The sequence below is a fragment of the Paramisgurnus dabryanus genome, chromosome 21, assembly GCF_030506205.2.
Source record: "Paramisgurnus dabryanus chromosome 21, PD_genome_1.1, whole genome shotgun sequence".
Classification (NCBI taxonomy): domain Eukaryota; kingdom Metazoa; phylum Chordata; class Actinopteri; order Cypriniformes; family Cobitidae; genus Paramisgurnus; species Paramisgurnus dabryanus.
This window is the reverse complement of record NC_133357.1, coordinates 26,343,350-26,415,438: the sequence shown is the minus strand read 5'-3', so window position 1 is coordinate 26,415,438 and position 72,089 is coordinate 26,343,350. Positions and strand designations below refer to the sequence as shown.

The 72,089-nt window shown below is 39.3% G+C and overlaps 2 protein-coding genes across 9 annotated transcripts; one reads left to right on the top strand and one right to left on the bottom strand.

The window, feature by feature from the left end:
- The first annotated feature begins 17,899 nt into the window (after nucleotides 1-17,899).
- On the top strand, nucleotides 17,900-26,663 carry irf10 (interferon regulatory factor 10). Of its 4 annotated transcripts, none has more exons than XM_065282445.2 (8): nucleotides 17,901-18,344; nucleotides 18,728-18,917; nucleotides 19,328-19,392; nucleotides 19,565-19,601; nucleotides 19,709-19,819; nucleotides 23,477-23,863; nucleotides 23,951-24,069; nucleotides 26,211-26,663. In XM_065282445.2, the coding sequence occupies exons 1-8, from the start codon at nucleotides 18,171-18,173 to the stop codon at nucleotides 26,316-26,318; spliced, it is 1,191 nt and encodes a 396-aa protein (XP_065138517.2). In that variant the 5' UTR covers nucleotides 17,901-18,170; the 3' UTR covers nucleotides 26,319-26,663. The 4 variants fall into 4 exon arrangements, with proteins under 4 accessions (XP_065138520.2, XP_065138517.2, XP_065138518.2 ...); XM_065282444.2 differs by having other exon boundaries at nucleotides 17,902-18,344; nucleotides 19,562-19,601; XM_065282448.2 differs by lacking the exon at nucleotides 19,709-19,819 and having other exon boundaries at nucleotides 17,900-18,344.
- A 63-nt stretch (nucleotides 26,664-26,726) lies between these two features.
- Nucleotides 26,727-54,979, bottom strand: LOC135775874 (uncharacterized). 5 transcript variants are annotated; one of them, XM_073812987.1, is made up of 4 exons: nucleotides 54,846-54,979; nucleotides 53,665-53,762; nucleotides 30,230-31,705; nucleotides 26,727-28,032 (listed from the first exon to the last, which is right to left on the bottom strand). In XM_073812987.1, the coding sequence occupies exons 3-4, from the start codon at nucleotides 31,556-31,558 to the stop codon at nucleotides 27,619-27,621; spliced, it is 1,743 nt and encodes a 580-aa protein (XP_073669088.1). In that variant the 5' UTR covers nucleotides 31,559-31,705; nucleotides 53,665-53,762; nucleotides 54,846-54,979; the 3' UTR covers nucleotides 26,727-27,618. The 5 variants fall into 5 exon arrangements, with proteins under 5 accessions (XP_073669088.1, XP_073669089.1, XP_073669087.1 ...); XM_073812988.1 differs by lacking the exon at nucleotides 53,665-53,762 and having other exon boundaries at nucleotides 54,846-54,978; XM_073812986.1 differs by lacking the exons at nucleotides 53,665-53,762; nucleotides 54,846-54,979 and adding an exon at nucleotides 36,201-36,600.
- Nucleotides 54,980-72,089: the final 17,110 nt, after the last annotated feature.

The following is a 72,089-nucleotide window of genomic DNA, read 5'->3' as shown; positions in this document are numbered from 1 at the left end:
AAAGACACAAGAAACTAGCATTATAGTGTTGTCAGCTTATGCACGTCGTGTTTGTCTATTGTTGTGACCTAGATGAGGATCAGATCACATTTTATGGCAAATCACTGTAGAAAACCAGTTCATTCCTAGGGGTTTACATTTGCTGCTGCAGATATCATTTGACCTGAAACATACTTATCTGTCTTGTTAATATCAAGTGTCACAATACTGAAAACATACCTTTAAACATAATTAATTGTCATGTTGCAGCCATACTTTTTGTTATTTACTCTCCAATAATTGAATGAAACACCAGGTTTCATTTAAACTTTAAAGTGCACATATTTAATTGTTAAAAACAATGTTGTTTTGTGTATTTGGTATAATACAATGTGCTTGCATGGTTTATGGTTTAACACACATTATTTAATTATTATTGAACACAAACAGAGTTATAGTGACTATGAGAGATGTTGTCTCATCTTAGTAAAGTAACATGATACATACTTATGTAATCGATATGATGAACACATTTACTTGTGACAAAAATCTTTTAATGAACACATTGATTTTCGGATGGCCAGCTACACCCAGTAGATGAATAGCAACAGGCAAATATTAAGTGCCAACTTAGATACTCAACACGACTGCATATCAGAATTCCGATTGGATGGAATGTTGATTGACATTGGCTTTGCCCAGTCAAAATCCATCCCAGGTGGATAACTTGGCAGATTCGAAAATTAATGTAGCAAATCAAAATCTCCTGAGCAAGATTAAAGAAGATCTAATCTGTTGGTCCCCTTATGTTTGTCTCTTCATGTACGAATATCCACCTTCAAAATGAACGTACTTCCAAGGGTCAATTTTTATTCTTCACCATACCAATTGCACCACCTGAATGCTCTCTCAAAGAACTTAATACGGCCGTTAGTAGATTATATGGAAAAAAAGACCCAGAATTAGACTTAAAACAATGCAACGTAAAAAACCTGACGAAGGTTTATCATTTCCTGATTTTAAATTATATTAGATGGCTTTCCAGATTAAACCAATGGGTTAACCCTGACTCTTTAGTTGCATGGCACAACATAAAAGCAAACTGTTCATCTGATTCACTTACAAGATCTACCATTCTCTGCAATAACTAAAGATTTTAAGAAGATGCTTGGACCTATCATTGAATATTTCTTAGAAACTTTTAAAAACATAGAAAAAAATCAAACGAGGTGGCTTCTTATACGAAATCTACACCTACATGGCACAATGTTAATATACAGACCAGTAACAAGCCATTTGTATTCATAGCCTGGTCTGATTCCAGTATTTATACTTTAAATGACATTTTTAATGACAAAGGCCTCAGGTTGTTCCAAGAGTTTTCTATACCTGGATTTTTTTCTATTTATGATTGAGATCAGCCCTTAAAGCATATGGTGTCCCCTGGTCCTCAGAGTTCCCTTTCAGTCGGTCACTACGACGTCACGTCGTGACCGACGAATTGGGAACCGCTCCGCGGGTGACCTATCTACTTCGAGAAACTATAAAAACGCCAATGAACTTGGCATGCAGGTATTTGCATAATGCCGGCGCCGCCCCGCCAGGTGCGTATATAAGCCGCAGGTGCACAATACCAAATTAGCTTTTATTGCTTCGAAGCCGGCAGACATCTGCTCTCGAGAAGCTGTTTAAACTGATCTTCGTAGATCCTGTCTCTAAAGAGGGGAAAGAAAAATCTCAGCTTGCTGAAGTTGGTTGGGCAAAGACACCTCAGCGGAGGCTCGCAGTGTTTTCTCCACCCTTCTCTCTCTCTCTCTGTCTCTTTAATTTAGGACTTGAGTTCGAGTGAGTGCGTTTGCCTCTCCCTGTGTGTTTCACCAGCTCGCACAAAAGAGTGATTTCCCTAAAAGAGCAGCACGTTTGAGCTTTGTGTCTTTTTAAAGACAGCCACTCATTCGTGTCACGGTTGGGTGCGTCTTTTTAAAGATGGCATTCCGCCCGTGCTCCGTTTCTGGATGCGGTGTGTTCATCGCTCCCCGGGATGGCCACGAGCGCTGTGTTTCGTGTCTGGGGCTCCAGCACGCAGAGGCAGCGTTGCGTGATAGTTCATGCTCCATCTGCGAGGGCATGACTATGGCGGATTTGCGGAGACGGGTGTCGTTTCTCCGGGATCGGCCCCCGCCTTCCAAGCCTGGTACTGCTAAGAGCGCAGTTACTAGGCTTGCGAAGGATGATCTCCGTATAACGGTGCTGGGTCGGTCTGCTGGTTCGTCCAGTGGCTCCCAGCGCCCTGATCCGTTGCCAGCGGAGGTCCCGATGGAGACGAGTGGCCCGTGTTCTACGGTGTCCTCGCGCTCTGTCGAGCCTCCACCGGAGACTTTGTCCACCGTAGCATCGGAGGGGGGGCTGTCAATCTCGGACGCCGATCCAGACCCACTCCCTCCTTCGGGAAGGGTTGCGGGCCCTGCGTTCGACCCCGAGATGGCAGCCATGCTCGCTCGGGCGGCGGCGGCGGTCGGCTTGGAGTGGACTGAACCTCCCCCACCCGAACCGTCCCGCCTCGACGATTGGTACTTCGGGGGTGCCAGGGCTTCCCAGCCCTCGCCCCCGGTGCCTTTCTTCCCCGAGGTGCATGAAGAGCTGACGCGGTCGTGGAAAACCCCGTTTTCCTCCCGGAACCGGCCGTTTCAGCCTTCACCTCTCACCTCCCTCGAGGGTGGAGATGCCAGGGGGTACACTGGTATCCCGTCAGTGGAGCGGCCGGTCGCAATGCAGTTGTGTCCGGCCGGTGTCGCTTCCTCCTGGCGGGACCAGCCTACTCTCCCCTCACGGGCCTGTAAGCATTCGTCCGCTCTAACCGGCGCTGCTTACAAAGCCTGTGGGGAGGCAGCTTCAGCCCTGCATGCCATGGCATTGCTGCAGGTTCACCAGGCTAAGGCTCTGAGGGACCTGCACGCGGGGGGTCACAATTCGGCGGAGTTCTCCGAGCTCCGTGCGGCTACTGACCTGGCGCTTCGTGCGACCAAGGTCACCGCACGTGCCGTCGGTCGTGCGATGTCCACCCTGGTGGTCCAGGAACGCCATCTCTGGCTGTGCCTGGCGGACATGAAGGATGCTGACAAAACCCGGCTCCTGAATGCTCCGGTTTCCCAGGCCGGCCTGTTCAGCGAGACGGTCGAGGAGTTTGCCCAGCAATTCTCCGCGGCCAAGAAGCAGACTGAGGCCATCGCTCAGATCATGCCACGTCGGAAGCGTCCTGCGCCTGCCCCGTCCACGTCGGCACCTCAGCCTGGTCCTCGCCGAGGGCGTCCTGCGGCGGCCGCCTCCGTTCCTCCCCGGGGCTCTTCTAAGAAGCGAGGAACCGGTCTTCAGCAGCCCGCCCCGCCCGCTCAGCCCGCTTCAAAGGGTGGAAAAAGAAAATCGAAGCGGCCCTGAGACGGGCGACCTAGAGATGGAGGGGATCGCTCTTCGGGAGATGGTGAAGGCACCACTCCCCCCACCGGAGGAGGGCCGGTTGGGGAATCTTTTGTTTCATTTTTCTGTTCCGCCGACTTTTCAGTCGGCACCCACAATTCCACAAAAAGAGCGAATTCCACTTCCATCTCTAGGTCTTCGGATGAGCGCCGGAGACACGAGCGGGCTCATAACCCCCCCTCGTTCTCCGACTCATCAGAGGAGTACGAGAGCAACGCACGGGCTCATAACCCCTCCGCGCTCTCTGTCTTCTCAGGGGAGAGAAGACAATCACGGGCTCATAACCCATCGTCTTCCTCCCCCTTCGCCAGAGGGTGCATCGAGTGGCGTGAGGTGTCTCCAGCAGAGCCTCCCTTACTCACCCACCCAGCAGCGGACTCAGGTGAGTGTTATCATGCACAACACTGCTGTCGGTGCGGCCAATACGCACACACCGGCGATCACCTCCGTTGCGCCCGCCGCGGGTACTCCGATCGTGCCTTTAGTCCCTCTCGCACGGTGTCTGGGGGCGTGGGAACAGCTTCCCAGCCCGTCGCGTTGGCTTTTACGCACGATTCGTCTCGGCTACGCGATCCAATTTGCCCGGCGTCCCCCCAAATTCTCCGGCGTTCGTTTCACTGCGGTGAGAGCTGCCGATGCGCACGTCCTCCGTGCGGAGATCGCTGTCCTACTGGCGAAGGACGCGATCGAGCCAGTCCCTCCAGCCGAGATGAGGTCGGGGTTTTACAGCCCTTACTTTATTGTACCCAAAAAAAGCGGCGGCTTGCGACCGATCCTGGACCTGCGTTCGCTGAACCGTGCACTTCACAGAATGCCGTTCAAAATGCTGACGCCCAAACGCATATTTCCATGCATTCGTCCAAACGATTGGTTCGCATCCATCGACCTGAAGGACGCGTACTTCCACGTATCGATTCTCCCCCGGCACAGGCCGTTTCTCCGCTTTGCGTTCGAGGGGCGAGCATACCAGTACAAAGTCCTCCCATTCGGGCTCTCTCTGTCTCCCCGTGTATTCACCAAAGTAGTGGAGGGGGCTTTAAAACCCCTGAGAGAGAAAGGTGTGCGCATTCTCGCGTATTTAGACGATTGGCTCATAATAGCTCAAACACGTCAGACGCTGTGCGATCACAGAGATTTAACTCTAAAACACCTCGCTCGTTTGGGTCTTCGGGTCAACTGGGAAAAGAGCAAGCTTTGCCCCGTGCAGAGAATCTCTTTTCTCGGGATGGAACTGGACTCGATCGATTTGACAGCTCGTCTAACAGAAGCGCGTGTACAGTCGATTCTGACTTGCCTGAATACATTCAAGAGCAAGAGCGCGGTCCCGCTGAAACAATTTCAGAAGCTTTTGGGGCATATGGCAACAGCCGCAGCTGTAACTCCACTCGGACTGCTTCATATGCGACCGCTTCAGCATTGGCTTCACGATCGAGTCCCGAGGAGAGCGTGGCTGCGCGGCATTCACCGTGTTATCATTACACCTGCGTGTCGTCGCACTTTCACTCCGTGGTCAGACCGTGCGTTTCTCCGAGCCGGTGTGCCTCTGAGACAGGTCTCCAGGCATGCAATAGTATGCACAGATGCTTCGGACACGGGGTGGGGGGCCACGTACGATGGGCTTGCGGCTTCGGGGGTCTGGACGGCACCCCAGCTGCATTGGCACATAAATTGCCGAGAAATGTGGGCTGTATATCTTGCGCTCGTCCGTTTCAGCAACGAGTTACAGGGCAAAGATGTATTCGTTCGCACAGACAACACTGCGACTGTGGCGTACATCAATCGTCAAGGCGGTTTACGCTCGCGTCACCTGTCGCATCTCGCCCGTCATCTCCTCACTTGGAGTCAGAAGAATTTGAGGTCTCTTCGTGCCATTTACATCCCGGGCACGCTCAATGTAGAGGCGGATGCGCTCTCTCGGGCTGCGCATCCCGGCGAATGGTGACTCCACCCCATTGCGGTTCAGCAGATTTGGAGACGTTTCGGCAAAGCGCAGATAGATCTGTTTGCTTCCCCAGAGACGTCCCATTGTCGCCTGTTCTATTCACTAGCCGACGACTCGCTCGGCGTGGATGCATTGGCACACAGCTGGCCGCGAAACATGCGCAAATACGCGTTCCCTCCGGTGAGCCTCATTGCGCAAACCCTATGCAAAATCCGGGAGGACGAGGAGAGCGTGCTGTTGGTGGCACCATATTGGACAACCAGGAGTTGGTTTCCAGAACTCTCTCTCCTCGCGACAGCCCCTCCTTGGAAGATTCCCCTGAGGAAGGACCTTCTTTCTCAACAAGAGGGCACATTATGGCACCCGCGCCCCGACCTGTGGAACCTCCATGTGTGGTCTCTGGACGGGGCACGGAGGATATGAGTGATTTACCGCAAGAGGTATCTAACACTATTGCTGCTGCGCGAGCGCCGTCTACGAGACAGGCTTACGCGCTTAAATGGAACCTGTTTGTCGACTGGTGTTCTTCCCAAAGTGAAAACCCCCGAGAATGCCCGATTAGTGTTGTGCTTTTATATCTCCAGCGTCGTTTGGAGAATAGGCTGTCACCATCCACTATTAAGGTCGATATCGCTGCGATATCAGCTCACCATTCACCCGTAAACGGTAGAACAGTGGGTCAGCTCGACCTGGTCATTAGATTTCTCAGAGGCGCTCGAAGACTGAATCCTTCGCGTCCTCCCTCTATTCCTCCTTGGGACCTGTACTTGGTGCTGAAATCACTCCAGGAAGCCCCATTTGAGCCTCTGCATAGTGTGAGTGTTAAATTTCTTACTATGAAAACATTAACTCTCCTTGCTTTGGCTTCTGTTAAGAGGATAGGGGATATTCATGCATTTTCGGTCGATGAATCGTGCCTTCAGTTCGGGCCGGCTGCATCCAGCGTAACACTGAGACCCCGGCCCGGCTTTGTGCCCAAAGTTCCCACCACTCCTTTCAGAGATCAAGTGGTGAACCTCCAAGCGCTGCCTTTGGAGGAGGCAGACCCAGCCATGGCTTTGTTATGCCCTGTTCGTGCACTACGTGTGTATATAGACAGGACGCAAAGTTTTAGGACCTCAGATCAGCTCTTTGTTTGTTACGGTGGTCAGCAGAAAGGAAAAGCTGTCACCAAGCAGAGGATGTCCCATTGGATTGTGGATACTATAGCCCTTGCATATCAAAAGCAGAATGTGCCTTGTCCATTTAATTTACGTGCTCACTCTACACGCAGTGTGGCATCATCGTGGGCACTGGCTCGCGGTTCCTCGCTAACAGATATTTGTAGAGCTGCAGGCTGGGCGACACCTAATACGTTCACAAGATTCTATAGTGTTCGTGTCGAACCGGTTTCCACTCGGGTTCTTTCTACTAACTAGTTAAGAATGCCGAGGGTCGGCTCGTGTGTCGGCTTGGAGCCTCTATTTTGGTGCTGCACATCTGCACCAATATGGAAGGCCATCGGGGCAAAAACGTCTAAAAAACTCTTTTTGCCTCTCCTCCACCGCCCTGATAGCTGGTGTTGCGGAGCATCCGCTGTCAACCTATCACTGATGTATTCTCTGTAAACCTGTGTAGGCTAGGCGTCCACATTTGTCCCCTACGTGGGGTTCATTTGTGTGTATACTCCGTGGGGTACTAATCCTCCACGTTTTCCTTAGCAGAGCCTGCTCTGCATCTCTCTGCATACTATGTTTTGTTCAGAGACTTTTTATGAGCAACCTATCGGTTGTTTCATATTTTTATGTCATCCATTCAACCTTCTTAGGGGATGGCTTCCGCAGTGTTCTAGCTCCGCTCAGTTTAGACGCTTCCCCAGTTCGCTGCTTCACTATCGTGGGTTAAGGAACAGGTAGTGACCGGCCTTCTGCATTTCGCCTTAGGTTCCGCCCCCTATGTGGAGGGCGGAGGGCTTTTACAGACACTGGAAGGGTTCAGCTGCAGTGGCGTTTTGGTAGGGATTCCCAATTCGTCGGTCACGACGTGACGTCGTAGTGACCGACTGAAAGGGAACGTCTCGGTTACGTATGTAACCCTCGTTCCCTGAAGGAAGGGAACGGAGACGTCACGTCCCGTCGCCACAGTTTGCTGTTCCATTGCTGTTTTTCAGGCCGGGCACTGTTGCTCGGCTTCTCAGCAATAATATAGCTAATTTGGTATTGTGCACCTGCGGCTTATATACGCACCTGGCGGGGCGGTGCCGGCATTATGCAAATACCTGCATGCCAAGTTCATTGGCGTTTTTATAGTTTCTCGAAGTAGATAGGTCACCCGCGGAGCGGTTCCCAATTCGTCGGTCACGACGTGACGTCTCCGTTCCCTTCCTTCAGGGAACGAGGGTTACATACGTAACCGAGACGTTACGGATACACCCCTTATGGGATTGGCTAGACCTTAAGATCCCTACCAGTGGCTTAGTATCCAAAGTCTACGACTCAAATCTTTGTTCTCAATATTCATCTGTCCTGGCCACATATTCCTGGGAACGTGAAGACTTAAGCAAAACCCAACTGGGACAATTTATGGGGAAATTATTTCACTGCCTCTAAGAATCTGACACACCAGAGGACCCACTACAAATCTATTATAAAGGCTTATCTTACCCCAAGTATTCTGTACAAGATGAGGTTTAGATCTGATCCCTATTGTCATGTTATAGGTTCATATATACACATGTTCTGGGAATGTCCTATATTTTCCCTATGGACTTATGTATCCTCCACTCTCTCGGACCTTTTGTATATGGACATACCCAAGGACCCACTACTTCTCCTGGACTATTGGAAGCTAGGAAGAAATGGCAGAAATCCCATTGGACAAATTGAAAAGCTGGACACCTATATTTGACCACTGAAATGGTGGTCATTTTCCCAGCAGACATTAGGCTGATCTATGGGTCCAGATAGTTTAAGTTTGGTCACATTACTTCATTAAACTTTAATCCAGAACTCCATAGGTCTGTCAAAGGTCCAATTTTTCCCATGTTTTCGAATGTGTTTCCCATGTGTTTACGGTATGCAATATAGCATGTGTTCATGTTTCCTGCATAATTTTTCCACACAATGTACTTATCTCTATACCACTGTTTTCACTGTCCTAAAAACGGGCTGATGTCTTTCTTGTTCTATGAAGTCCATCCTTCAGAAATACGTAATGAGTTTTGATTGTGTAGCCTGTGTGTTGTGATTCGACACCAGCTTAGTGCATTTGTCGAATGTCACGGCAGATTGAGGAAGCTGCCCTCAGCAGAGGCCAAAAAAGGGTATTTGACTCCAGGATGAAAATAACAGCGTCTCCATGGCAGGGTGACAAAAACACTCTACTAAAGCAACTCTTCCTCTTCTCCGTGGAAGCGCAACAACATCACACCTTTGTTTGACGTGTTCCTGTTGGTGGAAGTTAGTCAAAAATTCTGAATATTGTCATCATCTACCTGGGAAGTACGGCTGTAATCCAATCCAGCCGTTCTCTGTAGTCCTTGGAGAGGATTCTGTTTAAGAACATATGAAGAGTTTCGTTGCAAAACGATTTTTCAGAAATCTCTTTTTTTGGTTGTGCATTCCAATTAATATCAATTCAACTGCAGTTGGTTTGTTTTGATTTAAACCTTCATAACTTAAAAAATACAGCTAAGTAGCACCAGAAACAAAATAATAACATGATAACATAATAATAAACATGTTTTGACAAAAATTGTAACAACTGAGTTTTGCAACGAAACTCTTCATACTTGCCATTGAACTTTGAGCTTTATAATTGTGCAGGTTTTATTTATGTTTTAACAGCAACATTACACACAAACTAAAATGCACCTTTAAAATGAATTTCAGCATGTTCAAATCAGTCTTTATATTCCTCTTGGACAAGACTGGCGTGGCACTGTGTATGAAACAACAGCAGAATATCATCAATACATGTGAGATGTTTCAAAACGAAAGTAAAAGTATGAAGTGAAACACTTTCGCAACATATTGTGTTTTTTGTTCAACATTATCTACAGGTTTTCTGGTATAACAAATCATACATGTATGAATAAAACAGCTGTATCTGTAGAAACTCCTGGTGTGAGGAGCTCTGTATCTTCCTGTAGACTTTCTCATTTAATAAAACAAATTTGTTCTCTAGTTTCTGTGAGGAAAAAAAATAAATAATATATATATATATATATATATATATATATATATATATATATATATATATATATATATATTCAACATTATTTTTAAAATACTTGTTTAAGCCCAGTTGATTAAAATTAATAATTTAAGTGCAACAAACAGTTATATATGCAATAAAAAAAACTCTGTATTATTAAAAAGGCTTAACATTTTACTGTCTCTGTTGAATAATTTTGTTTTTACAGTCATACATAATTATTATAAATTAAGCTCAGTTTTTTACACAGGTCTACTAAAGGGTTAATTGTGCCACAAGGCGATCAACAGTAAAAATTACAAATTTTACCTCTTTACCTCAAGAATGCATGATTATATAGTTTCATGACTCAAAAAAATTGTTTTAATGGAAGTCAACGGTGCAAAAACTGTAAGAAGAAGAAAAAATTTAATCTGGTGCTGCACAAAAACTAAAAATGCATCCAAGCCAATGTTTTTTTACAAATTTTTGACATGCCCAAGACTGTGAGGTTTAAAAAAATCCAGTTCACAATCACTTTCTCTATTGAAAATCTGTCATTTTGTGTGTTTTCGCCCAAATCAGTGACATCACTTTAAATGATGTTTTATTAACAAAGTTCGGGAGGAACATGTCAAATAAAATACCTAAGTGACTTCAGCTGTTTTCAATCAGTAGTCAATGGCACCAGCCGCTTTCAATCGGTAATCAACAATACACCCAATCAGCTCGAAAGCAAGCCATATATAAATCACAGTTGAACTCACTGAAAATCCTTCGCATCTTTCAGAATGGTATCTTTCAGAATAGTAAGACCAAAACTCCGTCGACCTCCAGGTAAGAGTACGAGCCCCAGCAAGCCTGGGTCGATCCCCAGTAATACCTGCTACACCGCAACCTGCTGCTCCACGTCATTCAGCGAAGGCTTCCAGCACTCCTCGCCCGGATTTACCAGCCACCAACAGTAACCGTCGCTCCGCTAGCGTGAGGTTGCCTCCACTGGCGGGGCAGGCGCGAACTGTTGCCACTAAACAGCTGCGGTCCGCGGCTCCTGACGTGAGGCTGCCTCCGCCAGAGCCGCGAGCCCGGAAAACTTTTCCGGGTTATTCTCCACCACAGGCTTCCACTCCGGATATACCGGCCACCAGCAGCGACCGTCTCCCCGTCAGCGTGAGGCTGCCTCCGTTGGCGGAGCAGACGCAACCTGCTGCCAATATCCACTGTTCATGGCCCGCGGCTCCTGACGTGAGGCTGCCTCCGCCAGAGCCGCGAGCCCGGACAGTTTTAGCCGGTCCTTCTCACGAAGCTAACCCTAATACTTTTCCTCAGCCAGGGCCTACGGCAAGTGGTAGCGCGATGATGCCTCCACTAGAGGCGCAAGCCCAGCCCATCTACTTTCCACCTCAACACTCTCTCCTTCCCGTTCGCTTCCCAAACTCCATCAGCAGCAGCGAGGACAAGACCACCTCATTTATTCTACACTGAACTGTATTCCACAAAAGTGGTTGTTTTGAAAACTCCAGAAACGCTGAAAGCTGTGATCTACATGTAAAATAATCCACTCATAACAAACGAACGAGTTATGTTATTTTTATAATAAGCGCCAGTGAATCCACCGCGGGTCTGGCAGCGAATCTCTCTCTCTCCCCCTCTGTGCTCATGCAGCCGGTCTCTGACGGGCAGAGGTTTCTTGAGGGCGCGCGCAACAGGTCCCCAAATAAAGAGTTCTTCTCGCACATAATGCTAATAGTTGTAAGTTTCTGAACTTTAAGACAAAACTCTCGTTTATATCAGTGACACGTGCGCCGATTGAGCGATGTAGTTTGAGGCCTGATTTGCTTATAGTACAAATATCTTTGATCAGAAAGACGAGAAAGAAACGCAAATGTTAAGTTAAAATAGAAAGTAAAGAGCGTTAAGACCTTAAAATAGACTTCATCACATCATAGGCATAGCACCTGTCATATTTATAATATCTATATCTAGAGATCCGTCTCTCATATACAGGTATTTATCCTGTCTGTTCGTGTTAAACTTATACCTGTTCATTTTACATATTGCCTATTTTAATGTAATGTATGCATAAATACAAAATACAATGCATACTATAGCTTCAATAGTCTATAAAATTAATAACTCAAGACTCTGTCTATCAAGACTTAATCTGTTGTTAGCATCTGGGCATTTTCACTTTAACATTATTAACTTTAAATTGTCCATATTTAAAAACTGGTAAAACTGAATCATTCCGTGGAATAGATTTTTGGTCATTCCGCCCACCCCTATCTGGCACCATTTCATGCTTTTTCAAAAACACGTATCTACATCTCAAAGATCGGATCAGATCGAATAATGATAATCGATTCAATATCTGGAGAATCGGAATCTAATTGATTCTTGAAATTCGAATCAAAATCCCCGCCCTAGCCAGTACCTCACTATTCGGAATTAATCTTCCCGTAAACCATTCCTTGAGAACATTACTCGACGCTTCTCTCAATTCAATTTTCCAAGCCTTTTTCACCAGAACTCTCCAATCATATCTAACAACCTGGAGATGTTTTAAAACCTTTCATTTAATTTTTAATCTTCCATTCCCAGATGTCTCTCTGCTCACAATTACATTGTCTATCTCCTACCTCTACAACACCAAAAAAACCTACAAATCAGTTCCATTAAAGGCTATCTAAGCGGAATCCAACTTTTCCATAAATTAATTTTCGGCTCTCCCTCCCCTAACAAATTCACAAACTGCTTATTAAAGCCACCCACCCGCCCAGATGCTAGACAACCTTTAACACTAGACCTACTTACTAAATGTATCCATACCCTGTGTCTAGGCTACCATTCCATCAATACAGCTCGCACATTGGATGCTATGTTTATTTTTGCTTTTCGGGTTTCTCAGATCCTCGGAACTCACCAAGACCTAAAATTTTAACCCAAAGATTCATCCCACAATTTCAGATCTATCCCTAGTAGACGATGAAACTATCTCCTACTTTATTAAACAGAGGAAGACAGACAAATTCAAAAAAGGCCATTTCATTTATATTTTCAACCTCCATTCACCTATCCAACCTACCAAACTCTCAAATCCTACCTCCAATTCAGGAAATTAGCAAGTAAGGACCCCTCAGACCCAATTTATAAACGACGCAAAACATCCAATCACACGCTTCTGGTTTCAAAATATTTAAAAAATTAGTCCTAATCCAATTGGGCATCCCAGCAGAACTCCTTTCAGGTCACTCATTCTGTATAGGTGCTGCAATCACAGCCGCCCAAAAAGGATTCTCGCGGCAGCAGATCCAAGCTCTTGGTCGTTGGTCATCTGAAGCTTTCAAAAGCTATATCAGATCTAACCGCTTCCACATTAAAAAAGCGCACCAAACCCTTATCAGTTAAATTAACTCCAATCACGAAAGGGGGGCTAACCATCCGATTGCAGCGAGTATTGAACTCCTGTCAAATTTCACAAAACCCTCCCAATATGAAACAAACAGAAAGCCTTCTAATATAAATGATTAAATTTCCTCACCCATTGCCAGCATGGCTTACCTGTCCGATCGCAGTGAGTATTGGACTCCCGTCGGGCACCACTAGAAAGCCTCCTAATATAAATTATCATTGCCCATTTCATCGCCAGCGAGGCTACCTGTCCGATCGCAGCGAGTATTGAACTCCCGTCGGGCACCACTAGAAAGCCTCCTAATATAAATTATCATTGCCCATTTCATCGCCAGCGAGGCTACCTGTCCGATCGCAGCGAGTATTGAACTCCCGTCGGGCACCACTAGAAAGCCTCCTAATATAAATTATCATTGCCCATTTCATCGCCAGCGAGGCTACCTGTCCGATCGCAGCGAGTATTGAACTCCCGTCGGGCACCACTAGAAAGCCTCCTAATATAAATTATCATTGCCCATTTCATCGCCAGCGAGGCTACCTGTCCGATCGCAGCGAGTATTGAACTCCCGTCGGGCACCACTAGAAAGCCTCCTAATATAAATTATCATTGCCCATTTCATCGCCAGCGAGGCTACCTGTCCGATCGCAGCGAGTATTGAACTCCCGTCGGGCACCACTAGAAAGCCTCCTAATATAAATTATCATTGCCCATTTCATCGCCAGCGAGGCTACCTGTCCGATCGCAGCGAGTATTGAACTCCCGTCGGGCACCACTAAGAAAGCCTCATAATATAAATAATCAAATCGCCTATCTAATTGCCAGCGAGGCTATCTGTCCGATCGCAGCGAGTATTGAACTCCCGTCGGGCACCACTAAGCCTCCTAAATGAGCAAATTCCCCATTACCAGTGGGGGGCTACACGTCCGATCGCAGCGAGTATTGAACTCCCGTCTGACGCCGCAGAAGCCTCCCAAATTCAAAACGTGAAACAAACCATCAGCGAGGGCTTACCCGTCCGATCGCAGAGAGTATTGAACTCCCGTCGGGCACTATTAGAAAGCATCCTAATATAAATTATTAAATTGCCCACCATCAATGGTGCTTACCCGTCCGATCGCAGTGAGTATTGGACTCCCGTCGGGCACTATTAGAAAGCATCCTAATATAAATTATTAAATTGCCCACCATCAATGGTGCTTACCCGTCCGATCGCAGTGAGTATTGAACTCCCGTCGGGCACTATTAGAAAGCATCCTAATATAAATTATTAAATTGCCCACCATCAATGGTGCTTACCCGTCCGATCGCAGTGAGTATTGGACTCCCGTCGGGCACTATTAGAAAGCATCCTAATATAAATTATTAAATTGCCCACCATCAATGGTGCTTACCCGTCCGATCGCAGTGAGTATTGAACTCCCGTCGGGCACTATTAGAAAGCATCCTAATATAAATTATTAAATTGCCCACCATCAATGGTGCTTACCCGTCCGATCGCAGTGAGTATTGAACTCCCGTCGGGCACTATTAGAAAGCATCCTAATATAAATTATTAAATTGCCCACCATCAATGGTGCTTACCCGTCCGATCGCAGTGAGTATTGGACTCCCGTCGGGCACTATTAGAAAGCATCCTAATATAAATTATTAAATTGCCCACCATCAATGGTGCTTACCCGTCCGATCGCAGTGAGTATTGGACTCCCGTCGGGCACTATTAGAAAGCATCCTAATATAAATTATTAAATTGCCCACCATCAATGGTGCTTACCCGTCCGATCGCAGTGAGTATTGAACTCCCGTCGGGCACTATTAGAAAGCATCCTAATATAAATTATTAAATTGCCCACCATCAATGGTGCTTACCCGTCCGATCGCAGTGAGTATTGGACTCCCGTCGGGCACTATTAGAAAGCATCCTAATATAAATTATTAAATTGCCCACCATCAATGGTGCTTACCCGTCCGATCGCAGTGAGTATTGGACTCCCGTCGGGCACTATTAGAAAGCATCCTAATATAAATTATTAAATTGCCCACCATCAATGGTGCTTACCCGTCCGATCGCAGTGAGTATTGAACTCCCGTCGGGCACTATTAGAAAGCATCCTAATATAAATTATTAAATTGCCCACCATCAATGGTGCTTACCCGTCCGATCGCAGTGAGTATTGGACTCCCGTCGGGCACTATTAGAAAGCATCCTAATATAAATTATTAAATTGCCCACCATCAATGGTGCTTACCCGTCCGATCGCAGTGAGTATTGAACTCCCGTCGGGCACTATTAGAAAGCATCCTAATATAAATTATTAAATTGCCCACCATCAACGGGGGCTTACCCGTCCGATCGCAGTGAGTATTGAACTCCCGTTGGACACCACAAAAGCCTCCTTACATAATTTAATCAAATTACCCTTCCGACCGCCAGCAGGGCTTACACGTCCGATCGCAGCGAGTATTGTACTCTGTGGGATTTTTATGTTGTTTTGTTGGTCGGTATGTCATGTTGTAGTTGATGTGTGCCGTTGTGCTTTCTGTGCTGAGATATGTGAGTAAATGTCTGTGTGTAAAGTTGAGAGGCTGTGGTTTCGGTTGGGGGAGAGACCAGCAAACGCTGATAACAAAGCCCTGAAGAGAAAACACGCAGAACAGATGGTTTCAATAAACAAGTTGTTTGCTTTATAACTATGTTATATTTAGAGAAAGTGAAAATTAGTATGTTTAACTAATGAATGCATTTAACCAATTCATGAACAATGGAGTACTGTTGTGTTGTTGAATAATTATGTTTTACATATTTACTGCCTACATTTCATGCTGATTGCTAAAAGTGTTAAAGTTACAAAGATGTCCAAATAAGGACTGTGGAAATTGATTTTGTTCCATGTTATATTTCTTTAATTAATCATTTTATTCTATAAACATTGTGTGTTTTATATATGCACTGAGCTATTATGTAGAAATGAGGTGTTTATGTTTGAGAGTGGAGAGTTACCAGTTTTTGTGTGTGTGCTGCAAGGAGGAATTTAGGAATTTACGACTGGTATCGATCAAGATAAGAGAGAGGCCTGAGGGGGAAAGCAAACAGGCGACTATGTCATTAACTAATGCCTTAATGTTCACAGGATGAAATATGCAATGTATTTCTTACTTAATCAGTATTAATCATTGAATAATTGATGTAGTAAATATAAGATGTTGTCTTTGATAAATGTGTATTAACCAATGAAATGAAGGTTGCATACAGAATAACTTAATGGGGGCAGGGCAGCTCAACCTTGAAGAACAGAATCTCCTGTGTGTCTGTGTGTTTGTGTTTTCTTTGCTAACAGATGGTTTTTAATAATGATTAAAGTGTTTCCTTAGAAGTAGTATTGCAGTAAAAGATTTAATATGTGTTTATCTATCTAAAGAAGTTAATGTGTGCCTTATTCATATAACCAATTTTACAAATAATGAAATGATGTCATGATATTGAAATATGTTTTACATAATAATCACTTTCATCTTACAGCTTATGTTTTTTATAAATGAATGTTTTATTAATGATTTGTTTTTAAGAAAGCATTATAACATGCTATTCAAAGTGGAGGAGTACTGGAGAGGAACTGCAGGGCTCCCAGGGATGAGAGGAGAACAGTTTGTTTTTCTTTGTCTATGTGTGTCCATCTTTGCCTACAGGCTAAAATTGGGTGTGGTGATGGAGTCAGATGGACGAGGGGAACGGCCTTTGTGGGTGGAGATTTTCTGAAGAAAGATCGACGTCACATATCTTATAAATATGCATGTTACTTCCTGAGCTGGTTGTTCGCTACTTGAGAGGACCCAGCGCTGTTAAACTTTTTCAATCTGATCAATAAATATTTGAACTTAGATATTCGTATCTTGTGCCTTTCCTCTAAATTATGAACATGCAAATGGACGCCTTAAAGTCCAACAATTCCGTCGGACGCCGCAAAGCCCCTCCAAAATCGTCCAGCTCATCGGAGGTGGCAGGCTCACCCATCCTACAGCGCAGCATATATTAATCTTCCATCAGAAACAGACTCAAAACTCCCGATTCCAGACTTCTCAGCAAACATCAGCCTCATCATTTCTACGTTTGGGGGGCACAGCTCCCGGCTGCTGTCCGAATAATCTATTTTGCCTTTTGGGGGGATACTCTGTGTTTCAGGCTCATTCCCTGCTCAGAGCCCTCTCCCCGGACAGCACGCCAAATACGTTTACTAATTTAATTCTTTTAACTTATTTGTAAGTGTGAACTCGTGAAATGATGTTTTATTAACAAAGTTCGGGAGGAACATGTCAAATAAAATACCTAAGTGACTTCAGCTGTTTTCAATCAGTAGTCAATGGCACCAGCCGCTTTCAATCGGTAATCAACAATACACCCAATCAGCTCGAAAGCAAGCCATATATAAATCACAGTTGAACTCACTGAAAATCCTTCGCATCTTTCAGAATCCCTCCTCCACCCCGTCTCCTCTCACTTACCAAGTTATTTCCTTAAAGGGGGGGGGGATACTCTGTGTTTCAGGCTCATTCCCTGCTCAGAGCCCTCTCCCCGGACAGCACGCCAAATACGTTTACTAATTTAATTCTTTTAACTTATTTGTAAGTGTGAACTCGTGAACTTGGCAATTAAAGAGATAAAATCATGGAAATTTTGTAAACCTTTGGTAGTTTTGATCAGTACTGAGGTTGATTAACAGATTTATGCAAAAATCATCTGATAATTTTTTACAGCCGTTTAATTTACTGGCTTTTTGGTACACGAACAACCCGAAAGGGTAGTAAATTTCAAACTAACAAGGGTTAATAATATGATGATTGTTGTAGAAGTGTGTGTGTTGAATGCGTTGTGATATGTCTCCATCTGCTGGTTTGTCTGTGTAAAAACGCGGTAACACGTTTCAAAAGCGATGTGTTATTTTCGGCAATTTAGCGACTATTAATTACTTGTAGTACATAAATATCCGCGTGTTTATTTTGCTCGACATTATTATTCGGTCTTAAGTATTCGTGTAATGAACTGCGTGTTTATGTGTGTAGTTAACGTGATGCTTTAAACAGGAAACCGAAAGTGTTTCACTTCATACATTTACTTTCGTTCTGAAACGTCTCATATGTATCGATGATATTCTGCTGTTGGTTTCATTTCTTCATGCCTTTTAGACATGTGATGTGATGGAGGACAAATCGAGACACATGAGACTTAGAGAATGGCTCATAGCACAGATAGACAGCGGCAAATACGCGGGATTGAGCTGGGAAAACCAGGAGAAAACCATGTTCAGGATTCCCTGGAAACACGCGGCCAAACAGGACTACAGACAGCAGCAGGACGCTGCACTCTTCAAGGTGGATTCATCTCACTCATATATAACTGACCTAAGAGCAGTAGATGTTTAGTTATCTGATGACTAACACTTTAAAATGGAAACTTTGATTCATGTCAGTATAAAGTGTGCGCGCGGGCAGTTTTTATAAATTGCGGGGTCCAAATGTCCACAGTGAAAGTAAAACTCTTTCATATACAGTGTAAAGAATGCTGCAGTCCGGTTCCCACGATTTAAAATGTTTATTAAACAAACAGAATGTTTATTTAAAAATGTAAGAATTCAGAAAGTTTTGTGTGAGGGTTAAAAGTTGGCTGTACAGTTTATACAAAGTAATTACTCTATGGAAAGTCATAACAATGTATAAAAACAAACGTGTGTGCGTGTGTCTACTGTTTTTGTCAGGCATGGGCCATGTACAAAGGTAAATTTCGGGAGGGCATGGATAAAGCAGATCCTTCCACTTGGAAAACCCGTCTGCGTTGTGCCCTCAACAAGAGCTCAGACTTCCAGGAGGTTCCTGAACGCAGTCAACTGGACATCTCTGAACCATACAAAGTTTATCGGATCATGGACGATACAGGACGAGTAACAGGTGCTACATTCTGTCCCTCACCTTCAGAGAAGCCAATATTTACATATTTAACCCTTTATTAAATGATACGCTTTCAGGTTTCTTCATTTTGCAAGCCTGTCATTAACTGACCTTAATTATTAAGAGGGCACTTAAATAAATCAAAATAGTTTTACATTTGTTCACTTGGCAGATGCTGTAATCCAAGGCAACATACAATAAAAGATTTAGTTTGAAATTGTTTTAATAGTCTCTGAACCAACCACTTGCATTTACACTCATAAAACGTAATATGAGTTCATTTAATTGTAAAAGCACTTTGGCAAATGTTTTGGTTTTTGTTTGTTTTAATACTGAGGCTATTATGCAAACTTCTATTGTTTTACTTAACTGAGAGTTTAATATATGTTTCTTTTGCTTGTTTTCTGAAGACATGGCTGTGAATGCAATGATGTTACATGAAGATGACAGCAGCCCGGCTCTTAGAGGGATACAGGTACTGTACTGTGCGTCACATGAAAACTTCTGGAAATCCCCACTCACACTGCGCTCACTTGTTTTGCTTCCACCTACTGGACAAACTGCATATGTTTAAGGTTGAAGTTGTTTTGTGTTGGACTGCACATCAAAAACAATGTTTATCTTTTTTATTTTTCACCTTTTAGCAGGTCAATCTACCTGGCGACTCAGACAGAGGATCGAGTGGTTAGTGTTTGTTTTTGATCACACAACAATTAACATAGAAAAATATGTGTGTAGCAGTGCAAAGCAATGGTTTCAGTTTCACTCTCTGTGTGTGTGTGTTTGTGCAGAGAGAAGTGTGAATGGCAGGTCGTATGTGTGTCCCATAATAAACACTGAAGCCTGTGCTAACTCTGTTCCTCAAGCCGTACCTTTATATCTATCTCAAGTGCCTTTGTCTGGTAAGAGACTCATCTTAAAATTGATCTTTTACACATTTATCTAAAGTGGGTTCAGTTTGTTTGTTTTTTTGGCAAATTTCAAAAGCCGCCCTTACGTCACACTTCACAATATCTCAATGCTACTGTACACTGCAAAAAATGATTTTCCAAAAAAAAAAAAAATAGTATTTTTGTCTTGTTTTCAGTAAACATATCTAAAAATACTTAAATTAAGATGCTTTTTCTTGATGAGCAAAACGACCCAAGAAAATAAGTCTAATTTAAGTGATTTTGTGCATAAAACAAGCAAAAAAAATCTGCCAATGGGGTAAGCAAAAAAATCTTGAACATGTTTCTTAAACACTAAATTCAAGAACAATTTGCTTACCCCATTGGCAGATTTTCTTTGCTTGTATTATCCATAAAATCACTTAAATTTGATATTTTTGGTCTAAAAACTAGACTTATTTTTTTGGGTTGTTTTGCTCATCAAGAAAAAGCATCTCAATTTAAGAGTTTTTAGATATTTTTACTGAAAACAAGACAAAAATACTAAGATTTTTTTTTCTTGAAAATCATTTTTTGCCGTGTATGAGATTAAAATTATAAAAGAAAGTGGTGTTTTTTAATTTTGCGGTCATCACTGTCAAAAGGATTTTTTAATTAAATGTTTTAACTGTCCTAGTAAACTAACCTTACAGAAGTGTAGTTTCTAGCCATTTTGACCTCCAAGGCGAAACCCGTAGTGGCATTACCCCATACAAAATCATACAATATTACATACAAAACATAAATCATGTATAAAAATAATAATAATGTGATCATGTAACACTCAAATCTTTATTTCAACAAAGTAGTTAAAAAAAGGATTATAATTTTTTTTCTTTGTCTATTATTTAAAAAATTATTTTGTTTACCAAACCCTAATCTTTATATTGACCTTTGAATGCTTTGATCTACACTGCAAAAATGACTTTTTTACTTAGTATTTTTGTCTTGTTTTGAGTAGAAAAATATTAAAATTCTTAAATCAATATGTATTTTGTTGATGAGCAAATTACCTAAGAAAATAACTCAAATATATCAAATTTAAGCGAGTTTGTGCTTAAAACAAGCAAAACAATCTGCCAATGAAATAAACATTTTTTTCTTGAATTTACTTAAAGCAACACCAAAGAGTTTTGGCTCTTTGCTCCCCCTACAGGTTAGAAGCGTAATTGTTCATTACCCACTGTCATAAATACTGAGGCATAGCTGGCTCTGATTGGATTTTAGGTCTGCCGTAAAGCAAGTTTTTGTAGTATTCACTCGGACTACAGGACCACTACCCGACGTTTGGAAACTTCTTTAGTGCGGTTTTGGCCGATAGAGGGCTGCAAAGCGAATGTGAAAGTGCTGTTCACCCTGTTTAGAGTGGATGAACGACTGAAACTGTTTTGGAAGCGTTATTTTAAGGTAAAAAAAAAACTCTTTGGTGTTGCTTTAATACAAGAAAACTTCAGCAAAAAAAAAGTGTTATTCCATTGGCAGATTTTTTTGTTTGTTTTAAGCACAAATTCGCTTAAATTTTATATTTTTCGTCTATTTTCTTAGGTCATTTTGCTCATCAAGAAAAGACATCTTGATTTAAGAATTTTTTGATGTTTCTACTGAAACAAGACAAAAATACTAAGTAAGAAAGTCATTTTTTGCAGTGTAATGGTGGTGTTCAGAGCTAAAAAAAATCTAATTTTACATGAGCTGTAACTGATAGCCCTCTGATCCAATGGCATATAGGCATCAGATTGACACCTAATGGTGCTGGGGGGAAAGCAATTACATTTTAGGGTGGCTCCGCCCAGGTTGTGCACCCGTTGGGCCAGGGGTAGGAAAAAATTTTGACTCATGGGTTTTGACTCATCAGGTTTTGAAATGCTTTTGAAGAGCTGAGACAAATGTAGCTTTATTTATTCCAAATAAACACATAATTATTACTGTACTATAGTTACACATGGGCATTTATCTTTACCCTGCTTTTAAGAATACAATTTCATATTTTGAAAAAAAAATACCACTTTTTTTGTGCATATCATATTTACAGTTCTAAGGTACACATCACAATCAAAGTAATATATTTAGCATAGTTAGACACAACTCTCATTTCATATCAATTGTAAGACATAATTACAGTTATCATTATAAATGATCAGATTAATTACTATTTGTATTACAATAGTTTTACTACAAATGAAATACCATTGTTATTATGGTGAGAACATTTGTTGGTAAATTTGTGGTTACTTAGCCTACTACAAATGACACTATGTTTACTATATGTTTAATCATGATTCATTTTCACAAGGTCAAATGATCACAAGTGCGTAACTTTATAATTATTACATATCGTCGCTGCCCGATGAAACTCACCTATGTCCAAAATGGTTACTTTTCAGGAAGTGAAAAAACACAGTATTTCAAAAGCAGTTGAATGTAGCGTTGTCTACCATGTTCTTGCCAGTGTAATGATATAATCCACATTTGACCAAAATTGAGTTTAAATGGACATACGTGCATATTTTACCGTAACGGTGGTCGATACGCGTTCTTCCGATCATTAATTAGAATGGCCAAGTCGCGTTTCATATTGACAGATGAATACGCTCAGTTTATTAAATAGCCTACGTCTTAGTTTATTAAATACGCTTAGTTTATTTAATATTAATTATACATTTATTAAATGTCTCTTGCAAACTATGAAGGGACAATGCATCAATACACTGATATGGTAATGCTAGACAGATACTTTGTTTGCACAGTCCTACCGTAATTTTGTCACTCCTAGACGTACAACTGGCGTCAGGGGGGAAACGTACCTCGATGAAGGAAAGTCATTGTCTCACTAGGCTATGTTTATTCGGCTATATCCAGTGCTGAGCTTCGATGAAACTTCACGAGACCGGCGAGATGCTTCCACAGGGCGGGAGATACGCAGCATGATTGACAGCTTTGACACCAAATGGATATAAGTGAAAATCAGATGACATGATTTCACAACTTTTCAATGGCCATTTAGATATCTGCAGCGTACTGTATACGGAAATTAACCTGGACATTCAATCCTTCGAAAAATCTCAAAATCGGCAAAATGGACATACGTGGTTTTCATCGGACAGCGACGATATATTTATCATGAAAAAAATATGCTTAAACAGAGGAAAGCAGGTTGTGGCAATACTTTTAGGGAATCACACACACAACCTTGTTCTGTCTGATGCTGGTGAAATATTTTGTTGTCCATTCTGTGTTAAACACGCAACATTCAGAGTTGTAGTCCTCATATTTTCACTCATTCATGTCAGTGAAGCATCAGTCAAAATTTATATGCGCTCTTTGGCGCCCACTGCAGCTGGTGGCGCCCTAGGTGACCACCTAGCTTGCCTATGCCTAGAAATGGCCCTGAATACATTTGTTATTACATAGTTTTGATTAGTTAAAATTATTTTTAAAAGTGTGAAATTTGTACTCCCAAACTTTTGAACCGCAGTGTACAACTTTCACAAATGTTATCTTTATTATAAACAATTTATAGTATGTAATGTTTTATTATAATTATTATGATATTTAATTTTTTATTTTATTTAAGGTAATCATTTAAAAATAGAGTTCTTAATTAAAAAAAAATTCTGTGTATGCTTGTAGACTTTCGTCTGGAGGTACGATTGTTTTACTATGGTAATCTGGTGCAGAGTGACGTAGCTTCATCTCCAGACGGCTGCTTCATCCTGCAGGGCTGTGCTCCGGTAGGGAACGAGCGCATCTACGGGCCTTGCGAAGCTAAGAAAGTGTTCTTCCCCCGTCCAGACATTGTGCCCCTGCCTCCGGGCATCACCGAGGCCATGAGTCGTCTGCTGCCGCACCTAGAGAAGGGCGTGCTGGTGTGGGTGGCTCCAGACGGTGTCTTTATCAAACGCTTCTGCCAGGGCCGCGTGTACTGGGATGGCCCGTTGGCCGAACACCGAGACAAACCCAACAAACTAGATAGAGAGAGGACCTGCAAACTGCTCGATACGACCATCTTTTTACAGGGTGAATAAGAGCGAGGGCTGGGAAACCATTACACAATATATTTCTAATGTGATTTTGCACTTACAATGTTTGCTGGATTTCTCACAGAGTTACAAGGCCATCAGCAGGGCGGAGGCCCTGAACCACGATACAGCGTTGACCTGTGTTTTGGAGAGGAGTTCCCTGACCCCAACCAACCAAAGAGCAAGAAACTCATCACTGCACAGGTGAGAGTATCCAAAAGAGTCATGTTATTATATTCAACATTTCTATGACAACAATTCAGGATTAAGCGTTTTAACCGGATGTGGGCAGGTTTATAGAGTCCAGTTAGTATGATCTGTATTTTACTAGGATAAGGTGACATTACTAGGACATGGTGTCTCATTCATTCATGTCTCATCTGGGGGGAACCTCATAAGAGTTGGTTCAATCAACCTTCTACTGGTAACCGAGAGTTAATGCGTGCACACAGGGAATACATAAAGACATTCAATTTCAAACATACCCAGGTATGTCACATAACCAGCTTTCTGAAATACCCCCTTGGACAGTTTACAAACTTAACCTTACATTTGTTGAAAAACAACTGAAAGTTCCCAGAAAATCCAACTTGACAGCTCAACTTATTAAGCATGATTATAAGCTTAACATAGTGAATTAGGGTAAGGCCGGAGTAAATTACTAGTTTTGTTAGGGGTTTCAATAGCAAAAATGTTACTGATAGCAGCTAAACATTTTCCAGAATTGCGCTTACTTTCGAACACACTTTTTCCTTATAGTTTTCTTATTACTTATTTTTAACATTTTTACGAATCCGGCCCCATGTCCTTACTCTTAGATGTCCCAGTCACTTCATCTTCGGATCCCTTAACTCCAAACCTTGACTTCAACTTACCTGATGTTAAAAATCAATGCGTTAATATGGAAGGCATATATTCAGCTGAGATAATTACATATTTGTAAAGGATTTTTGATACTGATCAGATTCAGAGTAATGATCAAAACATACACATAGTTTTTAGAATCCATAGATGATTTAGGGCTCTATCATACACCCAGCGCAATGCACAATGCCAATGTCTTTTGCTAGTTTCAACCCGGCACAACTATCATTTTCACATTTAGCGCCACGTTGTTTAAATAGCAAATGCATTTGCGCCCAATTTTGTGCCCATGGGCGTTCTGGTCTGAAAACGAGGTGTGTTTAGGCGCATTGTTGGCGCGTTGCTATTTTGAGGCAACTAAACTAGACTACGCCATTGACCAACTAAAACCTGCTCTAAAGTCAATAGCGCAATATTGTTTTTGTTATTTAATGAGCGTTAGTAATATGCGCCTATAAATGAGACAACAGCGCGTGTTTGCTTATCACATGGATGTGACATTTAAAATATAAAAAAATCAAAGGATTAAAATGTAACAGATTATTATTGAGTCTCTTTGACATAAATGATTACATAAATGTTTAAATGTTTTGCTTTAAACAAACGCAAACATTGCATATATTTTTAAATGTTTTTTTTTTTTTTAAAGCTGCCCCACGGATTTATTGTATATGATGACTTTGTACCTGTGGATATGCTGAGATGATAACCGTTTTTAAGTAATGCTTTTCAAAACACTGACGGCGCCGTCCGAATGCTAAAGGCTCTCCACACGTTTATAAATTCTTTATCTCCTGTTTATTACAAATAAAGTATTAGAGTACAAACCTTTTCTTGCATATTTGTAAATAATTTTTTGAGATAACACAGATCATGTGGGCTATCCATACATTTACAGCAATTAAAAGCATGCTAATTTTAAAAAATTATTTTCACAATCTTTTTTTACGTTTGCATTTTTATTTTAATAGTCAAGATTGTAGTTAACCTTATAAAAATATACCATGTTTTTTCTGGTAAAAGTGTAGTGACCATGTTTTTTTAACTGTAGTAAAACCATGGTAATTTCCATAGGGGGAGCCTCAAGATAAGTAGTAGGAATGAAAGGTCAAATCATGAGTTACAAGATTTATATTTATACAGTTTGAAAGGCACGATGCATTGTCAGCATGAAATTTTAAATGAATTTTTGTTTTTTTGTTTTTATGTTTGGCACACATATTGTGTTTTCTATAATAAAATGGTTAATCTTGTTTTAATTTATATTTATACCATTTCATTATTTTATTGGCAGTATATGCCTTCCATACCCCCAACCATGAAATCGAACAGCAGTGATAAGATGACAGAAATATTTTAGGATCACCCTGTATTGATTGCTTTTTAAAAACAGCAGTTCTTTTACTTGCCAACAGAGGGCATCATGCAATGCTATTACAGTAAACACTTTCTCTCTGTTTTTTTCACACATTTTTGTGTAGGTGATTCCCCTGTTTGCTGTAGAGTGTCTAGGGAGACAAGATCCATCTAATAATGTGGAGATGAAGTGTTCACCCTCACAAACGAGCTGTATGCAAAGCGATACATAGACACGCCTTACTGAGAAGAACACACAAACCTTTCATCATCAAAAAAATCTGAAGGATCTAAATAGAGAATGAGATAGAAAACGAGAGAAAACTTGAGTGTTTTTTAAATGATCAAGCAAAATCTTTATTCTAACCATAAAGGACTAAATAATGACAGAATAACATTGTGATTGCTTTATATTTTTATATGTTTGCAAAATTGAAGTAAAATTGAGAGTTTTTAGTTATTTTACTACTTGGTTAAGTTATTTCAGTAGGGCAATATGACTCAGGTGTGATCGCACATGTATGCGGCTTTTGAACTTTTTGTACTTTTTGATAATCCTATAAATCAGCATCTTTTAATCATGCATTGTTTTCATTTGTACTCTTGTTAAGATGGTAAAAATTGATTTAGACTCTTCCCAAGTAAATCTAGAAAGCCTTTCATTTATTTCTAGCGAACATTGTATTACAGTTTCACAAATTTAAAAATATACAGTTTTAGAGCTATAACATTTACAAAGAAAAAAAACCCAGCAAATGTTATTTGAAAAACCACAACAACAAAAATAAACCAGAGAAAAATAAAGTGATAGAGTGTGCTTGATCAAGAGTAGATAGATATATTTACCCGTATCTGAGTTCAAAACAACACTAGACTTTCATATTTATTCCCTGCGCTCAGTCACACAGAAACATCAAAGGGAAAAGCACAAATCACCAGAGGAGCTTTCTGATGTGTGGCTAGCACCATCACTACTTTAAAGACCAACCCCATGGCGGCGTGTGCAGGGTCATTATGTCTTTAGTGTCTTTTCCCTCGGTAAGAACAGACTGGAGCGTAATGCTAAAGTGAACTAGCATACTGACTCCATACTGAAAGCTTGGCTGCTAATACATTCACCTTGCCTGCAGTTTCTAAGCTTGAAACAAGAATGCAATACGAAAATAACAGTAGACTTCTATGATTATGTAGCATATTCACAGAACACTTGTTTTTAAGATATATTCCTATGATTTGTCTTTGTACACATCTGATATCATTTGTTGTTATAATACTCATTGAAAAGACATACCCTGCAAGAAAAAGGCTTGAGATTAGCATAACTGAAAGGTGCGTGGCATCACAGGTAAGTGATTTCTGATTGTCTCATTGTGCATTTTGGGCTTTCCTAGCATGTCATTTAACTCACGTAAGCAACAGAGAAGGAACGGCAATAAACTGGTGATTCCATGAGGTTACCAGTCAGTTGTGAACCTTCCCGTTTGGCCTTACCACTCTTGGTCTTTTTACAACGACCGAAGGTAAGCGAGAGCCTCACTGCCTTCTTTCCCGCTTACAACCTTGAGGTAAATGGGAGATAGTCTTGCCTCCAGACCGGAGCTCGGGAGCAGACCAGCGTCTCTTGCGTGTACGCCCCCTCGGTGGACCAGGAGAAGTCTGGGCCACAGGGGGAGGAGGAGGTGCTGGAGGAGGGCGCGACCTTTCTGCTGTATCTGTGCAAGTATGCACCCCTGCTGCTGCTGCTGGCGAGCGGACAAGTGGGCATTGCGCCTGGTTGCTGGAGTGAGCGAGGGTTGGTGTAGGAGTCAGCGCCAGAACCACATCACCTGTACCCAACTGACGGCACTGCAAGCCATACAGCTGTGCGCTTCGCTGAGGACTGCACGAAGACCATCCGTGATCCCGGACGAAAAATGGATATTCGGCTAAGACTGTGAGTAACTCCTGCTGGTACAAAAATGTACATCTTGGTATGTGTGGAATATCACAATGAACAAAGCATAAAATACGTTCAAAACTGTCAAAACACCACACATCTCTAATAAGGAGGTGAAAATAAGCATTTTAAGAGGTACAGTTTTTGAATTATTAAATATATGATCCGTTTGTTGATTGTGTTTGAGTCCCATTTTAACAATCTCCCAGAAGTGTTTTCAAGTTAAGACTGTTTTCACCTTGGTTCATTGTTTGGTCCAAATGTGATCATACTACAATACAAAGTGGAAGTAATCAAAAGCTTAATTTGACATTAAAAAATTAAACTAGACTGCTTTCATACCAATATGGTTATATGGGTTTGGAATGGGATCTTAAATAAATGTAAAAACAAATATAGCTGCAAGCAGCAATGCCGGGGTCAAGCCAAAAAGGGCACATAAGAAAGTAAAACTGAATTCAGATGAGCAGTTTAAAGAACCTGGGAAAATCTCTTGATTTCAGACTAAATAATATAACAGTTATCAGCAAAAAAGCTGTGTTTTCATTCAGTGTCATCTCTCCCTCTCTTCTCGAGGAGCATTGACAACTAGAACACTGAAGAAAATGTGAGTGGTGCTTGCAGTGGCAATTCTCAGCTCACAAAATGTTACAGTGGTGTTAATGAGTCAAAAGAGACCACCCCCATGTCTCTACGATGTTCTGATGCAGAGATATAGCTCTTGTAAAAAGGATTGATAAGGTATCCTAATTGGTTGCTAAGGAGTTAATTGGCATGCACCAATGATCTCCAAGCCATGAAAGGAATAATACATGATGACCCAAGATTTTAGATGTACTGTTGGAGTAGTTTTTGGCAAAAATACCATATTTCTATCTCAAAACCACTAGGTGGCGCAATGACAAAGTTGTGCATGCAACCTCAGTTCATAACTGTGTTACATCTAGCTAGTTTTATAACTATACACTTTAGTTTAGTGAAGAAATAATTGTATGACCATAGGGCTTGCTTGATATGTAAGATTTTGTTCAATTATAGGGCCACCTAGTGGTTCAAGCATACCAATTTTTTTGTGTGGCCTCAGACTCTGCTTATACATCAGCGTATCAAATCTGGTGAAAAAATTTCTTTTCGTTGCGAAGTTATAACCATTTATGTATAAAAACACAAATTGTAAAAGGTAATTTTTCGTTTTTTGCAATTTTCGGCCATTTCTGATGAAAATTTTTATATAACGCCAATAGAACTTTTTGTTGAGAAGGTAATGCAATGTTCTTCCTATGGTGTTTTCGAGTCGATCAGAATTACGCTCGCGGAGATATTCGCGTGTGTTTTTTAAGTGCTGTTTTGCTATGCAGGGCTAACCGTAAGGCGAAATCTGGCATGTTTGGTAATGTTGGACTCGGCAACTATTCTGGACTTCAGCGAAACAAGTCCCGTGAAAAAACACAGATCAGAGCCAAAGTTATAAGCATGTACAACATTCGTATGACCACTAGGTGGCGCTGTGACAAAACTCTGCATGCCCCCTCAGATCCTCACTGGCATCACAACTACCAAGTGTGGCGTCAATAGACATAAGATTGGCGAAGATACACACTAAAACCTGTTTTTTTGCGCTCTACGTAAAATTTGTTGACGCGCTATACGAAAACGGAATGGTTTATCAAAATTCTTTTAATAACTTTTTGCCCTGAGTGTCTCTAGATGCTGCATACTGTTTTTCGTGGCAATTGGGCAAAAGCTCTAGGACAAGTTCGCAAAAGTAGGTTTTATGAATAAATCAAAATGGCGGAAAATTTTTCATGACGGAAAATGACGTCATAGGGTCCAATCGAATCGTCTTGAGCCAAGGAATCAGAGGAAACAAGAATTTTGTTTATTTGACTTTTGGATCAGAAGTTATAAGCAAAAACATAAGTGCAACTTTGGACTGTTGGTGGCGCTAGCGGGTTAGAGATTAAGACTCCAAATTTGCTGTGGAGACTTTTTGGACAGTCCTCTATCAGTGTGCAAAATTTCATAACTTTCCTATGTACGCTGCTATAGGCTGCCATAGACCGCAATGGCGGAGGAAGAAAAAGAAAAAGAAAAAAAAGAAAAAGAAAAAGAAAACTAACAGATACAATAGGGGTCTTCGCCCATTCTGGGCTTGACCCCTAAAAATCGTTTTTTATTTCTCAACATAAGTTGTTCTCCTCGACTCACCTGAGTATTGCGGTCTGTGAGCAAGACCTGCAGGTGGTTGAAGCCGTGGGTGGGTCCAGGTGAGATGAACAGAATAGTGCAGGTGCTCAGGTGAAACTCAGGCAAGGTGTCGGCACTGCGAAAGAAATCCTCAGTCTTTAGCTCCTCCACCTTTTTCAGACGGCCACCGGCCAGTTCAATCAGGGAACCTTTGGCAAAATGAGGTAGGACTGCAGAAGGGGGAGGGTCGGGGCCAGCGACGGCAGGGCGGCAAAAAGCTGCAGAGGTATCCCAGTCTGTCTCAGACCCGTGGCTGTTGTGCTGTCTGGGTGGGGAGTTCTGGGAGTTCCTTTGTGGGGAGGAAGGACGATTCAAAGGGTTAATTTGTGGGTATGCCTGAGGGTTCTGATGGGCAGAAGGGCAGAGGGATCCTAGGGCATAGTAGATTTGAGCTCCGGCTTGGGAGGCACTTCCACTGTAGAGGTGGTCCTGAGAAGTGATTGCCTTTCCTGACTTTGCATCTGATGAGGGGGTCATTGGAGCTTTGGGTGTTCCCCGAGGGTCCCTGTCCCGCGGTAAGGAATGTGCACTTGTGCTCTCTTCTGGCAGAAGGCCTTTCCCAGTGTTCTGTCCTACTTTTTCCTCCAGTGTTCTTCTGCCATTGGCATATGAACCATCTAACCTGGTTATGCTGTCGTTTCTATAGTCATTGCAAGAAGGTGCTCTTCTACTAGGCCCTTGGCCATCTACACCATTGGGCCGTCTGCCTTGGAACCTGAGTCTGCTTTCAGGGAGGGTGTCATGGTGATAGACTGTTGGCTGAGGATAAAGATTAGAAGAGAAGAAGGACGAGCTATAGTCTCGTCGGCTGTGGCTATAGGACCACATTTCTCTGGACTCACCACTGTAGACACTCTTAAACGTGGGCATAGAGATAAATGGCTGCAGATTCAGGGGCGGGATGTCGGCACGGAGCCAGCGGGAATGGTGGGAAACAGGATGATCCAGTCCTCCATCCATTCCACGTTCACACATCGTGTCTCTCCAGGATGTAGAGACTGACCCTCGTCTCTCACCCATCTGGACCGGCATGTAGGAGTGCTGCACGGAGGGGCCATAGGACAACTGCCAAGGCAACGACAGAGGAAGGGGTGGCAGTGTGGGCAGAGGAGATGATCGAAGGTCACCACTTTCCCTGTGAACGTCGATGGGGTGATGATGCCTTCGGCTTCGGAAAGGGGCGGGAGGTTTAAAGTCATCCTCTGGGACCGGCTGATCCGACGAGCCCTGTCGGGACTCGCGCTTCTTGGGGGGGAGAGACTCTTTGCTGCGGTCTGGGCTTGGATTCATGGGGAATTCCCCCTGGCCTGCTGGGCCACTCTAGGTTACATGGGCAGCTGGGGAGAATGAGGGGCCAGGAGAGACACACGTTCTTCTGCTGATCAGCATCACGCATACCACGTATCACACACAGGCACGTTCAGAACTCCTACCCACCTGAGATAAAAAAGCAAAACATTATTGACCTGCTATTGGATATATTTTAGATTGTTATTACTATGAAATGTAGTGCAAGAGTGTTAATAACACATTTCTTTGATTATATAGAATATGCGTTGCAAGGGCTATTTAATCCTCAGGGGGGCTTAACTTCTGAGATGCCACAGTCGTGTGGAGAGATTGATTCTATGCTTGTGGGATTTTCTGTTGACTGTTACAAATCAGTTTTACACGGAATAGAGATGGACAGAAAAATCAAGAATGGCAATTTTAGAATATAGGTTAGAATAAAGTGTACATGCAATGTGAAAGAAATCAAATCTTTGTGTAATGCTATGACTATGACCACGAGATATCTTTCCTTTAGTTTCAAAGCAGTACATCGCAACATCTGAAAGTGCTTTCAGCGGGAGCCAGAAATCGGCCAGTGGAGACTCTGAACTGATCTAAATATAACTTCCATATGATTATCATCATACTGCTAATGTGCTACCATTTACAGATACTCCAAAACACATTTCTCACCCAAGCATGACAGGAGACAATATGGCAGTGTGTTGAAAAACTGCTTCTCATTGTTCTTTAAGCTGTGACCTCTTCCAGAATCTTTCAGGCACTGTTTTATCGTACTTCACCGTGGGTTGATCTTTACAGCGATTAAAGCAAGCGTGTTTCATTCACAGCAGTCAGTGTGTGGAGGAGTTTCTCTAATGTCACTCTGAAGGCTCTAAATGAGACACTCTTATATTTGACAGCACTCTGCTGCCAGCACATCTGGTCTCTTTCTCAACGCCTCTGTCTACCACGCTGTCTGTACGGACTGAACCCGATACCCTGCTGCTGTCTCCATGGAAACTGAGTCCATACATCTACAGTGACCAAAGAAGGTTGAGAAGGTTCTCTATGGAAATGTATTGTGGAATTAAGAACTTAGTTTGTATACGGTGACCTCACAATCTAAGTATTGAATCACGCTGAATACAAGGAGTTCATATTTACCGAATCGATATCAAGAAGATGAAATCCAATTCTAATAATAAACAGCACATGTTTACATGAGTAATGTAATGTTAGTCTACCCAGTCTCACGAAATTATGTTCCTATAGTCATGTAATGTTTTTAATTTCTTTTTCGTGATACTGTCACGAATTTCCGCATTTTTCCGTGATCCTATCACGAATTATGTGTCATTGTCAGGTATTGGTTACTCAACTGCTTTTTCTTATTTTCATTGTCGCCTGACGTTAGGGTTAGAGTTGGGTTTGGGTAAGGATGTCATTTTATGTAAATCTAACCCTAAACCGAAGCGACAATGGTAAGAAAATAGGACAAAAAGTTGAGTAATCAATACGTGACAAAGACACATAAACAGAAATATGTGATGCGATCACAAAAAAACGCGGGAATTCGTGACAGTATCACAAAAGTTTTTTTTAATTACGTGACTATAGGTATGTTATCTCGTGAGACTGGGCTGTGTCAGTCAGTTGAAACTTGAATTATTAAGATTCTTCATAAACACCAGTCACACACATATTTTAAGTATAATTTAGTATGTAATTGATAAGTTCATTAGTAGGTAATTGAACGGTACATAACACTTGCTTTTATCTCAGAATGTTTCATATATAGGCATAGGGCTGTGTATCGAGTTCGACTTTTTAGGCAGTGACCGAATTGACTTGATACCATCGAGTAACAAGAATTCGATACCTATGGATTAATCTCGTCAAAGTGTATTCAATTTTATGCGATGGCACAAGATGGGACCAGCGAATGCCATTGCACGCAGTTGCCATAGCAATGCCATAGTGGGATGCAATTTTTGCGACAAGGTTAATGCTGTCAAGGCGGGAAAGCGTGCACAGAATAAACTGAAAGAGCAGAAAGTTGCCCCGTCTTCAACTGTAAGAAGACCGAGCCGGGGCAGTCATCTTTTCAGTGTTGTGCTCACACGAATCCTCTTTCAACACACCCACCACATGAGCCCTCCTCAAAAACTACCAATGACGGCAGAGGCACTGTGACTGGCACTTCGACAGGTTAAGCTAACATTGCAAAAAAACTAATTGCTAGCTTATAGTGGTAAATGTATGTGTAGCTATTGTTAGGTTTAAGTTAAAGGCGGAGTGCACAATGTTTAAAAGCCAATGCTGATATCTGAAATCACCTAAACATACACGCCCTTACCCCAATAGAATCTGGACCTTCTTTTGATAGACCCGCCCCACACATACGCAACCCTGGCAAGGATGTCGGTTAGTAGACACGCCCCTTACTGCTGATTGACTACAAGTGTGTTTTGGTAGTCGGCCCGACTCACTTTTACAAAGCGTTTTTCAAACATTGTGCACTCCGCCTTTAACGTTTCTGTGCGCTGTGACTTATTGGTCCTATAAACAGGGACATACATAGCTTTTGATAATTTTAAGATGTATGGCCATAGCTAGCTAAATTTATGCTAAAATGCTTTAAGGCTGACAGTAACTAGTCAGGTTTAACTCACATTAAACTAGTTATCTTGTTAACGTGTGCGTTTAGTATTCTTTTTCTTTCCTCTTCGCAGCCTCTGCACTTGCCGACCCTGGCATGAGGAGACCATCAAATGTCTCTCGGTTCACACCGGCAAAGATGACATCATTGATATCAGTCAGGAGCAGGATGAACTGTCTCCTAAAAAAGCAGATATTTATTTAAAGACGGCTTAAGCATATGTAGCAGGGAGCGGCACTGAAAACAATTTAAACTTTAATAAAAAAGACTATTTGGAGTGATTTATTGTCCACCTGTTACTTTCTGCAGTGACTCTTTGAGTTTCTTAAAGGGGTCATATTATGAGTTTTTTTAAAGATGTAAAATAAATCTTTGATGTCCTCAGTGTGGCGTATGTGAAGTTTTAGCTCAAAACACCATAAAGATAATTTATTATAGCATGTTAAAATTGCCACTTTGGATGCCTGAGCAAAAAAGTGCCGTTTTTGGGTGTGTCCTTTAAAATGCAAATGAGCTGATGAAATGCAAACACTGATCGCAATGATGGTGGTTTGTTGCAAACTTAATTGTGCTGTCAATTATTTTTTTCTCTTTATCTTCGCACTAAATGGCAGTGACGTGGTTGTATAGTGCAGATTAAGGGGCGGTATTATTGTAATTGGCCTTGCTACCTACCTAAGAAAACAGGCGAAATCTGAACAAACATATTTTTCACATCGTTCCAAAGAATGTTACTGGGTTGATTTTTTTTCACATTTTCTAGGTTGATAGAAGCACTGGGGACCCAATTGTAGCATTTAAACATGGTAAAATTAGATTTTTACGCTACCCCTTTAAAAAGTAGACAAACTGAAAAAAATGATGTATGAAGTAATCTTGTTAAATCACATTTCATGCAATTGGTATCAAATAAAGTATCATTCAGGAACCGGTATCGAAGGTATCAGTATCAGAATTGAAAAGTTTTAAATGAAACCCAGCTCTTTATATGCATATTTTCACCATGTAATATATTATTTAAACATATAATCCTGAGAAATCTATGTGGTCAAGTATAAATATGACACTGCTGTGTATACAAAAATACACATACAGTACAAATGCATGCACAAATGATTTAGTCTCTCTGCCAGGCAGTTTTCATGATATTTACACAATAAAAATGCGAAGGTTACAAAATAGAAGAACTTAGTAGTTTGAGCAATGATTTGTTTGCACAGGAAGTTCAGTTTTATGAATCTTTCCCTTCTGAGTAAATATTTTTTTCTATGATCAGATTATACATATTTATATTTTTAAAAAAAACTAGAGCTCCCTGCTTTGAAAGCCTCACTTTTTATGAAGAAATTTAATGTCGTGTATATGATGAGGAGGTGTACACTGAAAGCCACAGAGAAACACAGTCTGATGGGTGCATGGACAGAACCGATGTCAGAAAAGACGAAACACTCATTTCTTTACATTGTGTCGGCAGTCAGAGTCAATACCATTACTACATTAACTACAGTATATAGAAACAAATCTTACAGACAACACTGCAAATCAATACACCTGTTTGTGCAATGTAGCAACATCATTCAGGATGGATTTTGTAAGATGTTTGAGATCTTGGGACTCAGAGCTGCGAGTTTTCTCGCCTACAGTTTTACAAGATGGAAATTCAGGCAATCCCACTCCTTCTGATGGCTCCAACTAACTAAGAGACATTATTCATATTCAAGTTGAGTCACAGGAGGGTTTAACACTCCCCGAAAAAGACAAAACATAGCAGAACTGTGAAGTACACTGCAGAAGACTGCTGCGAACCAGAGATCCTGTCTGAGCCTTAATCAAAAGCAGCCAAAGATATACTGGATATAAACCCATATGAACTATAACCCCAAACTCTCAAATACATCTTCAAGCGCATGCCCTGATTTTACAACATCAAAATAGTCATGTCTTGAGCGTGCATGCACAGTTCATCATCCAAAGCACTGTTGACCCTATGTGACTGACCTTGATGTGGTGCGATGTGCAGATGTCATCCGTGTAATGCCACTCATTCCTGCATCTCTCTTCAACACGCACACGTGAACACACACAAACTTACAGACACAGTGTGTGCAAATACAGCAGACAAACTGTAGAGTCACAACATGTCGAAAGGCTGCGAGGCTGACTGCGATAAAGTGTGAGAGTTTGTGCGTGCGTGTGTGTTTGTGTGTGTGTGTGTGTGTACACAGGGCTGAGGAAATGAGTAATATCGTGCAGTGTGAGGCATGTCTGCTATGCAACAACACACAGGCAGACCAGTTGCTGTTGTCGCCCACTCGCCTTACTCACTGCGAAAGGGATAAACACACACACGCATACACACACACGCGCGCGCATGCAATAACAGACGGGTAATCACACACACATACACACTCACTCAACTGTGAGCATATGCATTTACATACGTGACAAGCATGTAGATGGATGATATATTCTCTGAAGGGTTTAAACACATAAACAATTGCGAGGGATTAACACAAAATGTTTCATTTAGTATTGGGATGCTTAACTGTGAGATCAATGCATGAACAGTACATTTTGTAACAACAGCACCATATCATAATCATATAAAATCATCATTAGGACGACTGGTGATCACTAAGACAAATTTTCTCCTAGCCAGTGTAATTTGGTTCAAAAACACAGTTGGTGACGTTTCATGTGTTACATTAAGAAAAAAAATTAAATAAACCAGCGGAGAGTAAAGAGAAAACATCCCTGCATCCTTTATTCATGTTGCAATGCTGGGTATCTTTAGACGTCACACCTTTATAACTAATGTGTAAGAGATTTCAATTCTCTTTCAATGTTTTCAACTATTACTGGGAAAGCACAGAAGTAAATTCACATATTTTACAGTGAAGCACACGAGTAAAGCATCTGATAGATCGAGTTATTGAGAAAGAAAGAATGGCGGAGAAAAGAAAGTCAAAAGGGCAAAATCTGAACGAGACCGTGAGTTTACTTGAGAAGGAGAGAAAATGTTGAAGATGCTTCCCACACAAAGCCTCTATCTCAACGCTGTTATAGAAACCTGTGAGTCAAAGCAAAACCGTCCACACACACCCACAGTGTCCAGCAGATGCAGTGTCAGCGTTCTCTTTGATGACATGTATCTGGAGGAGAGTACCGGCACACTCTTTAAATAGACTCTTGTTTGGAGGAGACTGGATTGAATTGCAAATCACCCAACAAGAACTGGTGTGCTAAACAGCTTTCATCACATTTCTAATAGTTTACAAGATTCATTTGACTGGTAAAAAACTCCACCATTTTACCAGAATTTAGCCTATAGGATGGTTAATGTCAATGCCGGCGAGCATCACACCTTACAGACTCAACAGCACCTTTTTGCCGTCAAAGACAAAGTTAATTTAAAGTGTTGATGATCTACTTTGAAGAAAACCTTTGCAACAGTAAAATCTGCCTATAGGTATAGAAAGATCTGGCAACAACGTCATATGTGCATGTATGTACAGTGATGAAGAACATGTGATTATATAGGAGTTGACACAGAATCCACGAAGGGAGATTCTGCCGTTTCAGCATGTATTTGGATATTGGGTTTAATGTGTTTAATGGGACTTTCCATTACAAACACTCAAGCTAGTTGTGGTGAAGTATGAGAGACAGAAATACAAAATTCTTATCTGATAGTAAAGAAGATGTTCAGATATTATGTAGAAAGGCCACATATAGTATACTGTATATGTGAAGTGACACACCAGGACCACATAAAACAAACACACACACACATTTATCATAGTTTGAGCTTTATATTAAAGACACTAAATTTGGTTTTCTTTCCTGTCTTTGCGTATTGAAACAGGAAGCTGTCGCGTCTGTTAACCATGATTTACTACTTGCTATTGCTAGTCGGTGGTATTTATATTTTAGGCCATGGGACATTTTTATATTCGAGAGCATGACATCTACCAAGTGCTTGATGATGCCATCAATATTTTCGTTCCTTTTCCCAGAAGAGAAACGCTATACATTTGAAATCTGCTAATGTAATTTTTGTCGACTCTAAGACACTACTTAAAATACTTAAGACTTTTGATGAAGCATGAATGAAGTACAAAATGTTTGTAAAATACTAAATAAGTAGTATGGTCGATAGACGCCTCAAATCGTGTGATAAATTCGGATGCTGGAGACGTGCGAGTCAGTTTTCCTGTGTGCAGCACTTCTCTGGGCGATCGAGTTTCTGAGCTCTGAAATCTTTATGATTCAGCACAATTCTGCAGGAGATCAGCGGAGGTGAAGGTGAGGAGAGGGACATGTTGGCTAAGGACACCATGTATGAGTCTGTTTACAGCTTAGGTGAAAAGTGTTGAAAATTATCAGGTCAATTCAGAATTTTTCCTATTGTTTTATCACACAGAAATTGTCCAGTATTACTGAGCAGCTCCCCATGAGCAGAGGTCAAAGGTGATGACAGGGAAAAGAACACAAAACTGTAAAAGTGGAGACAGAGGTACATATACAGTAGATAGTCGAGCTTGACAAATATGGCTTTTTTTGGGGGGGGGGGTGATGCTGATACAAATATTAGAGAGTAAAAAAGTAAAAAAACAGAGTAAAAAAGACCAGCTATCGATATAGCGGCCGATATTCTTATATAGGACAGTACACATACTACAGTATATTATATATATATATATATATATATATATATATATATATATATATATATATATATATATATATATATATATATATATATATATATATATATATATATATACACACACATATACATTTTTTTATATATATATTATTGTTATATATTATAATTATTATAATTGTTATTATTACATATGTTATACCTTATGTTGTTTTTGTTACTTTTAGTTTTATATAAAAAACATCTTGTATAGTATTTTGCGTTTTAACTCATTCCCTGCCAGCCTTTTTTTTTAAAGTTGCCCCACCAGGAATTTTATTTTATATCAAATGAAAGAGCAGACCCTCTGGTTTCAAACAAACAATAAATAAACAAACAAAATGGGAGAAATTTTGGGAATTTTTTCTCTGTTTATTTACTCTTAAAGGTGCAGTGTGTAATTTTCAGAAGGATCTCTTGACAGAAATGCAAAATAATATTCAAAACTGAATTATCAGGGGTGTATAAAGACCTTTCATACTGAACCGTTATGTGTTTATTGTCTTAGAATGAGACGTTTTATCTACATACACAGAGATAAAACGGCATGGCGGCTTCCCTTACATGGAAGCCGCCATTTTGTGCAGCCATGTTTCTACAGAAGCCCTTTACGGACAAACTTTTTTACTAAGTTGTCTCCAATGATGACATGTTTGTCCGGTGGCGGCTACCGTATATGTGTTTCAAAAGCAAGAGATGAGCAGGGGACTGAGCCGTTGGTTGCAATTCACAACCTCACCACTAGATGCCGCTAAAATTTACACACTGCACCTTTAAATATTGGTATTTTTCAAAAAAATAAATAAAAATTTTGAGCAAAAAGCTGAAATGATTTGCATTTTTGTGAAGGAATTAGTTAGAGATCAGATTCAGAACGATTAACAAAACATACACAGAGTGTAAATTTAATAAATAATTTTTTGCTTCAGTTTTTTTATAAATTGGGTAAGAGTCATCTAGTGGATAATCGCTGTATTACAGATTACCATAAAAACTCACCAGGAACGTTTTTTTTCAGGCAAATTTTTTCACTTAATTGACCAGAAAACCCATCAATGGCAGGGAATGAGTTAATTACTGAAAACCAATTTTCTTTTCATTTTTAAACAATTGCAGTTTAACATTGCAAGAGCCAAATGTTAATAGTACAACTATGAACATCGGACAAAAAAACTCATTTTGTTTACGACTGTTTAACTTTCATAAACTGTTACATTTCAAGTGTTCTTTTTCAAGTATTTCTTTCTTAATATTTAAAAATATATACTGCGCTACAAAGCCAAAGCGCAGTAACTACGCATTTGGTCAAAATCGAGTTAAGGATTGAAATGGGCTTTGTGGGATCTGTTGTGTCTTGTGACAAAGTCACCTGGTTAAATTTTGTCCCATTTCAGAGAAAGATGTGTGCCAAAATTGCAGTAACATGTTTGACTGGCTGGTGTAAAAAAAACTTTAAGGGCATTTTTCTCAGTTTCAGTGTTTGCGTAGTTACTGCACTTAGCATTTGTAGGGCAGTATAGGCCAAACTGCCTTTCCATTGTACACTACCACTGGAAAAAAATGACTCATTCAATTTACTACAATTTTAAAATTTTAAAAAGGTGTTGCAAACAGTTTATTTAAGCTACATTTAAACAAATGTTTTTTGTTTTGTTTTTCAAAATTTTTTGTTTAAATGTAGCTTAAATCAATTGATTGCGACCACTTACCTTAAAAAAATTAGTAAATTGAATGAATCATTTTTTTCAGTGCATAGTGTCGTAATAAAAATTTAGTTTAATCATAAATCCTTGCCCACATAAGAGAGAAGCTCATTCCAGCGCAAGAGCCTTTAATCTATGAATATATTTATACTTAATTTACTTATCAGTAATCAATCATTCTTAAGGATTTAAGTGCTACTGATAAAGTTGACTACAGTACTGGTGGCGAGGCCAGAAATTTTAAACTGAGTGGACCTTGGTGAAATAGGGTGGATCTCTATGCCAACTCTCAAATTACATGAATTTACAATATAGTGTTTAACAGAATATATTACGTTTTATAAAACGGCGGGCAGTTCTGGTTCTTCATTCTGATTGGTTGAAACGCGTTCTAAGCCGTGATAAAATACACCGGTAACCCAACGGTTCAGACCACATTACATAAGTATCACTGCGCCACTGTTGCTGCATACTGATTTAAGAAAATAAACACCAGTGTCTTTAATCATATTTTTAATTTGTCTACAGTTGCACAATTAATGGCGATATCCAGATAACAGTCAATAAATATTGTGGAGTCATCTCGTCGATAAAGAGAAAACGTTGTCTGAGGAGTTTATAAGTCAAGTTCATACGTCCGCGATTATCCACTGGGGGGCGATCTTACCCAACTTAAACACTGACGCATTCACTCAACACTGAAAACACAGCGTGTAAGTTTTGATGGCTCTGATTCTGATCTCTTACAAAAGTTATACACAAAAATGGAATTATCTCCGCTTTTAGCTGAAAATTTAAGAGGTGATAAGAGAACAAATGAAGGTAGGATGAAACGTTTTTTTTGTTTGTTTTTGTTTGAAAGCGGATGGTCTGTTCTTTCATTTGATATTTAATGCTTATTTAAAGAAGATAATTTTTCTGCAAGGCATTAAACTAAAACTGGGTGGCAACTTAAAAAAAAAAAAAAAACGCTGACGGGGAAAGAGTTAAGCATGCTTCCAAGCATATTTGATCATCACTTCAACGGTTGCACAATATATATGTTAATGTATAAATTAAATTAGATGAATGGTGATTTATAAAATAAACACCACAGTATTAAATTATATTTTCATTGTGTCTGTGCTGCCTCTGTGTTGGTTGGGAACTGCGCTCTGTTTCAGTCACACTTGATTCTGAGGAACTACTTTGTTTGGCGGAAGAGTAATATTTGTACGAATATAATTACAACTTATTTGTGTTTTATTTTATAAAATCCCTCTAACTTATGCATATGAAGTAATCGTTTTATAAACGCAATAAACCCCCTCGAAGCAGTGGGGTTACAGTGCATTTTATTACAGCTAAGGGGGTTTTAGGCACTCCGCTTCGCGTCGTGCCTAACAACGCCCCTATAAAATGCACTGGTAACCCACTGCTTCTTGGGGTTTATTGCTTTATTTTATATCATGTATGAAATGATTTTCGATGTGGATCAGCAAAAAAGGGGAAAATAAAATAATAAGAATAATGAATAAAATTCATCTTTTTAAAGCTACAAAAATGATTTTAAGCTCGTATTGGATTAAAAACATCAATGTTGTTTCAGTTACTGCACATGCACACAGGTTGTTCCCTGCGCCCTCCCCTTCCCCAGAGAATCATCAGTCTTTATTAATGATTGGTTCTTTTAAGTAATACAGTAGCAGTGATGAATCTCGCTCCTACTCTGTTTTCTTTATACAGTGTACATGTTGTCTTTGGGTCCATCTTTCCTAAATATGGGGCACCTTTTCATTTATACACCAATGAAACTCAATTGTACCTTGAATTAAGGGTAATGATAAATGCTCTATTGAAGCATTACTGGCTTGTTTGCAAATGTTTGGTTAACACCAAATGTTTAGCTTAAATAAGAGTACTCAACTCAGCTTTTGTTTTCATAGCACCAATACAAACAACAATTGTTGACCAAGGTTCTGTACAATAGAACAGTCGCTCCAGAAAAATGCAATTATGCGATTGCATGATTCAAAGCATAATTAGCCATAGTCCGCATATTATCAAATAATATTATCAAATACGCCGCACTTTTGCAGCATAAATTGATTAATGAATCGCAACAATCACAAAAAAAACCTCTGCATTTTTCTGGAAGGACTGATATAACAAACTAACACCATGTGCAACATGAATTACTTAGCAGGGCAAACCAGACACAGCACACATCTTCAGCAATTTAAAAAGCAAGAGAAAAAAGATTAACTATTCAAGAGTATTGGTGCTGCCACAGCAAAGGATTTTAGAGACATTACATGATTATGTACAGATAGTAAATAAAACATATACTGGACCAAGTGATTTGAACACAGTAAAAAAATTCCGTAGAAATTGCAGCTGGGTTGCCGGTATCTTACCGTAGATTTAAATTTATGTTTTTTACTGGCAACATTTTTTTCAAAGTTAAATTAATATTAAACATTTACAAGTCTTTGTCTTTACAGAGTAAAACTAAAAAACAGCATAAAGCAAAACATTCTGGGAAACAAAATCTGAAGCAAAAAACAGAAAAAGGTTGATGATGATTTCTGGTTCCCAGAATGCTTTGCATGAGGCTGTTATTGTATAGTTTTATTCTGTAAAGATAAAGACTTGTTCATATTTAAAATGTATTTAACTTTGAACAAACTCTTGCCAGTAAATATTATATAATTTAAATCTACGGTAAATTACCGGCAACCCAGCTACAATAACTTTGTAATTTCTACGGAATTGTTTTACAGTGAATGACTCTGGTAATTTGGACTTTGGTAATTTAAAGGTGCAGTGTATAATTTTTAGAAGGATCTCTTGACAGAAATGCAAAATAATATTCAAAACTGAATTATCAGGTGTATAAAGACCTTTCATACTGAACCGTTATGTGTTTATTGTCTTAGAATGAGACGTTTTATCTACATACACAGAGGGTCCCCTTACATGGAAGCCGCCATTTTGTGCAGCCATGTTTCTACAGAAGCCCTTAACGGACAAACTTTTTTACTAAGTTGTCTCCAATGATGACATGTTTGTCCGGTGGCGGCTACCGTATATGTGTTTCAAAAGCAAGAGATGAGCAGGGGACTGAGCCGTTGGTTGCAATTCACAACCTCACCACTAGATGCCGCTAAAATGTACACACTGCACCTTTAACATCATTTGTTACTCCATATGCAAAAAACCTTAAAGGGGACATTCCATGAAAATCAGAGTTTTTCCATGTTTAAGTGCTATAATCGGGTCCCCAGTGCTTCTAATAACCCAGAAAACATGAAAAATAGCAATACACTCTAAAAAATGCTGGGTTGTTTTTAACCCAGGGCTGGGTCACTATTGGACAGAACACACTGCCGGGTTAAAATGACCCAACTGCTGGGTTATTTTAACCCAACTGCTGGGTTGTTTCAACATGGTTGATTGACAATAACCCAGCAATTGGGTTAAAACAACTCATCAGTTGGGTAAATTTAACCCGGCAGTGTGTTCTGTCCAATAGTGACCCAGCCCTGGGTTAAAAACAACCCAGCATTTTTTAGAGTGTAGTTTTGGTAAGGCTCTCTCTGCAAGCATGTGAATATATAGGTCATTCGGATTTCGCTCCCCCCATGACGTATGAAGGGGATCTTATTATAATGATACCGCCCCTTCAACTGCGCTATCCAACCATGACACGGCATTACGAGTGCGAGCGACAGAGAGAAAGAATGACTGACAGCACGATGCATTTGAATTCCCTCAAACACAAACAGTAGCCTACAATCTTATAACTTGTAGATTTAATGGACTTTCTAAAGGTTGAATTAACGTTCTAAAGGATTAACCTTAACTTAGTGTAAGATAGAGAGAGAGAGAGAGAGAGAGAGAGAGAGAGAGAGAGAGAGCAACGCAACGGATCACTTTCATCAATACAAGTATGTTGTTTAATATGTTTCTGTGAAGTTTTTATGAATGAACACGAGGATTAAGGCACTGCACGAGACAGAGTGAGAGAACAACGCGTATTCACTATCATACACAATAAGTAAATATGTTGTTTAATGTCTCTCTGAAGTTTCAAATGAATACGAGGAGTTACAAGATAGAGAGTGAGAGACTGACAGAAACGCGAATGTGTTCAATATGTGTACACAATAAACTTAAACATGTCATTTGATCTGTTTCTCTAAAGTTTAAGCATTAAACGTGTTGTTTTATTACAGATCATTTAAATGTGCTCGTGTAGTTTGGTCAAAAGTAAACTTCTGAGTGTTTGTGGAAGTGTATTTTATTGTAACATGCTGAAAATCATTGTGCCTGTTTAAAACACTGGCATGAGAGCTAAAAGTCTTTATTTTTATTCCAAAATGTTCCCCATCTGCTGATAAACATGTATTTAGTATGCATAAAACAGATGATTGACTTTTTAAACTTGTTCAAATATATAATGCTGAACATCGCTCACTAACTTCTTTTGTGATAAAATCTCCCTCTTTTGTCTACAGCGCGAGCGCTTGAGACTCCGCCCACCTAAGCAGCTCATTTGGATTTAAAGTGATGCACACAAAAACGGTGCATTTTTGCTCAGACCCATAAAGTGCCTATTTTAACATACCACAATAAATTACCTATATGGCATTTTGAGCTAAAACTTTACATAATATGTACTCTGGGGACATCAAAGATTTATTTAAAGGGGCCATGACATGAAAATCTGACTTTTTCCATGTTTAAGTGCTATGATTGGGTCCCTAGTGCTTCTATCAACCTAGAAAATTTGAAAAAGATCAACCCAGTAACTTAGTTTTGGTAAACCATTCTCTACAAGCACATGAAAAAATAGGTCGTTGAAATTTGGCTCTCCTTATGATGTCATAAGGAGCTCTTATTATAATAATCCAACCCCTTAATCCAACCACAGCACTGCCATTTAGTGCAGAGAGAAAATAATTCACAGAACAATTGAGTTTCAATTTCAACAAACCACCATCATTGTGATCAGTGTTTGCACTTGATCTGCACATTTGCATTTTAGAGGACACACCCAAAACGGCACATTTTTGCACACACCTACAAAGTGGCAATTTTGACATGCTATAATAAATTATTTATATGGTATTTTGAGCTAAAACTTCACACATGTGCTCTGGGGACACCAAAGATGTATTTGACATCTTAAAAAAAGTCCTCTGACATGGGCCCTTTAATATCTTTAAAACATCTTGTGGAATGTCCCCTTTAAACAAATAAATGCTGTGGTTAAAGCACTTTTATTTTCAATTAACAACGCCTTCCAAAAGTGAAACCTCTCCTCTCTTTGAGGACATGATTGAAAGCATTGAAAGATTAATACTACAGTACGTAGAGTGCTTAAACAAGTAAAGTCTTGCAACAACCTGATTAAAGTCCCAACTGCACTGAAACAATCAATGATCCATTGAGAGCTGTGTGTGTGTGTGTGTGTGTGTGTGTGTGTGTGTGTGTGTGTGTGTGTGTGTGTGTGTGTGTGTGTGTGTGTGTGTGTGTGTGTGTGTGTGTGTGTGTGTTTCTATAGCATTGCTATTCCTGTGACGGTCCAGGCTAAAGCAGGATTAGATGAGTACTGAGTGAAGGGTTCGGTGTGAGTGCTGGGTTAGCCCGCCGGTAAAAATAGGGCTGCCGCATATAAGCCTTCTTTCATGCAGTATAAGTTAAAAATATGACGTCTAATTTCATCCCCAACTGGAAGGCCTTGCTGCTCTCAGAGAGGGATTGCAGATGTGCCTACTGCTTGAGGTTTGATATTTAGGAGTCACATTATAAAAAACAAGCTCATATGGAGTTAAGTAATAGTAGAGCTCTGAAGAAGAACAACTTGGGTGACATGCGGTGATCTTTGTGGTTATGTACACGTGTGATAGACTTTAAGAGCAGTGTGTGACAGACAGACAATAAACAATATCACCACTCATCCATATTCATCTCTCTTATACAGCAACCATTATTGAGGGAATTCACACAACCCTCGTGTTTGTCAGAAAATTGTTTGCAATTTGGCCAGGAAGTGGTGAAAGAAAAGTGACTACAATAAAAAATGAATGAATATAGCCCTACAATTACCATCTGAATAGGACTTAAGACAGCGTTTGAATGGCTAAAGAAAGGAAACACGGCATCAGATCAGCAGTCTGATCTTAGATCAGTTAATTCACAGAAACATTTAGATTATCAGCTTGTTAGCGGAGATATACATAAACTGGACTAATGTCAGATATTAATGTTCAAAATGACAGCTAGACACAAGATCCACAAGAGACAGAATGTTTGAAGTTATGGCAGTGTCACTGCATTTGAATGCTCACAAATGTATTGTTTTGCATCAAAAGACAATTATTAAACCAGTGGAGTCATTAGGATTAGTTTAATGATTAATGATGTTTTAATATGTTGACGCTCGACAGCAGAGGTGCCCAAAGTTGGCCCGCAATGACCTTTAATTTCTCCCATTATGCCACGTGAAATAAGGATAAAGAATAAACGTCATTGATGCAGATATTTCTAGTTAAACATTTTCTAAAATGTTACATTTTTTGTTTAATTTGTACATTACAAAATTTTTTATTGAAATTAAATGTAAGGAATTAAAGTGAATAAAAGGACATTTAAAATTATTGTCAAAATGATTTATTTTTTACAACAGTTACGTTTGGAAATATAACTGCATTAGTTATGCATAAAAAGTAGTAATGTTTGCTTATTTATTTTTTAAATATTATAAAATGATAAATTAAAAGAATCAGGGCCATTTTAATTTTTATATAACACAGCAACATTTACTTTTGGCTTGCGGCCCTCACACTTAAAAAAAAATATTCATTGAATTTAATAATTTTTTTAAGGTAAGTGGTTGCAATCAATTTATTTAAGCTACATTTAAACAAAAGTTTTATATTTTATTTTACTTTAATATTTTTTATATATATATCATTACCCTGTTTTATAAAGGCCCACCCACTTAAACATTTCTGGCTTCGCCACTGATATATATATGTAGCTTAAACAAATTGATTGCAACCACTTACCTTAAAAAAATGTATTAAATTCAATAAATAATTTTTTTCAGTGCAGTCAGGTTTGATTTTTGGCCCTTAGTAGGAAAAAGTTTTGGCACCCCTGCTCTGTAAGAAGATAATATGTTGGAAGTGTAATATAAACTTTTTGTTTGTGTTCAACTGAAGAAATTAAGTTACCACCACTACCACCACGATAGATCAACTGGTAGACACAATGCTGGCAAAACAACTGTCGTGGCTTCCATTCTTAGGGAACGCACATTGTGTATTGCTTGAAAACGCTGTAAAATTGCTTTGGGTAATCTGATTGGTTGACGGACTTACACCTGCATTCTGAAAGTGGAAAAGCTGTGCAGAAGGACTACGGTGGTTTGGTTTGCACACATGTTTGACTCTCGTGGAATCGCTGTAATCCAAATGGAGATATGAACTGTGCACCATCTGAAAGTTTTAAATTGACCTTATGTCTACCACTTTGCATCATCCCATCTGTGCAGGACCCATATCATGAGCTCAAACCTCAATTCTTAATAAAAGCATTTATTTAAGTTCTGACTACTTTATAAAGTAACCTTGTGTCAGCTGTAATATGACTTGGCGATGTTGTGAAAGCCATCATCTCTGATATTTACTTTAGTCACACTAACTATGAGTACGTATATCCTTCATTGATATTTGACATTTAGACAAACGGTATTCAAGCTACTAATGTGTGTGTAGCCCATATAGTCACTCACGTTACAGAATACAAGAATTTTATGAAACTACTCATTTCAAAATAACTCTCTAATTTCAAGTTCTCAGTTAAAGTAGATATTGACATTCATAATAAATTATAATTAATAATTATGGCATTTTCTGTGTAAGAAACCTTCAGAATTTTAATAATTTTCTGATTACAGTTGGAAATAATGCAAATCATTTACTCTGGTAAAAATCACAGTAGCGAGTAGTTATTTGGTGCAAACTATAGTAGTAAACATGGTATATCATGTCTTGTGTCTCACAAGTTTTCTCACTTAATTTTCTTGTTTACTGTATTTTTCGTGCAAGATCTGGAAACACTTGTAAGCAAACAATTGTGCCTCTGTCATTTTCTGCCTAAAATATTTTTTCCACTTGTAGGCATTTATTTTTTCACAAGAGAGACCTGTCATGCCAATGATGCACGATTAAATAATTCCTCAACAACTAGTTGTTGTCACGTACTCTAACTCTATAAATACAAATATACAACAACGATGATGACAAGGAGACGGGATTCTTTATATATAAACTCTGGAACTTTATTAAAACATACAACGAAGACGAGGAACAGCATCACATAGACGTACACTCACATTCAACGACCGACAAGGGAAAGACACGGGCAGAATATAAAGGGTAGTGATAATCAAACATAACATGTGAAAAAACTTAACTATAATTAGACACAGGTGTAACTTATGAAATGAGATAACAAGGACAACTAAAGATGATTAACAATGAATTGAACTGAATGCAACACAAAATCCTGACAGTTGTTTAGTTCGGTTCTGTCACTACCTGCATTTTGCGGGAAAATATTTTTTTTAATTCTCAGATAAATTCTTGATTTTTGAACCTGTCTGTGAAATCCAGCTTAAAGTCCCCATAATGATAAAATGAGGAACATCAAAGCTTGATTTATATCTTTGACATGATCTTACTCAATAGTCAATAGTTAAGATATAAAGATTATATTTTCACAGAATATTCTTATACTGTTGAATGATTTCATGTAGAAAACAATAATTAACAAATTAATTCAGCTGGGTTTCACAGACCAAGTCAAATTTAAAGTCACCATGAAACGGAACTAGCGATTGTCTTATTTTCCCCATCTTGATTTTTATCCGAGTAAAATGAGAAAAAAATGTAGGACTTGAATTCCATCAAGAATCGATAGGATTGTTGGAAGTTGGGTCATGTTGCTATTTGCTAATCACTGCATTAATTTTTCATGCATTTTTGATTAAAGATTGTGAGGGCGCATATATATTTTTAAAATAACTAAGCTCACAGATAAGTCATTTGTAAAAGAAAAAAACCCGCAATATTCCAAATAAAATTAAAGTTCTTAATTTAAATTTCATTGTGACTTTAAGTTCTTAGATTTTTTTAACTCGTCTTTTAATTGTTTACTCATTCTGTTTCTGTGTCTGACAGATGTGTGTAATATGTTATTAGAAACACTACTTTATAGTTTCAATTTGTACAAGATGACAGTCATAGTGTTTGTCTATGTATGAGTCAAACGCAAATGCAATTTACAACCTAAATATTTCGGTGAAACACAACTTGCCTGGTTTTTCTGAAACTGTGTTTATTGATTTTAATTGGATTTTTTAAAATGTGGAACAATACATTTAATCAGATTATGCAAAAATATGTGAAATTCTCCAGTCATTGTGGATTATGCCGCGATTTTTATTTCTTGTTATTTACTAGGACATACCTGTATATCAGCCATACTCCTTATGGTAGCTCTGTACGCTCAATACAAAAGTCACATATGGTAATTATTGGCCCAGTTTGACAGACAAGGCTTAGCTTAGGCCAGAACTATGCCTTGTGACTCAGGCATATTTGAAGATATATCAATGCAAGTTATTTTCAGTTAAGACAGCTCAAACATTAGTCTGGGACTAGTCTTATGTAAATCTTGTGTGTAAACCAGGCAATGGTGTGTCAATATACACAGGATGCTTCTGTATTTACTCTCTCCTTTATCAGGTGTCATCACTAAGAAACCTTGAAACTTCATAAGTTGATATTCAGACCTGGGCTGTGTTTCCTGAACAATGACATAACTCACTGCAGAACCACCATAGTACGATGCATAGTTGGAGAAACAAACTACCTAGTCAAGACTGTTTCCCAAAAATATAGTAACTTTGTCTCACATTCGTCGTTTCAACCATGTTGGTTCAACAACATAGTTGATGATGTCACGTGGGAGGTGGAGTACTAATTAATCTGTGCAAATCGATTTAATGTCAGATTATTGCTGTAAATAACGTACATTGCATTGGATGACTGATTTTGTTACCATGATTTATTTGTATATTTTATTTTGATTTGTTAAAATTAAATTAATAAATTACATGTTCTGTAATAATTTTACATTTAAAGCAAAATATCAAACATTACAAACATGCGTATCCAGAGCACGTGCTCTTCTACAACGCCCAAATGCATGAAACAGACACTCCCATCTCTGGAATAGCCTGAAAATTTTAATCCCGTTTGAATCGGTACATAAAATCACAGACGTCCTGGGGGACACGTTGAAACTCAAACATTGTTTGGAAAACTAATCCCGTCCGAATAGTGCTTTAGTAAAGCTGAGCTTTGACTACATGAGTTTTTAAACCCTGAGCAATTATGAAGTCATAAACAGGTGGAGAATCTTGACTCATTTTCTCTTCTTGAATCTCAAACTTGCTCACACAACAAGATTTGAAAATCACATCAAAGACTAGAAGATATTATTAAGATGATCATGTCAGAGGGAATACATAATGTGAAACTATTATAATATTATTATTACTCAGCTTTCTACACGCACCCAATATGTTTAAAACCAGTGTGAATTCTCATCAGCTCTTGACTTTAATGGAACGGTCGTAAAACATTTTTGTTTTATACAGCGAGTCGTTTTGTTTTCAAACTTTTACAAACCGTTTGACCATCAGATTCAGGCTTCAAAGATATAGTTTGGAATATTACTATATTACTTATTGCAACAAATTTGAATACCTCCCATGTACTCCATCCTCGTTCATAATATAACGCATAACACATTATATAAATAAGGTAATACATGTGAATAACTCCATGTAACTTCTAATACTTTATCCTATGGGTCATTCTACAAAAAAGGTGGAAATGCTTGTCCCTTGCTTCTGCAGACCGCTTAATCATTTAATTTGACCTAATAATCCCATAATGATACATATATTTAATAAATATAGACTGTGCTTAAAATGATGAGAGAGTTTATTTATTTAATTTTCTTTAAATGTCTGGTCCTGAAAATTGCCCTGTCCCTTTTAACATACATGGAAGTTGAACTGTGTACTTATAATTTAAAACCATGTTTTTTATAAAACAAATCTAATTTACATTAACCTTTTACCCTGTATGAATTTACTACAACACTGAAATAGTAAAAATACACTATTATTATGAATAATATCAAATAAATATTTGTCCCCAAAATTTATGTCACTGGTGTTTCCCTACCCAAAGCACTTTTATTTTGAAACAATGCATCAGCTCTTTGAAGTTTTCCATGGGTCAAGAGGTCAGTGGAAGAAGTGCAGTAGAGGAAGGCAAAAGGTTTTTGAGATGTCTTACCTTATTTGTCTAAAATATCATGATATATCTAAGAATTTTGAGATGAGATTTTTTGTGTTAAGATCTTTACATAAAAATACATTATAGTGAATAAGAATGTGATTGTTACATCTCTGATGAAATGGCACATGGCTAATGGCAGCCATTTTGTTAAAATATTATTTTTTTCTGTAATTTGTCATTGGTGTTACCATCATTGGTGTTACCGTCATTAGTGTTACTTCTCTAATGAGTACTTCCTTAGCACTATTCCTTTAACTGACCAACATAAAAGCATAAAAACAAAACAAGATGGAAAATTTTATGAAAGTTTATTAGTTTTATCATATTCATTTTCTATTATTATATTCTAATTTTGTCACTGGTGTTACAGTGTGTCATTGGTGTTACATTGTGTCATTGGAGTTAAACCAAATTTTAGTGTTATGAATGTATTTTCTTGTACTTTCTAGTAATATTTTGTTGTTGATATGGGATGTAAGACATTGTTGATATTTCAGTCATCAAAGCCTTTTTGGATGAATATTTTTGTTTTTGTTGGTTTTAAAGAAAAAAGTCAAACTGAGAATCAACTAATTTCATACAATGTTGGGTAAAGATGAAGAATTTAATTAAACAAATATTAATAATCAATTATTTTTCTTGCTGTTATCATTCCTCAACTCAACCTTTAACTAAATACACAAGCTGTAATGATAAAAAATATTTAGTATCAACATTAATGTTGTTTAAATCACAGATAACACCAATGACAAATAAATGACTCATGGATTCTTTATTATAATGTATTAAAAAGTTAAAAATAGATTAAGCTCCCCGTTTTGCGGATTCGTAGATTTGACAAATTAATTTATGCTATTAAAGAAGTTTTGGGTATGTTGAAAGAAGTTCATGTAAGCACATTTCCATCACCCGAATTCCACCTTTTCTGTTGAATGACCCCTATAACTATATTTCAAATCTGCCATGCCTTTAAAAGCATCTGCCAAATGCATAAATGTAAATGTACCTCAGTCTCTCACTGCCAAGTAATCATCCAGATTCAAAATCCTAAACATCAAACATTTTTAATACGATCCAGGCGACCCTGATGTTTCTCTGAGCAGATCGTTAGGTTAAAAATATGATCTGTCAAGACCTCACATAATCTGAGCCTAACATGTTTTTTTGTCAGATTGTCGGGGGGGGGGAAAGGAGTTAATTCAGACCAAAAATTCTGTAGTCTTAGTTCGCCAACAGATTTTGCCTAAAGAACGGTCAAACATGAGCAGTCCTCATAAGTCCACACATGGCCAATTTCCATTCATACTGTACAAAAAATCCAACTCATCATGCATGCGATCTCAATCCCGCAAAACGTGGTCTTAACTAACTCATATGCCGAGCACCTAACTAATCCACAGACTCAGATGTTAACTAACGCTCTGACAGCGCTCTTAACTCCTCCGCGGACTCAAATCATAACTAAGCCACAGACTTTGAACTAATCTACAGACTGAGCTCCTAACTAAGTCACAGGTTGCATTATTACCCAGCATTTTCTTTGGCTCCGTGCTCTACACAATATTGAATATTAAAGTTGAATATAATTAAGTGTGTGTGTGTTATAGAGCAGCAGAATTACTCACATGAACCTGCTCTTGCTCTCGGCCTCCTCTTCATGCATGTGTATGTGTGCGTGTGTAAAAATAGACATCTTAAAGAGGCAGTAACCGCCTGAGAAATCCTAAATCAGAAATACAGAAACCCAATTGAATGGATGACCATAGTAGTGCACTGCCTATCCACTCAGTTCATTCACATGAATACATTTATACAGCCATCAAACTCCACAAAACAGTGCTAAAGTGAAGCTTTATGTTGTTCAATAATGCGCTCTGCAGTAATGAACCTAAATAACTATCATTACGTTGTGAGCGTGTTGTGTGTCCTTTTACAACCTTGATTGTGTGTGTGACTCTCACACAAACACACACACACACACAGAGAAGAGAAGTGAGAAGCATCCCTCCTGACATCATTATAAAACTGATTCTCAGACCAAACTTCACAGTGCTAAAAATGGATCGTGAGTCTTCAGGAAATGTAAGATCAAAAGTCACCACTGATTCATCATACTGGCTTTTATTCATTTCACAATCTCTGATGGATTATAAAACATCCAGTTTAGCGTCATTCCAAAATGAACTTAAACTCGACTTTTAAATAAGGAATTGAAACCACACCAACTCATATCATTCAACTTTGTAATGTTTGAATGATTCAGAGAAGTTCCAGTTGGCTGTCAGCGCAAAATCAAGAAGCTCTTTGAATGGTAAACAGACGTAGATTAAAAACAGCACGATTTCTATGATACCGTCTTTAAAGTTCATACAGTATAACATGTATACTGTCAGCTAATAACCGCTTATATCCAAGTCTATAAACTAAATCAAGCAGACTTTGTTATATTTAACCAAGAACAGACCATGGTAAGATTCAGAGCAGGTAGAAATAGATTTTCAAGTTCAAGTTCAACTGACTTTTTACAGTATGAAAAGCAAAGCAATGCATTACGACACCTCCTTTTCCCAGTTTCAGCACAATCTTCTATTTAGATGTAAGCCCTGTATTCCTGTGCTTTACATGCAAAGCTGGTGAGAGACTTAGACGCTAACACATCGATAGTCTTGTTATTGCTCGAAAACACACACACACACACACACACGAGACAGACAGACATGTGAATCCCTAACATTCCTCGCACACTCTCAAGTGATTTAAACACTCATAACAGCCATTCTGTCACACACACTCAATAGTGTCCTACCTCTCTGGGTGTCACGCACTGAATGATCATATGAAAGCAACAGTGACACTGCAGACAGCATGATGCTCTCTAGTTTATCTTGTGCTCACCTAGACTATCTTTTGGCTCGTCCCTCTCTCCGTCTCTCTCTTTCTGTGTGTGTAGTGTAAAGCTTGCTCAGCTACACACATACACATTTCAGCTTGCTCGCCCTTTGTGACCCCCCCCCTCTCTCTCTCTTTCTCTGTGTGTAGGTGTATAATTAGACTCAGTCCTGTGGTGATACAGCTTTCGCTCATTGTGGAGCTGCTGGACGTGCTGGCAGGACGCAGAGCAGATTTGCTCATTAAACTCTTAGGGAATGTACCGTCACTGCCTCCGTCCCATTGGCCACTTCACTTTCATCCCGGCTATGGACTGCTGTGATTGGCTCCTGCACCGCATGCTGCTGACAGCGGCTTATGCCATTGGCTGCAGTGCCACATGCACCGGCTTGAAGCTTGAGCACATTTGTGTGACATTTTCCATCTTTAATTGTCAGCAACTAGTTCTAGTTTATTTGTGGTGAAGTATTGTCAAGAATCTTGATGTAGGATGTAGGCTATTTAAAGTGATGGGTACTTAATATGTTTCAATTCTTTGATATGAGATGATATTAAGTTTAAAACTAGAATATACCAATATGTTATTTACAAATGTATGCATTCTTATGCATGCATTTCATGTACGTACTGTATGCATATTTTTGTACCTATGCAATTTGTTTGTTTATCTTCTTACTGTTTTGTAACTACAGCCAATAGTTAAATTTTTTAACATGTGCAGTGGTTAGGACACCTATTTTTTTGTGATTTATATCATGCCATTTTTCAGTGTGACTAGCGCATGGTCATCCAGTCACATGCTCTCTCTCTCTCTCTCTCTCTCTCTCTCTCTCTCTCTCTCTCTCTCTGTGTGTGTGTGTGTGTGTGTGTGTGTGTGTGTGTGTGTGTGTGTGTGTGTGTGTGTGTGTGTGTGTGTGTGTGTGTGTGTGTGTGTGTGTGTGTGTGTGTGTGTGTGTGTGTGTGTGTGTGTGTGTGTGTGTGTGTGTGTGTGTGTGTGTGTGTGTGTTCTCTGGTGAGCAGTAGAGTGAAGAACAGAGGACTGCGGCCTTACTTTCATTTCCTCTTCATCTGAAACACTCAGTTGCACTGTTTCGCATGTTCCCACTCCTCGTACACTCCCAGACAGTTCATGAAGATTCCTGGTGTTTATTCATGCACACACACAAACACACGTACACACACACACACACACACAATCAGTAGTGAAAGCAGCTGTCAGTAAATGATGAACTTGGAGGACGTTCTTTGCATAAGAGGGTCATTGTGCACAGGGCTTTACAGGATTCACACCGTTTGTATTAAGTACCGCATGGGAAAATCACAGGAGTGGTGCACTGCTCACACCGCATTCAATGACAATGCACTTCACATTGGATACATGCACATAGCTTGGGTCAAAACATTTGTTTAGTAGTTTCAATGAGTCTAATCCACCAGGTTATTGTCATTAGCATGAACTCCGCTTGAAAGGTTGAGGAGGAGATGTTGCTTTAATAAATGTACAGTATGGGGAGAGTACTGATGTTGGTCAGACAGCCTAGGTTCAATTCTATTATTTTTAAGGAACTGTGCTTACTATGACATTGTCAATCTTAAGAAGCCATTGTTGTTCTTTGTTCTCGTTACTTTACACAGATAACAAGGGTACCATACAGAATTTAAATACTTGAAAACATATAACTTTACTAAAAGGGCGACACAGTACTTCGGGTACTCTCAAAGTCCAAAGACATACAAGACCAGTGAATTGCTCTTTCCCAACTTGTGTGTAGATTAATTAATTCTCTGTATTAAAATTGCACATTCTGTGTTATTGAAAAATGACCACATGTTTAGTCTGTACCAGCCAGCGACAGCAGGTCACTATATGCCTCACTTCAGGTACATAGGTGTCAGATGCAAGGCAATAGTTTCAAAATGTGAAATGAACAGAAAAAAGTATAACAGAAGAAAGACTTTAATACTGATGCACATTTTTGCTTCTGAATCAATCAGAAACAAGCACTGGCAATCGATCTTAGTTTCAGCGTGGATAATGAGAAGCTACATGATCTTTGCTTCACTCCAGTTTGCAGACATTTCTGATCGTGAATGATAATCTGCATTTAATTACCGTGTATCAAAGAGCTCAACAATAACTTCTTGTTGCAGTGACATGCGTGTCCCCACTACGGCACCCCCCTTACCAGGCGCGGCGTTTGCATATGGCAGGGTATGGCATTCAGACAAAATATCAGAAATCAACACCCTGCTGAAAAAACCAGCATGGGAATTATGCTGGTCTATGCTGGTTTAGCTGGTGGTCACAGCATACCAGCTCCAAAACACAACATATGCTGGTATGACCAGCATAGGATGCTGGTGCTAATGCTGGTTTAGCTGGTGCTAATGCTGGTTTGTTGCTGGTTTAGCTAGTGCTAATGCTGGTGCTGATGCTGGTTTGATGCTGGTTTAGCTGGTGTTCACTAGCAAACCAGCACCAAAACACAACATATGCTGGTCTCTACCTTCAGTCTCGCAAAGTCTCAGATATCACGAGAAGCAGGATCACTTTACGGCAAACAACACAGAGGCAGGCGAGCGAAACACGGCTAGCGATTGTTGCAAATGACAGAGCCGGGGAAGAAGCAACCCTTGACGGAAGATTCCAAGAAAAAAAGAGCTTCAGACCTAATATATATATATATATATATATATATATATATATATATATATATATATATATATATATATATATATATATATATATATATATATATATATATATATATATTAGGGTGACCGTGCCATTCTTCCCGGACGCGTCCTGGCCATGATTTCAGGTGCGTCTTCCGGAAGTCATATTTGTCGACCGCATACGTCATAGAGGATTATTATTATTATTAAAGAAAAGCAACAGTTACATTTTAAGGTAAGAATGAAACTACGATTGCATGTCTTATGTTTTTAACTGAATGGCGTATGCAGTCAACAAATACGATTTCCGGAAGACGCACCGAAATCCTGGCCAGGACGCGTCCGGGAAGAATGGCACGTAGATATATATATATATATAAAGATAGATAGATAGATAGATAGATAGATAGATAGATAGATAGATAGATAGATAGATAGATAGATAGATAGATAGATAGATAGATAGATAGATAGAAAGTCTATAAGTTCATCTGGATGATTGACGTTTTCCCTTTGCTTGTCCATATATATTTATTTATTTATAATTATATTATTCTCATGCCCACTCTCCCAATAAAAAACAAAACACGAAAGCAGTAGTTTGCCTCGTTCATATCGGTCGTTCACGGTAAAACTACTATTATGCATGACAACACAATAAAAATAAAAAATCAGTTGGAAAGGGAATATTACTTACCTAACTTAGATAGACATAACTGGATTGGAAATAAGCTGATAAACTTGGTTTGCAAGGGGGGAGGGGAGGGACAACAGTTCGTTTTTACGACAGTGTGTTTGAAAGCATTTACTTCCAGACACTAGGGGGAGCTCGTAGAGAAATAATACGCAGACTTGCCTGGTTTCCCTTTAACATTCAAACAGACTCACGGTTCTCCCCCACACTCGAGCTATGCATTATGCATACATTATTCTCAAAGTAATATGATTTGTTATCTGTGGATAAATAAACATGTTCTGTTTCACTGGGAATTGTAACGCAGTCGAAGTGAATTATATTAATTATTTGCGCGCATTTTTGAATATGGCACTTTTGGATTAAAAACTGCACAACGACAAAAGGTAAAACTTGTTTTACTAAGAGTTTTATTTAGTGTTTTAGTCTTAGTTGGATAACTATGTTGTGCTCTATCACATCATTTAAAAGTCTTTATTGTGTGTTTATTAAGTGTTTATTGGCAGTTTTTGTGAAGGGATGTCACAGTATGTTTTGTTTTGATATTATCTTGTTTTAGTTTATCTGTTTCTGGAGTTGCACTTAGTTAAGAATTACAACATTTGAAAAGCATTTTAAACAACCATGATTACTATTTTTGTTTTTCATTTGTATTTCTTCCGTAATGTTGTTAGTAAGTGTACATCCGTGCAATCGTAGTATGATTTTGTACAGGTTGGTGGAGTACACATGTGGTTTCGTAGATTCGTTATTTGAGAATGGCCTTCTTGTACGAATAATTACCCTAGGTTTTCGTGAAACGCCGCCACTGCCCAATACAGCATTGTTTCTGCCTTTTGTTCAGACAGGACACTTAGTAAATGTTGCGGGAATGTTACTAGGTTTTCTTTACGGGAGCGATCCCACAAACAATTATGGGACGTGTTTGGCATTTACACAAAAAGCATGCTGGCCAGTTCATGCCGAGCAAGGAGACGCGTGTCCCCTGCCCAGCATACAGTCTTGTTCAAAATAATAGCAGTACAATGTGACTAACCAGAATAATCAAGGTTTTTAGTATATTTTTTATTGCTACGTGGCAAACAAGTTACCAGTAGGTTCAGTAGATTCTCAGAAAACAAACAAGACCCAGCATTCATGATATGCACGCTCTTAAGGCTGTGCAATTGGGCAATTAGTTGAAAGGGGTGTGTTCAAAAAAATAGCAGTGTCTACCTTTGACTGTTCAAACTCAAAACTATTTTGTACAAACATTTTTTTTCTGGGATTTAGCAATCCTGTGAATCACTAAACTAATATTTAGTTGTATGACCACAGTTTTTTAAAACTGCTTGACATCTGTGTGGCATGGAGTCAACCAACTTGTGGCACCTCTCAGCTGTTATTCCACTCCATGATTCTTTATCATTCACATTTCTTGGTTTTGCTTCAAAAACAGCATTTTTTATATCACCCCACAAGTTCTCAATTGGATTAAGGTCTGGAGATTGGGCTGGCCACTCCATAACATTAATTTTGTTGGTTTGGAACCAAGACTTTGCCTGTTTACTAGTGTGTTTTGGGTCATTGTCTTGTTGAAACAACCATTTCAAGGGCATGTCCTCTTCAGCATAGGGCAACATGACCTCTTCAAGTATTTTAACATATGCAAACTGATCCATGATCCCTGGTATGCGATAAATAGGCCCAACACCATAGTAGGGGAAACATGCCCATATCATGCTCCATGCTTCACTGTCTTTACTGTGTACTGTGGCTTGAATTCAGAGTTTGGGGGTCGTCTCACAAACTGCCTGTGGCCCTTGGACCCAAAAAGAACAATTTTACTCTCATCAGTCCACAAAATGTTCCTCCATTTCCCTTTAGGCCAGTTGATGTGTTCTCTGGCAAATTGTAACCTCTTCTGCACATGCCTTTTTTTTAACAGAGGGACTTTGCGGGAGACAGACGTCTTCTAACTGTCACAGTACTTACAGGTAACTCCAGACTGTCTTTGATCATCCTGGAGATGATCATTGGCTGAGCCTTTGCCATTCTGGTTATTCTTCTATCCATTTTGATGGTTGTCTTCCGTTTTCTTCCACGTCTCTCTGGTTTTGCTCTCCATTTTAAGGCATTGGAGATCATTTTAGCTGAACAGCCTATCATTTTTTGCACCTCTTTATAGGTTTTCCCCTCTCCAATCAACTTTTTAATCAAAGTACGTTGTTCTTCTGAACAATGCCTTGAACGACCCATTTTCCTCAGCTTTCAAATGCATGTTCAACAAGTGTTGGCTTCATCTTTAAATAGGGGCCACCTGATTCACACCTGTTTCTTCACAAAATTGATGACCTCAGTGATTGAATGCCACACTGCTATTTTTTTGAACACACCCCTTTCAACTAATTCAACTAATTGCCCAATTGCACAGCCTTAAGAGCGTGCATATCATGAATGCTGGGACTCGTTTGTTTTCTGAGAATCTACTGAACCTACTGGTAACTTGTTTGCCACGTAGCAATAAAAAATATACTAAAAACCTTGATTATTCTGGTTAGTCACATTGTACTGCTATTATTTTGAACAAGACTGTACAATACAACATAGAGTAAGTGCTGCCTTTTGTTGCATAAACATTGTCTTAAGGCGGAGTAATGAATAGTGTATTTGCATTTTGCGTGGAAGTAGAAAATCTGATTCATATCCGTTTTGCCAATACGCATTTATGTGGCCAAATGTAAACTACAGGTAGGTAAGGTTTTATCAGGGTTGGTGCTAAAATCTGCAGAACATCGGCACTCCAGGACCGACTTGCCTACCCCTGGTATATCGCGTTGATTTACTTGTACAGTGTAAGGTGGTGTTTATCCAGGACTTGCAGAAATCGCACAGTATATGCCTGGCCTAATCCATGTTTCAGTAAGGCAGAGTACATTAAAGCTAATATCTGGGATAATTTCATTTAAAATAACCACATTAGTTGTAGTTGCGATTTTAACCACAATTAGATTCTGTAGCAAGTTTATTATTTGTTCTCACACTATTTTGGGAACAGACACACAGTGACATGAACATGTATAACCCGGGCTCATCCAAAGTTCAATCATATTAATAATCATCTCGGTGTGCGTGATGTAGGTGAGCACGATCGCTACGCTACTTTTCATACAGTGTTGTCCCATTTCATAGGGAAAGATTTGAACCCCCACTTCCGTTGTTGAGGGTACTTTACTGTCGAAGGCACTCAAAACCAAGTGAAGGGGGTAGAAATGGGACAGGGCCTACATCTGAGATCAAATCCGAGATGATCAGATTTCGCTAATTATGATCTCACTAATTTAGTTCTTTGAACACCCCTGATGTTGATGATTAGTATGGCAGGATTAAATTATCTAATTTTCACCACATGAAAAGGCAATACATATCGATAGTAGAAACATTGATCAGCAACGCTGTGATTGTTCGGTTGTTGCAATGGCCAAGAACACAGCCTTTTTAAACCCCTGAAGTGTTTAAGCTATTGATTAAAGGTTATTGTGAACATATTTTTCTAATATATTTTTAAAGCACATCGCTAAAGGGTTCAATCTATCCTTTTTTATTACATATTCAATTTAAAAAGCTATTCATATTAATCATGCATCTTCCGCAGATTGCGCTCGTAAGAAGATTTGTCTGCAACAGACTTTTTGTATCACCTCCGCTTAAAAAGGTGCAATGCGATCTAATCTTGTTTACATGAAATAAGCCTGCTACTGAGCAGGTTTAAGCTTACTGACCTGTTGCTGTGACAGCAACTCTAGGATGAGCTTCGAAGAACCAAATAATCCAAGATCAAGCCAAATCTTCAACAATCAAATCAAATCCACGGCCCCAGGTTGGTAATGCAAGCAGGCTACTAGCTAGTAGTGGATGTTCGGGATGTCTGAAAAATGATTTATATAAGAGCGTTTTTAATCTAAGATATTGTTAGGAATATGTAAGGAATAAGTGACGACGGGCCATTGAATTATAAGAAAATAATGCACACCCAAGGTGCAATGCGGCACGACGCGAAGCGGAGTGTGCATTATTTTAAAATAATTGAAAGGACCGGAGTCAATTATTCCTTTTATACCACGGTTACCACAAACATTGCTCTGGTGCCTATTTTTAAAACATTTGACAAGTTAGGTGTGCGGTTATCAGAAATTAATGCATACCCACGGAACATTTCTCAGCCAATCAGAATACAGCATTCAACAGACCCGTGGTATAAGTTTGCTTAATCAAATTGAATACTAAGATAACTTGACAGAGCTCCAAACCATGCTGCAGCAACAAACATGATTAGGGTTGCAGGTCAAGTTCATACTTAGACTTTACAAATTGAGTGAAGACTTTGATATGCTGGCAAAGCTGAGATCAAATTAGGCTTGTGAGATCTTTTCTGAAGCACTGAGATAGCTGTGAGATTACTGTGGGCTTTTCTTCAGAAGAATTCAAAGAATCAGCAAAGATTGAACTTCTACACAAGGACAGATGTGTGAAACCGAGGACTCTGGGTTGTGTTCAGCCTATGTATGAGGTATAATATTTTACATTCAAAATTATGGGTGTTGTTTTTCTTGTTTCTTCGCTCTTTCAGCTTGTTATCAGAGTGACATTTGTGTGCGACGGGAGGAGCCATCTGGAATCTGCCTACACACATGTGAGAGCCATGCTGAGCATCGCTTCTGACTCACATACACACACACATATACACACACACACTCAGCTGCCCACACGTTTGCACACACTGCAAATATTTCAGCCCCGCTGGCTTCCAGAAACAGCTAATATCTGACATTTAACGTGTGTGCGTGTGTTCATAAAGACATCATCTCAATGTCACTAGAGACACATAGCTGAAAACACACAATCACACTATTAGATAATCTACTTGAGCCTAAGAATATAAGCAGAGACAGACAGACAGACAGACAGACTGAATTGGATGATTGATAGATTTATCGATTCAATTTTTATGGTCTTATAGACTGGTACATATTTGTTCAAATATTTCTACTACATCTGTTTTCCAAAACAGAGTTTTGAAAGGTTGGCTTTACTATGCTCTGTAAATATGCTTTCAGAAATAAGCTCATTTCCAGCATATGTCTGGTTAGGCTTTAAGAAAAAAATAGTTTATGTATTAAAAACATTATTTAAAGTATATAAAAATATACATAAAGCAATTAGTGATTACAGAATTTTTACAGGTTTATAAAACTTTTTAATTTTTTTAAAAATTCTATTAATAACGTACACGTTTACCAAGAAAAAATGGCTGTTTAATGGTTGATATGTCACATTTAACGGAGTCATATGATGCGATTTTATGTTTTCCTTGGTCTTTGGAGTGTTAAAAGTGAAGGCTCATCCATGCCTTCCTAAATCGCCTCATTCAAACATGCCCCCACATATCTACGTCACTGTGTGGGAAGATCTGCATAAGGGGCCGATCACACCAAACGTGTTTTAAACCCTTGGAAACGCAAGACACGCATTTTTTGATCACTTTAAAGAAGAGCAGTGCGAGCGTTTGTTTGCTACAAATGTACAACCAGAGGGTTGTTTGAGGGTGAGAGGTGCACACCCTGCTGAAAAAGGGTGCATCATTTTCGCTTGAAGTATTCTGCAAACCAAGACTGAGGTCTCTGCAGAACAAAAAGAGGCGTTTCCTAATTTTGGGGCGTTTTCAAACTGAAATAGGTGTTTTTCCACGTCTTTGAGGGGGTCTCTCAAATAATGATGTATGGCTTTTAAGGGCTTCCATACTTTTTGATTGGATGGTTAAAAACGCATAATCCCGGTTTGATAACGCCCCAAAATTGGGAAACACCCCTTTTTTGTTCCGCAGAGACCTATACTGCAGCAAATCACAACACACTGGATAGCTGGCCAATCAGAGCACACAGCGCTTTACAAAACAATGAGCTTTGTATAAACCGGCGCATTTCAGAAAGGCGGTGCATAGAGGAGCAACAATAATGTACGGTATGTGGAAATAATGTGTTTTTTTTTTTTTTAACCGCTTATACACATTGCATTACACCAAATACACATAATAATGTTCTTTTTAGAAACGTCATATGACCTCTTTAAGACTCATCGCAGCCTTCATAATAATTAAATTTTCTTCTTGTTTTGCGGCTTTAGATGCTAAATAAATAAATAAATACTCAAAACTAAAGTACAACTTTTTTCATTTTGTTTAAAGTTAAACTATATGATAAATAATGTAGTTTATTTACCTTTTAAGTTCTTTTAAGATAAGATAAAATAATTTTTGGTAATTTTATGAGATACGTAAACAATTAAATGAAACAAGCTGAGAACAGATAAAAATTCTTACCTCCTGGTAGTCTCATCATGAAAGTAAAAGTGATTCATCTGTCAGGTAACTCATACTTGGAATGTGACCTATGCATTTAACCCATCCTAGTGAGTAGTGAACATACACGTACACACACGCACACACACATACACACACACAAGCAGGCACACGCCGCCAATATACGGTCCAGTTTAAAGTGTGGAGACTATATCCATCTGCTGGAAACAAATGGTTTACTTTTTAAGACAACATTCTTCTTAATATCATAAGAATATTAACACAGATATTGTTTTGTGGAAAAAAAACATCAAGAAATGATTCAACTGAATATTTCTGTTTTTTAATATTGTGGGTCTGAGACAAATGAAATTCTGATATTGATCTTCATCCAAAATGAGGTCATTCCAAAATTCCAAATATTGGTTGTACTGTATAGTGAAACTGTAAGCTGTTTTCAGTAGTTGGACTGTTTGCAAATGTATAAAGGGGTCATGAGATGATGTATTTTACTGTTTTTGAAATCATTATTTTCCAAGAGACTTTTTTTAGGCTGAATAATGACAGAACACAGCTACACATATATGATCCTTGAATCAAAATAGAGAAAATAAAAAAATAAAAAATAAGATGCAACAGCTTCGGATGATGCATTACACAAATCAAAAACTACTACAGGCACATTACTAATAAAAACTCTCATGAATACCCTTAGCCATGGATATCACTATAACCAGCAGATATGCTGTCTCCATATGCAAAGCAAATCAGTTTTAAGGCCTTTCATATTGACACTAGCTGTTTGGCATGTTGTTGGTATTGGTATCAAAAACAAATGTAGTACTAAATGTGCCATTATGAAAGTAATAAAAGGTCAGTGAATGTAAAAGGTTACGGGACGGCCCCACATATAACGCATTTCAAAACTGAAACACACCCACACAGATGGCACACAAGACTTTCAGTTTCAGACTGCTGAACACATCTATCTACATGCTATCTTTTAGCAGCAATCTAAAAAACATTCTCACATGTAACCAAGCAACACACACACACACACACACACACACGCTCTTGTGTGTGCGTGCGCACAGACACACACACACGTTTCATTGCTCAAAGGAGGCCACTGCTGGTGCATTGCTGTACATGCACACATACGTATACTCGCGTGAAATCCCCACTCAGAAAGAGATTTCCTCCTTTACCACAAGCCTTTCTTCTGCTTGTATGATTCATTCACGTTCTTTCATCTTTGATTCATAGTGTATGTGTGACATTCATGTCAGAGGAAACACTACAGCGTGCTAATACTTGCATTTTCACCTTTCGTAACATGGGGGAAGCTCGATTATCAGTTTTTGCAAATGACAAGAAATGAGGCATGGTCAAGTATAAAGTAAATGAATAATAGTGTAATAATAAAGCTTTGTAATATCAATAAAACTTGAGCATATGAGGATTCAACGGAAAAAAATTATGTTTGGGCAGTAAAGTTAAAATCTGGGTCATATCATCATAGTTTCTTGAATCCTATCGGCAGTGCTTTTTATTTTTGCTATAAAGTGGGTGTGTTTAATGCAATTTTAAATGCATAAAGAAAATAAATAATGAAAATGTAAATGTTACATCTAATGACTCTTTTCACTTACAGTACACAGAAGTACTGTAGTGTTTAGAAAACAAGCACTTATTACAGAAAACTGCAGGATTAAAACAAACAACATTAGTGCAAATTGTGTCCATTAATACTGTAACCATGATTATTAGTATTTGTTTTAAGGTTTTTATAAAAATATGGACTGTAGGTGTTACACCTGCCAGCTGGAGTGCCATTATTAGCCTATAGAGGGCACTCCACCAATCTCCCTGATTGTGTCATGAACTGCATTTCCCATGATTCATTGCATAGACTGATTATGTTCTGATTCCTATCTCACTTGTGTAAGTCTGTGGATTTTGTTAGACTTTGTGAAGTCTTATTGAATATTTACTCAGCATAACTTTTTTCTTGTCTTTAGTTTGGTCCTTCTGGTTATATTCATTGTTTACTTGTCTGCCAGTGCCTTGGACCTTTGCAATTATCTGGATTGTTTATGTTGTGGTTTTTATCTTTTGCTTGTTGTGAAATGGATTGTGATTTTGCATTTGGATCTCCTAGTCACATATCCGAGTTAAGCATTAGTACTACAGTAGCAAGCACATGGAAATGAGGCACTGAGTTAAACAGACTCCCAAGAAAGGCTGTGTTGTATTTCTCTACACACTAGGTGTCACTGTGGGGGTAGAAATAGAGAAAGTTTGTTTTGTTAAATCACATACAATAATATGCTTGGGATTGTGGAAGATTATCTAAAGGGCTGGCCCTGGCTCTGTTGGTGCCATAGGCGAGTTGTTAAATTGTCGCCCGAATACAAAAATAACTAATAAATCAAAAAAAAAATTCAGAAATGTAATAATTTCAAGTGATTGTGAAAATGCTCATTAACTGTGTAACTTTAACATAACTGTAAACATTAACATAAATGTGAAGTAAATCAATAACAAATAAGAAATGTTGATTTGTCAAACAAGTTGATTGTTTGAAAACAATATTTACTCTATTACTGTATTTGAATATTACACTGTAATCATGTGGTCACTGGTTAAACTCATTATTTTTGATATATAACTTGATATATACGTTTAGTGCACTGAGCGCCAGAGATGGGACCAAGTCACACATGTGCAAGTCTCAAGTAAGTCTCAAGTCTGAACCTTCAAGTCTCAAGTAAGTCCAAAGTATTTTTTTCTTGGGCAAGTCAAGTCAAGTCGAGTCACAGGCTATGTCAAGTCAAGTCAAGTCAAGTCCTGTAGTAGGTCAAGTCAAGTCCAAGTCAAGTCACCTTATTATTGTAATTTTACCTGCAGAATCTGGTCTTAATAAAGTGAAAAGACAAAATAGACAGTAAGTAACTATCACTAAATTACAATAATTTATATTTGCATTGTAAATATTTTCAGTAATACATCATGGAATCAAACAAAATTGTAATCTCTTCCGTTCGCGCCTACATTTGAAATAACGAACTTGAATGTGAATCGCTCCTAACATTGTAGAATCCAGTCATTTTTCTGTGTGTGTGTGTTCAAGTGGCAAACTTAGAAAAAGTAGTCAAGTCTCGTACCACTCAGATCAAGGGAAGTATTTAAAAATAATAATAATAATAATTTTGCCCACATTTGTCCCCAACACGGTATGAAGAGGGTTAATGGCTACTTTAGCTATTATTACATTAGCTAACTACAAACTAACCAGATATTAACAAATTGACAAGCACTTACTGGGCATAATGGCTCTTTAAATGACAGACGAAATTGGAGGTTGTTGTCTGGCTGCCCGTGATTTTAATGTTGCATGTCTTGCAATGCACTAATCGTCTTTTGCCATCTTGTTGAAGCCGAAAGCGATAACCCTACGTACCCCTCCGGCTGACATGTTGATATCTGATCTAAGTGGGCGTGGTGTGCGGAGAGGGCATGACTGATGATAGTGTCGTGATTCAGTCATGACAACGCCCTTCTCAGCCTGTGCTCCAGCTGGGTCAACTTTATTTTATTTTTTTAAATATTTATATATTTTATATTCAAACTGAAAACATGATGTGATTAAAGTCATTCAAGTCATCATGTCTCAAGTCAAGTCAAGTCAAGTCCCGAGTCTTTAACTTCCAAGTCTGAGTCAAATCTCAAGTATTTTATTTTTTGTCAAGTCAAGTCACAAGTCATAAAAATAGCGACTCGAGTCGACTCGAGTCCAAGTCACCAAGTCACAAGTCCCCATGTCTGCTGAGCTCTCTCATTTAAACCATAGGAAAGGAACTATTTTCTACAATGGTACCTCTTAACAAAAGGATCTTTAAAATATAAATCAGAATATTGTATGAATTTTTACATTAAACGTAATAATATAAAACATAATAATATGAAACAAAAGTACTGTAAAAAATTTATTTAGAAATTACAGTATTACTGGTTATTACTGGCAACTAGCTGCCAGTAACTTACTGTAGATTTTACATTGATGTTATTTACTGGCAACAGTTTGTTTAAAGTTAAATGAACATGAAACATTTTCAGTCTTTATTTTCTAAAGTAACGGCAACCAGCTGCATAATTACAGCTATTTTTTTACAGTGTATTTATAGTAAACCATCTCCAAAATAACCCCTGCAATGTAATCCTTTCTTAGACTCACCTCAAGTAGTATAGATCTGAATATCATCAGCATAGCAGTCTCGATAGGCATGATGTAGATAATGAAGAGTAATGGCCCGAGAACTGAACCTTGAGGAACACCTTGTTTAAGTAGGACAGTGAGCGATTTATATTTGTGCATAGAAATAAAATATTGTCTGTTTGTCAGATAGGAGAACCAGGATAGCACAGCTCCAGAGATACCAATCTATGAAAGGGGGCATCAGTAATAATCGGTGGCAAACAGTATTAAAAGCTGATCTGAGATCGAGTAACAGCGGTATGGAAACATTGCCAGTAAATGTTTGAGTAAATTTGCTGAGTAAAGTTGTCAGAGTAAAGTTAGTAAGCATATAAATAGGCTAAGCTTGCTCCAAAGAGGAAGTGGTCGGTTCAACATCAAATGCCCTGCATAAGGCTTCCAGCTTATTTTGAAAGTAAATCCAAAAGGAACAGCATAAGTCATCAGATTCCTGTAGACTGACATTATGCCATATTTAACCATGTTAAATAGTGATTTAGGCCTATTGCTAGCTTTGTTGATGATTTTAGAAGACTAAGATGTAAGAAGAGTAGGCTCCATTTAGGGATGTTCTTCGTTCATCGATTAATTGACAATAAAAATGTAATCGATAAAACTTAACGGTGATCGAAAAAGCAATGTCATCCGCGTGTGTGTGTGGCCCATGTGCATAACACATGCAGACACGAGGAATATGAAGTGAGTGCGCAAGAATTGTGTTTGGGACCATTTCACTTTAAAAGGTGATAATGTCAATTGCAAACATTGTGATTGTACGTTAAAATACAATACAGCAATGAGCACTATGATAAATCTTTTAAAGAATGTACATCCAGGGGTCTCCGTGACAGGACATAATGTCTACACAGCCAACAATAACCTCCTTTTTAGCCTGGAAAATAACAGCAACTCGAAAGGCAGAAGGAATGACAGCACGACTGTGTAAAATGATTGCAAAGGACATGTTGCCTATCAGCGTAATCGAAGGAGATGGTTTTCGAGAATTTATAAATTTTATTTAGTCAGATTACAACATATCTTCAAGAGGCAGTAACCAGTCAGTTAAAAGATTGTTATGAACAATTAAAAAATAGGGCCTAAGATAGCGCTGAGTTCTGCTGAAAAGATTGCCAGGGACAGCTATATAACCATCACATGCTGTGAATGGCAAATGAAGTCAGCAGTCCTGCTTACAGATAGCTTCTCTGACAGACACACCTCCGAAAAACTTGCTGAAAGGCTAACCGAGGCCGCGGCATCATGGAGAATTAGAGTTAAAGTTATAGCCTGTGTTCACGACAACGCCAAAAATATAGTGGTCAAACTCACGTCAGCTGTGGTTCTGTGGCCTGCTTTTCCTACAAATTACAACTCACCATAAATGATAGCTTCAACATCTATTTAAACAGGGTCATCGCAGTAGCTGAAAGACTTGTTCAGCACTTCAATCATAGTACTGTAACTACAAAAGCACTTTGTGACAAACAGGTACAGATGAAACTTTCACTGCATCGCTTGATTTAATCCTGCAAGACAAGGTTGAACTCAGTCAGTGATATGTTTGCCCGGCACATGGAACTAAGGTGGGCAGTAACTGCGGGACTGTTAGAGCGCACTGTCACCAAGTTACCCCCAATTTCCACCGACTGCGGAACGGCTGCTGATCTGCTGCGGAACGGCGGAGTCAAACGGTTTCCATTCAAGTCAATGTGTGTATTTCCACTGACTGAGTTCCGAGTCCGTCACAGCTCCGGCCATCCGCAGCCCCCTGGCACAAATACGCAGAGCTTCTATTTTGGCCGGATGCCGAACAGCTCCGCAGGGTGGAGCCATGATTTTATCGGGTGATCATACCTGAATTCGCGAGATCTCGTGTTGTGATCTGGGCTGGTTTGTAAAAACGTCATAATTTAATGTCATAATGGACAGAGACAGAACTGGATATCGCGCGATCATCATGTGAATTTGCAAGACCTCATGGGTCCTCATCACTTCAGCACCCAGCCGCTCTGCAACAAATACTGAACTGGTGGGTATTGGCAGATTGGGGAATGCGGAGCCGTAACCCAGCGGAGCCGATCTGCAGCCACTCCGCAGTTGTTGGAAATCCGGCGTTAGTTGACGCCAGAATCCTTGAAGCTTAAAGATGAATACTGGCAACTGATGAAAGACTTGGCACTTGTGTTGGCAGCTTTAAAGTGTGCCACGACTGTAATGTCTACAGAATCTAAAGTGTATTTCAAATATAGACACTTTTTCAATTTCAAGTATCATTTTCAGCCTCTTAGAGTCACATCTTAAGAGAAATAAAGGGACAACGCTCGGTTTTGGAGTTTAAAGCTGACATAACACAAGACGTTTTTGCCAATCTAATGTTAATCTTGCTTATATATAGACTAGTATTTCATCATTCATATGTCCAAAGAGTCTTTCGTTTAGTCAGATTTATAAAAGAAAAAACAGCCTTTCCGATTTTTGGCGTAAAAGGTCGATCACTTGAAGGCGTGCGGTAGGTGGAGCTGAAGAGTTACGAGTACGCGCAGCTTTGGATACTACTTTTGGATTTACAGCCAACATAGATGGAAAATAAAACTTTAAAAAAAACTTTTTTTTAAATAACCAGCCTTATATTATAAATATGATCCAGAATCGGATACTTAGTCAGTAATGGACGAACAGGAACAATAACAGCAACAATTACACCAGGACGTCTCTATCAGGTAATTAATCCTTGCTTGTTTATCCGCTATTTTAATAAAAAACCAACATAATCCAGTTTTTAACTGCATTTGTCCATTTTAAAAGGTGTCTTGTTTAGCTTTTCCTATTTAAAGCCCCAGTGTGTTCTGTTCTGTGCTGGATTGTTTTGGTTTGTCTGTTACGTCTTAGTGTATTTGAGAGTGTTCATAGCCAAGTCAAGTCTTGTTATAGTCTTGTCAAGTGTATTGTCTTGTTAATCATCAGGGCCCGGTTCCCCGATAACGTTCACTCTTAGCGTGCTAAGAAGACTCAAAAAGATATATCTTACCAAAGTTGTTGATGTTCCTTAGTGTGTTCCCCCGAAGTGTCTCTTCTTAACACGCTGCCTCTAAGTTCGACGTACAATGGCGCTGTCCCAAGTGAAGGTGCTGAATTATTATCACTCAGGGATCGATTTTCCATTTCACGCGAAGGTGCATTACGACGTTAAGAAAGA

Coding starts and splice junctions, on each gene's coding strand:
- irf10 (XM_065282444.2), top strand. CDS start 18,171: ATGGAGGACAAATCGAGACACATGAGACTTAGAGAATGGCTCATAGCA. Junction 19,393..19,561: donor CGGCTCTTAGAGGGATACAG/GTACTGTACTGT, acceptor TTCACCTTTTAG/CAGGTCAATCTACCTGGCGA. Junction 19,602..19,708: donor CTCAGACAGAGGATCGAGTG/GTTAGTGTTTGT, acceptor GTGTTTGTGCAG/AGAGAAGTGTGAATGGCAGG.
- LOC135775874 (XM_073812987.1), bottom strand. CDS start 31,558: ATGAATCCAAGCCCAGACCGCAGCAAAGAGTCTCTCCCCCCCAAGAAG. Junction 28,033..30,229: donor TCACAGACCGCAATACTCAG/GTGAGTCGAGGA, acceptor TTTTTGTACCAG/CAGGAGTTACTCACAGTCTT.